This window comes from Mytilus trossulus, chromosome 8 (assembly GCF_036588685.1).
Source record: "Mytilus trossulus isolate FHL-02 chromosome 8, PNRI_Mtr1.1.1.hap1, whole genome shotgun sequence".
Taxonomy (NCBI): domain Eukaryota; kingdom Metazoa; phylum Mollusca; class Bivalvia; order Mytilida; family Mytilidae; genus Mytilus; species Mytilus trossulus.
Genome location: NC_086380.1, coordinates 18,520,144 through 18,592,232, shown reverse-complemented (window position 1 = coordinate 18,592,232; position 72,089 = coordinate 18,520,144). Strand labels below are relative to the sequence as shown.

Genomic DNA, 72,089 nt, shown 5'->3' with positions numbered 1-72,089 from the left:
TCGGCAATCATATCATATCTTCATTTTTAGATTGAATGGTAAGAAACAAATCTATTTGATATATAATTATAGATGCAGATCGATGATTGTGAAAAAAGTGGTTGGGGACACCAATGTAAGTTAAGAACTCTTTTATAACTATAAGTATTAATTATCTATGTAGCTAAACAGCAGCTTGTCCCCCGAACACATCGGCATCTGCCTTCATAAAAGAAATATTGTGCTGTTCAAACTAAAAGATGACCGCTTTATATATATGAAGTGAAATAACAAACAAAACAAACACACTACTAGGGAAATTCAAATTAAAAAGGCAATCTTCAAATGTGAAAATCAAATGCTGAAACAGTAAACGGATGTACAACAATGACTCGGTACATGCATTTTGTTTAATGAAAATGGTGGATTAAACCTGTTTTCAATGCTAGATAGACATTTCACTTGTATGACAGTCGCATAAAACTCCATTATATTGACAAAAATGTGTGAACAAAACAAAAAGAAATAATATGTAAACATGTCAAAAACAGAGATAAATCAGTCAGCATGACGTTATAATCTTACTAACAATCAAAACAACGAAGATGTTCATAAGTTAAATTGTGGTAATACATAATAACTAAATTGGAAAGAACATTAGTTTATTATGAATTAGAAACGGTTTATACACAATTCTCCCAATATTCTGTAGAGTCAATTTAATAGCATTAAGATTTTAATAAAAGTCATTTTGAATTATTTGCGTCGGAACTGTTTACAAAACACTACAATCACAACAATACTGAGTTCTTTGGAAAATTCAAAACGGAATGTACCCAATCAAATGGCAAACTCAAAAGCTCAAATACAACCTATAACAACTGTCATATTCCTGAGTTGATGTTGGTATTATCTTATGTAGAAAATGGTGGATTTTACTTTGTTTTATAGCTAGCTAAACCTATCACTTCCAAATATTAACATTTGATTTGTTTTCAGTTGGCAAGTTAATTCGTTTTGAGGAATGGTTTGTTGTGAAAACTTATTGAACCTTCATGTACTGAATTGATGAACATTAACTTAATCTTTGATCTGTAGATTTTCATAATTAAAACTTTTATCATAATAATCATAATGTATCGCGTTAAACGCATATAGATGTATACAATGACTTTTTATAAGCTACTAAATATTCACGGTTACGCTTTCCATAATATGTCTTGTTGAGTCATTCATCATAAATTTAAGTTTAAAAATAATTCGCTTAAGGTTTCATTGACAAGTTTTATCTACATTCCATAACAACAACTTCAAATTACATTTTCTGAAAAGATAAAAGAACTGTTTGTTGTGTATTATATTTAATTGATCTGATATTTGTATTTGAATACACATTATATTACTTATCGTCAATACAATAAAATAATTTTGTAGTGGAATATTATTGCGTTTCTCACTTATAAAGAAATCGCAGTAAATGCAGATTTTCATTATGTTGATATGTTAAACGACTCAATATATTGTATTTATAAAATATATGACACAACATGACTGTTGTGTTCCAGTCTACACTGGATGAATAAACAGAAGCCTATTATATGCGAAATATGGATCCATACATCAATCAACACTGAGTATTTATCTGAATCACTGTAAAAGGATACAAGAACAATTTGGGGGGAAAAGATAAGTTCACAAAAATGTTAGAAAATTATTTTAACAAAATATTAAATATGATCACGTCCAGTATAACACAACGCGGTATATGTTTATACACATATCATTAATAAAGTTCTTATTCATGTCATGGGTATATTTAAAGGCACACATATAAACAAACTATTTATATTAAATACAAGATTGTTTAATTCCTAAACGGAAACATTGTTCAACAAAATTTTACAGCCTGTATCAGCTATAGTATAATTTTCTAAGTGAAGTTTTGTTTTTGGACTTCGTTTTGTTACATGATTGTTATAATACTTGTGACGAATATTATTCAGGCTCCTAATGCGGTTGGGAACAAATTATAATATTTTACTTCAATAAGTATAAACAAAATTGCAAAATTTACTAGCATATACAAAAACCAAAGAATATTTTATCAATTAAAAATTTAGAACGTACTTACAGTTAGACTGCTCTTCACACTTTGACACCAGGAAACTTTATTCTTTGGTTGGTTATCTGATCGTCTTTGTGAAAATTTTGTAAAGAGAGCATAAACAATTACGTAAAAAAATACAAATTATTTAAATAGTGTATTTACGTTTCTCTAACATTTTATATTTGTGTAAACAGGTAAATTGCTTCCTGTTGGTAAAACATGGTTGCTATTTTAAACGGATACATGAGTTTCAAAAGTATTTCTGTGAACAACTCTACTTTTTTTCTTAAACATACTTCAAAACCAAAATGTATACTCTGTCATACTTGATATAAGCTAAGAGACACATTTCTGATTTTGTACGCTACGGTGACCATGTTATCGCATAATATGATTTTTTACAAGCTTATTCAAACACTATTAACTGTTCCACAATAAGATTTGAATGGCGGCCATGGACAGACGTAGGTTTATTGATCCCACAAGTTTGTGCAAGTGTTTGCATTTAAGGAGATGATTTAACTCTGCATAAGTAACATACAAAGATGACAGAAGAGATAAAAAAAAAACCTTAGAAATAGGGGTTACAGAAGGGATTCGTATGGCAAATTGGAATGACATTATTCTCGTAGGAAAACAATAAAGATCAAGAAATTAGAAGAAAGACGAGGTGAACAACACATAATAGAATTGTTGATAAAAGGCAAAGTAAGAATATCACTTAACTAATTAACAGACGTTGTAGCTGTGCACCACATTCCCGGAAAACAAGACCGGTAATCGTTAAATTTCTGCATATGGAAAATAAAATAGCTATTCTGAAGAAACGAAAAGACATAAAAATCATTCATACTTTTGAAACGAGAAGATCTCAACATTTGTGTGTCCCTTTTCCTTTGTCTACAATAAATTAATCATCATGCCCCTGTGTCCTTTATGTAACACGCATAGTCGCATTTGTCATCCATTCTTAGCATTAATCAGTTTGGATTTTTTTTGGGAGAAAAACGAGTCCGGATATTGTTTGTGAACAGACGGCTTTTTAAGTCATTAAATCGCACATTCGACAGGACAATTTTTTGTCATGATTTTTCTGTATACTATGATGATACATATACTTTAAAAAAAAATATGTATTTCTTTTTACTATCAATTCCAAGTTTACTATCCACGGTGGTCGCTGATATATATTATCTAAAGAGTTTCTATATATCAGTTGCTGCCATGGATGGTAGACTTAAGAATTGATCATAGTAAAAAGCAAATACTTTATTTTTTGTATATGAATGTTAAAGGTAAAAGTATTAAAACATTTGATTTTTCTACTTTTTCCATGTATTCCACATTCTTGACTGAAGGACAAATTGAAAGAGTTGGTATTGTTTTGTTTCATAAAAAAATAATGGCCAACGTAGATACAGGTATCTTGTCTTAAGTTATCTTATCTTATCTTTGTTATCTTAGAGAGGGACAAATCCTACTTTGTAAAGGATCACTCTGATTCAAACAAAAACTCTTTGAAACTGATATTATCAAGATGTTTGATTTCTTGATTGGCAACATATTTGTTACGTTTGGAGGACGTGTTTTTATATAAGACTGTCGGCATTCCCATGGGAACAAACTTTGCCCCCTACTTACCGACTTGTTTCTTTATTATTATGAGGCTGACTTCATGCATGGACCTCTAAGGAAGAAAGATACATTGAGATAAGAAGTAAGCGATATCCATAAAGTCTACTTTCGGCTATATAGATGATGTTCTGTCACTGAATAATTCAAAATTTGGTGACCATGTAGAACGCATCTATCCCATCGAACTTACGATAAAGGATACTACAGGTACAGTTGAGTAGGCCTCATATCTTGACTTGCATCTAGACATTGACGGTCGGTTGAAAACAACAGGGTTGATTTCAGCTTTCCGATTGTGCACTTTCCATTTCTAAGTAGCAACATTCCAACAGGACCTGCATGCGGGGTATATATCTCCTAATTGATACAGTATTCCCGTGCTTGCATTTCCTATCATGATTTTCTCGATAGAGGGTTGCTGCTCACAAGGAAGCTGCTTAACCAAGCTTTCCAAATTGTTAATTTTAATTCATTTCTTCGTAAATGCTACGGACGCCATCACCAGTTGGTTGGCCGTTATGAAATAAATGTTTCACAATGATGTCGGATATGTTCCTTACGTCGTAACAACAATCCTCTTCCCTTTCATGAATGTGACCTACCGAATAACACTATTGTCCAGATTTGTTATCACATAAGCAACACGATGAGTGCCACCTGTTGAGCAGGATCTGCTTAGCCTTCCGGAGCACCACCTGAGATGAACCCTAGTCTTTGGTGGGGTTTGTGTTGTTTATTCTTTATTTTCTATATTGTGTCGTGTGTACTATTGTTTGTCTGATTGTCTTTTGCATCTCTAGCCATAGCGTCCTCAGTTTATATTAGATTTATGAGTTTGACTGTCTCTTTGGTATCTTTCGTCCCTCTTTTAATGACTTGATCGTTACTATATTCCTTTCTGAATAAATTGGTAAAGAGTTTTGTTTCCTTTTGAGGGGAATGATGACCTTTTTTAGTTTTGTATAGAATTTTATCACTCGCGGTGGGATGTAAAACTACCTGACAATATTGGATGTTTGCACGTTGATTTTATATCTACGAATGATGTGCTTGTGCCGATAACAATAGTTAGTTATTAATTTAACAAGTTCGTGATATCAAAAACTTAGGTGTTATAATTTTTTGTAATACAGATATTTTTTTAGAGAAAAATCAAATACATTGTTACATACTCCAGCGAATCGTACACGTTAAGATCTATAAACACCATTCGAAAGTGCCAATTGAGAATCACTATATAAAAATGGATAATTACAATAGGATACTTAAAAATCTTTTATCGTAAATTTCAGTATTAATCTTATCGCTCAAGATATAAATATCAAGATTAAGAAAAGGACAGTGTTAGTTGTTAGTTTTAGCTTTAATTGAAGTCAGTTTAATAGGAACAATCGTATTAGTGTACATACTAAAGTCGTAATTGTAAACGAGTGCCACTGTATAATCCAAATAAAAGCGTTTCTTATGTTTGTATCAGATGTCGTTTCAATAGGTATCTGCTGGTTTTAGTCATACATTGTAACTCATAACAGAAATAAGTCCGCAATCAGAGTTGCACATGTACAGTTAGTTCTCAAAAGAATTATGATAGCTTGACGAGTTGGGACCCTGAACAGCGAATTGTATTATCTAGTAAAAAATAAAGTGTATTTATCGTATAAAAACTGGTTCAATTGACAAAATTATTGTGTCTGTCTCAATTAGACTATGAGACAGAGTGGTATCATCGACAGAACAATCATAATTTTGAACATATTTTGATTGTACCAAGTACATGAACATATTCTTTTTTTTTATTTGACCTGAAAGAAATCCAAGCATTTGGAGTAATAAATATCATCATAAAATATACATTAAATATAAGTAATGATATTCAATTTTGCTACAAAATGTATAGCATTCTTAATCTAAACTGCTAAAGCTTAAAAGGTTTAAACATTTTTTGTTATAGAATTATACCTTAATATTGATATCTGTAATTAATTCAACAGAAAATTACAAAACATGTTACGCAATACGTGTTAGGAGAAAATAATGTCCTTCACCGCCAGAGATGTATTGCAGGCCTAGGGCTTGTAATATTTAACTTGTATATCAAGTGGATGTATGTGTTGTAAACATTCACACGCAATATTTCTTGCAGAAAATAGCACACGTGAGTATAGAGATCTACTTAATCTAGACTAATCACATTTACAAATAAATTTATACGAAACTAAAGTGAATTTATGCAGTTAGCCTTTCTTCATTTAAAAAATCTTAGTATTTTGGACAAGTTCTTTTATATATCGTATTAACAATCTTACAGAAAATCAAAAACAAGCAAAAAACTAAATTCTGGAACATGACTTGACCTCATTTTCTAAGTTAGAACCAAATAGCATAAAAAAGACTCTATGTTTATACAGCTAACGGTTTATGGGTTACAAAATTTTTACGACAAATTTAAAAGAGGTAGATAACTTCAATTAAATTTCATCGAAATCTGCCAAAATGTCATAGAATCTAACGAACAAAAATGAAAAACATATTCTTGCTACTCTTTTGGTTAACGAAGAGATATACTTACAAGAAAACAGTGTTTGGGGAGATATCTCTCAAAATATCTAAGAGACATCATTAATTACAAGTTAAACCAAAAGAAATGGGTTTATAGGAAGAAGAAAAAATATAATTAGGATCTTTCTATTGAATAGGGATATTGACCAAATAATAGTATTTAGGAATAAAGCAAAAGGTCTTTCAGAGGAAAAGATTGAAAACCTCGGAATCAGAACAAAGGCAAAAGGTCTTCAACAAAACAATGGGACGACTTAATTATGGTCTGATTTTCTAGATTTACAAAAAACAACGACAAGAATATGAAATCCATTGGGCACATACAATTTTGTTGATCTGAAAATTAACCAAATCGCTATTAAACATATCCACATATAGAAATACACTTGCACGTACATTGTACACTTTTAATTTTTCATATGTAGTCTTCAAAGCATTAAATTCCACTACCTTGTTAGGATGTTTAGATTCAGTTTATCCTACTTTTTAAGGTATGTGATGGTAAAAAATATTGTCAAGTAAAGATGATGATAAATGTATACAGTGTCATTGTGTTTTAATCCCTATTTGACACATTTGTTTACCTTTTTTCTACAACAAAATATCAATGCAAGTCACTTAATGTTCCAATTATTTTATCCGCTTATAAATACCAATACATTTATTATAGAAAAATATTTCATAGTATTTACCTGTAGCGAAATGATCTGAACATACTTTGTAATGACATTTTGATGGATTTAGGTCAAAGACTTTTGATGCGAGTTAACAACACTTAAAATTGAGAAAAGAACTTCTCTATGTTCTATTTTTCTACTTGTCTGTCTGAATTCCTTAATGTTTAGTTAGTTTAGGAATGTCAAAAGAAAAAATATCCGTTTTCCAAGCTTTGAACATTTTTTTTACCTGTATATTATATTAACAATAACTAACAACAAAATGTAAATATTTAATCCGATTGTATGTTACAATTTGATTCGCTCTGATTGTTCCACAAGATCACGACATATACTTTGAATTCTAGTAAAATGTTAACGATGGAAAACCATTTAAGTGTTGTCATGACGTGAAGGGTACACATTCAAATGCACTAGATATGTATTTCGAAATTAAAAAATAATACTACAAAAATATCGTATTTATACAAGTATCTATATAAGTTTAAAAGATTTGAACCATAGGTTAAAAAGATTTAGCAATTCAAATATTGCATCTTTTACATACTAGTATCTGCCGAAATTGGAGGTTTCTAAAATATAGGTATAGGGTTGAATTTGTAATAATCCTAAATTGACAATAGCATAGCTAATAATGATAGCTGAGGAGAATATTAGTTCACTGAAACTCCCTTGTTGTAAGTTTTTTTATTCTGGTTAAAAAAAATTGCCAGAACTTTAATAGGGGGTATCAGAATCAGCCCCGAAAACTAAATGCTGTGCTTCTAGTATTTGAAGAAGATTTTTGTTTTGAAAAAAAATGTGTCGTTTAATTTTTTCATAAAACTAAGCATTTGGAGTGCTATACTAGTCGGTTGTTCGTGCATTTTTTTTTTTAAATTTAACCGTTAGAATTTTTGGAATTTAAGTTTAAATTAGGCCCCACCCTCGAATTGGTTCATTAAATAAGAGAAAAATCTATCCAAAAAGTACATAATGGCCATAATTTTTGTTTGTCTTTTGAACTAGGCCTTAGCTATTTGGCATGTGGATGTATCATCGCGGGGTTAAGTGTCTTGCATCATGATAACCTTTGTGTGCCCTTCAAATGTGACCTCAAGGTCAACTTTATTGGTGTTTTTCCGTGAAAAACACAACCATGTAGGCCATAACTTCTTTGCCTTTTGACCTTACATCTTTGGCATGTGGATGTATCACCATGAGGTGGTATGCCTTCTTAGAATTTTGACCTTCATATGACCTTGACCTTTGACCTCAAGGACGATAATTGTGGGGTTTTTTTTGTAAGAAACACTTGTACAGGCCATGACTTTCATGTAGTTATGAATTCATATTTATTTAAAAAAATCATATAACAAAAGCTTTAATCGACCATACAACAATATAGACACATTTTATGACATTTCAAGCCATTCAATGAACACGGAATACATAATAGACATGTAGTCACATACAATTGTTTGAAAAGGGAATCGTTTCTATTGAAGCGCAGTGTACGTACTTAAATACTCAACAGACAGCTAAGTGAAAACTTTCTAGGAATCAACCAATAGGAGGAGTTATGCCAATTTAAATAACTATATACCAATAATAGGACAGACGGACAGGGGTAAAAAATCCCCCCCCCAACCGACAATTAGTTGCAGGGGGAACAAAAGGATATAATTGATTTGAGATACGAGCTGTTGAAATCAAAAGCATGACACACCAACAATACACATGATACATAGGCAAAAGATTTAAAGTTGGCAGATGATTTACATGATCAAGATTTCAATTTATTGGTCGTTTGACCAGATTCAAAAATATACGATTCAAAACATAACGTCAAAACCATTGGTGCAAAGAATTACGGCTTATGAGAGATAAAATAGAGCTGACTGTGCAAAATCCTTATACTGTTATATCAAGTTCGTTAAACATAGACCATTTTTTAGTATTTCTGCAGAGGTTTATAAATATGACAATTAGATACAATTGACTTTTAGTTAAAAGCACGGCAAGTTTCACATTATTTTTTGGCCCCTTATTATGATAGAGAATTATTACTCTATTCGGTAATAATCTTGAATTGAGACTTGAATTTCAAAATAAACATTTTCACTTGTCACTTGCAATAACACCACACTTTCTTTTTTATATTTATTTCAAAATTGCATTTGATAAAAAAAAATCGGAAAGATACACAAACATGACAATGGAACAACAAAAGAAAATAACAAATTTTGCTATCCCTTCGAAATTGAAATTTGATAAAGCGAAAATAACATGTTCAATTTATATCATACATGTGTAGTTTCGGTTTCAACTATGATTCTAAACATAGACTTTACTTTCCCTAAAATTGCAGACAGAATAGAAGACACCCATTAATTTTCTACACATGTCAAAATAAAGGTTGGAAAAAGATACTAGAAAGATATATTTTTTTTTTATTCAGATGAATTAAGAAAGCAAAAATATGTGTAGTGTTTTTTTGACTGAATGAGATGTTTTTTTTCTTCTTTTTGCCTTGTTCCGTGACATCTTAATGATGCACTTGTGGTTGAGTATCCCTCTGGGTATCTCCGAACTTTTTACATGAATATAAATCATTAAATAAAATATTCAATTGCACTTTAGATAATATGACAGCAATTATAAAATCATGAATTATTCGTAATCTTTTTTAACATTACTACATGTATTACTAAGGCCATAGTGTATTTTATTTAAAAATACTAGTTTCGTTTAACAAAAAAAAAGTATGAGAAGTCAATTCAGTTTTGATAAATTCAATTTGATAAGAAGATCTACGAAAATAAGCATTGTGTAATCGTCCAGGGATTCTTATTTATTTGGTTAAAATTTTATTGTCGGAGGGAGCTACCATTTGAGAGTAGGCAGGGTAGGAGGGGTCCTGATCCCGAAATCCCGGCTTAAAAACAAGAAATCCCGAGGTCCTGAATTTAGATAAATTTAAATCCCTACATCCCGATATTCGAAAATAGAATTTCGGATCTCGAAATGGTCAATCCGTAAATCTTGACACTAGAAACACTCGATCCCGGAGTCCCGATAAAGGTCCTATCCACCCTCCTTTTGAGGAGGGGGGCTTGGATGAAATGTGAAAAAGACAAGACAGGCTTTGGAACAAACAAAGGCAGGATCAGTAATTTAGCATAACAGGATGACAATTTATGAAAAAAAATTCAGAAAAATCAATATATGTCCGTAAAGAATGAAAAATAAACTGAAATGCAGGACAATATAATGATGAGTTTCAACTATAAAAAAAAATGCAGGACAAAGTTCTATAAATCCTATCCCCCCCCCCCCCCCCCCTTAAAATCAAATGGTAGCATCCTTAGACTTTTTGCACTTTATTTCATTCTATTTAACACCTACATGTCGGCATTCCCAAGTAAAAAACGAAAACAGTTATGGTCCCTTCTCTTTCTGTTTCCCTCCCTTTTAAACGTCCTTGTTTTCTTTTGGTAAATTTATTTCACTTTGAAATTTCACTATTATGTCTCATTGAAGGTTCATTTATTGAAAATGATTAACTTTAAATGATTTTTTTAAGGATTAAATGAATAACAAAGGGTGTACAGCTGGTCTTAGCAATAATGTAAACATTCTGATCATGATCTTTTAAAAGCTTGCATATTGCACATAATTTTAAAACGCAGCAATGAATCGGACTATGAGTAAGAGTTATCTTTTCTTAGGTGTTCTGTACCCCCTTAAAAAGAAAACAAAAAAAATTAGATCATATTGATTTAAATTTGTTTTTTTTTCTATTTTTTTTCCATATCCACACGTTAACATGGGCAATTAACATATAACATATGTGAACATTACTATACAAACATCTTCATAATCCATGTCAGTTTAAATTCATCCCTCAAGGTAATTAACTGTTGTGTCTTAATGGCGTGTTTATTATTGTTCCTGAATAGCACTTATTCAATGTTCACATCCTGTTTTTAACCTTTTCTTTTTTGCATGATCATGAATTCATGTTCAGGAAATACTTATAGGTTAGACAATACTTGGTCATTGTTTATGAAGATTTAAGCCCAAGGCGAAGCCGAGGGCTTAAATCCTCATAAAACATGACCAATTATTGTCTGACCAATTTAAAACATATTCACACTTTCGAGTGACCTTACAAAATAGCCTTTCCCATTGTGATATTCAAACCTTAAAAAGAGTTCACATTTTATAATGAACCAAAACATAAGTAATCACCATTTCAATGGATGGAATGAAATAGCACTGGCATAGTTTGTGAGGACCAAACGGATAAATTGTTTTTCTTTTGCTTCAGGTAAAATTTAATACAAATATATAGAGATTTTTCTTTTTTTTTAAATTGTGATGTATACTTCTGACTATCTTACAGTGTTAAAACTCAATTGCTATTCAAGTGTCTGTTGTGACATTTTTAATTTTAATAAACGTAATTTATGTATTACTGGTATATAAATAAATCAGTGATCTCGTTATCAACAAAGTACTTAAAACCTTTACTATATTTATACATAGATTTGAAGATTGACTTATAAAGTTTGATTATACCTGTAGAAAACTTATTTGAAACGGGATAGCACATCCTTATATTTACAAAGATGTTGTTTACCGGGCATTGCAATTACGAAAAGATCCGGGTACACTTCATCCTTTTAAGAAACTTAATCATAAAGGCTACGTGTACAACATTGTACACTTCTGTAACGAGATATGTGAATATGTTTTTTTGTTGGTATTTCTATTGATTTCTTTTCAGCAACTTAATGTTATTGTCAAATACATATGCACATTTATAACTCTACAATCTGTTGATACCTGTAATTTGGCATTGCAAAGGGGCATGTTGTTTTCTCTAACTGTTTATGATGTCTTTACGCTAAATCTATTGCATGCTGTATGTGTACTGTTTGGTAATTGAGTCTAAGACGCATGTTTTGTCTTTTAACTAATTGTCAGTTACTGTGAGTATTCTAAGATCTGTACTTTGTGTATTTTAGTTGTTTGGATGTACAAGTACCCGTCCACGTCTAATCTGTGTTTTTGTAAAACGTATTTCTTTTTGTATCCTTCTGATATCAAACTTATTTATAAAGGTTGTTTTTATGGTGTACTGATACAACACTGTCCCAGGTCAAAAAGGGGTGGGGGTGTGGCTGTCTTTAATCTAGGCAAAACTAGCCACATTCTGTTAATGCCCGTTTAAAGTCGTTTGAATTGTGTTACATTTGTGATTTTTAGAAAATTTTATGGCTGACTATGTAGTATGGCCTTTGCAAATTGTTGAAAGTAGTACGATGACCTATAGCTGCTAATTCCTATGTCTTTTAGTCTCTTAAAGTGGGTTGTCTCATTGACAATCATACGCCATCTTCTTTCTTATATTTAAGTAATCCAAGGATTTAACAATTGCTAAGTTTTCAGTGATAAAGATTCCGCAAGGTAGTTTTATATTTCGGAACGGGTTTCCGATGTGTGTTTGACATTTAACATGAATTCTCGCTCTTCCTGTTGCATAATAATACAACATTGCCTTTTCCGTTTGTTTATAAAAAAAAATGATGACGTTATGTAGCATTGTATTAGTAATAAAAGGAAGCATGATTACAAGTGTTCATACATGTAGAGCAATACATATATTTAATTTTAAATTATCGTTTTACCAAAAAAGACAATATTGAATGTTCTTGCTACGATGTGAGAGAACGAATCATCTTTGTTATATTACATACAATTAATACAGTTATGAAATTATCGATTGAAAATGTTAGAATATATGAATAATTCATTTAAATCAGAGCAATCTAATGTTCAGTAGTTGTCGTTTGTTTGTGTGTTTCATATATTTTTCCGTTTTTTATATACATTAGACTGTTGGTTTTTGTTTTTTGAGTGGTTTAACACTAGTAAATTTTTGGCCTTTTAAAGCTTGCTGCTTGATGTGAGCCAGGACTCCGTGTTAAGGACCGTACTTTGACCTTTAATGGTTTGACTTTTTACAATTTTTGACTTTGATTGAGAGTTTTCACATTGGCGCTCTTCTTATATATCTACAATGTATAGATATTTTAGTTTCATCTTATAACCACAAAACAGACCTAAACGTATTCATATCAAGTATCTTGTATACAAGGCAGTATTCTCGTAGCAATTCTAACACATTTTATTTCCTAAAAATGTCTTGTACCAAGTAAGGAATTGAAATGGCAGTTTTTATGAAGTATTTCGTTGCTATGTATTTTCACGCGTGTTGCTGTTGCATTTCTAGTGTTTCTCTTGTTCACATATTTCCCTTTTATAGCTGACGTCTCTCGGCTTTAGTTTGTTTACTACGTTGAATGAATTAAAAACAAAGTCGCGTATCTGGATTTTGTTTTCAAATGTCAAGAGGACCGTCACATATGTTTAGTAAAAGCAATCTTATGCATACGACTTGCACTGTATTTCAGTATTAAGTACCACAAAACACATCACCAGTGAGTTAAATATAAAACATTAGTGTAACTGTTGAATTCTGTCGTTCTTCCTCACAACTCTAATAAGCCTGTACCAAGTCAGGAATATGACATTTTTTTTACTATACAGTTATCCTTTCTTTTGATTGTGACCTTTTATAGCATTTTTACCTAATGTGTCTGTTCATACATCGATGTTCGGTTTTGGTTTGTTGCCCCGATTTTGTTTTTTGTCCATGGATTTATGAGTTTTGAACAGCGGTATACTACTGTTGCCTTTATTTAATATAATGGAATTTGATGCAACTGTCATACAAGTGAGAGGTTCAACTAACATTAAAATCAGGTTCAGTTCACCATTTTCTTCTTTATATGAAAATGACTGTACCAAGTCAGAAATATGACAGTTGTTATCTATTTGTTTGATGTGTTTTAGCTTTTGATTTTGTCATTTGCTTAGTGACTTTCCATGTTGAATTTTCCTCGGAGTTCGGTATATTTGTGATTTTACGCTTTAAGTAGAGATTTTCAGCTTTTCGTTTTTCTCGAAGTTCTGTATTTTTGTTTTTCCTCCCTCTGTTTTAATGAGTATAATATATAGTGCAAACTTGATAATATGTGATTTAGTTTCAGGTTTACATCTGTTTAATATGTTAATTCTGTTTGTATTATGTACACTGTAGGCATGCACTGTTTTATATGGTTAATAAGGACGTCAAGCAATAGCACGATCACCAAAAAAAAACACTTTACTCACAACAAATATATAAAATCTGCAATCGTTTTTATCATAACTGTCTTACCATTAAATATTGCATGATCAGCTTTCATTTGTTTGTGTAATAGGATTATTAGCAAATATTGATATATGTTAATTTAACAGGAAGTATTGAAACATGTTACACAATACGTGTTTTAAAATACAAAATGTCTTCAAAGGTAGCAAGTGTATTTCTAGGCCTGTTATGGTTTACATGTATAACAAATGGATGTAGGTGTTTTCCTAAGCATCCTCAAAGAATTGTGTGTGAACGAAATGTAGGTGAGTACTGAGCCTAATTAAAACAATATAAGTTATATGTTGCCAAAGATAGTAATTGTCCTTTGTTATGTGAAGAATTTGTAGTGGAGACCTATGATACTTTGTGTTTAATACAGTGTCCTATTCATGTGGAAATTGTACTACTCAGAGTCTATGAGTAAAGCACTTATCGTTTTAATGCAACTTTTAATATTGACAATTTGGATGAATTGTAGTATATCTGATTTGGTTTTTTTTTATAAATTATACGATTATACGAAGACCAATATACGATTAAAACAATTATAACTTTTATGATAGCTGGACATTTTTTTTATATTTTTTTGGCCATTGTTATTAATGGTGAACTTTACAGTCCCTCTCGTTATTCCTTTCAGATCAATTTAGAAATTATTCGGCGTTAACTTAAAAACTTAAAGTAATCAGATGAAACTTTTTCTATTAGATGAGTATTTCAATAGGATTGTTATTTATGATCAAAATTCAAATAAAATGGGCATTTACAGATGAAACTTTATTTTCCAAAGGTGTCACCAAATTTATCCCCTTACATATCAGCAACTTGCAGGTCACAATGCAAATGTCACAATAAAAGCATCAGTTAAAACTTAATTTCATGGCAACTAACAGCGTGTCCTGATCTTCTGCATACTGTGTTGTAATAGTAAACACATATACTTAACATTATGAGCTAAAAATTGGAAACCTTCAAGTCCTATTGAAATAACTAGATTACAGACGTATTTCTATTAAGATCAATTATAATAGGTCAACTATAATATATGAGTTATAAGTCTTACGTGTTTATTGCGTTTATATGTACATTTTACTTTACATCATTAATATATTAGATCTCTGCATATTTGATTACCAGCTCAATTTTTTAATACTGTATAAACATGTATCAATAGTTTTGTCTGTAAGATTATACTCAAATATTGATATATGATAATTGAACAGGAAGTATCAACACGTGTTACACTTTAAGTGTTTAGTGAAACATAATATCTTCAAAAGTAACAATAATAATAGACATTTTTTCTTGGAAAATCAACATACACCTCCAACGACACTTACCAATGAGGAAATCATGGATATGCATAGGTCTGTTCTATGTTCTTTTGGAATTTTCAACGAAGACAAAGAACTGTATCTTTCATTCCTGTATTGTATATTGTATATTTTTGGTCCTCAATGTTCTTCAACTTTGTACTTGTTTGGCTTTATAACTATTTTGTTCTGAGCCGTACTGATACGGTTTATGTAGACGAAACTCGCGTCTGGCGTATTAGATTATAATAATTTTACCTTTGATAACTAAATACCTATACTAAGTAATATTGCTTCCAAGTGCTCTACGAAACATCTTTCTAAATAATTAACATATATTTAATTAGCAATCAAAATCGGACTTCAAAGTAATTGTGAAACTGCCTTTTTGTTCTAGAGGTGGCTTGGATCAGATGTGGATACTTAACAGTTCCAAAATATCTTTGAGAGTACATGCATTCAAAGACTATTTTACTTTGCTATGGTATTGATACGTTTGATTGTTCTACAATTTACACGAATATTCCTCTTTCCAACCAAAAAGACAAATTTAAAGATTTAATATTGCTTTGTTTCATAAAATAGAATGAATATCGTAGAAACTGATATCATGTCTTAGAGAGGGATAAATCCTACTTTCTCTGAATCTGACATTATCAAGATGTTTGATTTCTTGATGGACAAAATATTTGTTACGTTTGGATGACACATTTTCCAGAAACTATTGGGCATTCCCTTGGGAACCAATTGTTATCCCTTCTTGCCGACTTGTTACTGTATTCTTATGAGGCTAACTTCATGAAGGTACTTCTTCGGGAGAAAGAAAAAACGTTAGCATCATCCTTTAACCTTTTTTGTTAAAAAGATGAAATTGTGTGACTATGTTGAACGCATCTATCCCGTCGAGAGATAAGGCATACTACAGATACAGTTAGTTCTGCTCATATATCGGCTTACAGCTGGGAATTAAAAAGGAGGGCGAGTTGAAAACAAAATTTTATGACGATAGAGATATTTAAGATTCTCAATTGTGAATTTCCCATTTCTAAGAAGCAACATTCTAGCAGCGCCTGTATAAGAACTACATATCTTCCATTGGATCCGATATTTCAACGCTTTTATATCCAATGATGATGTCCTTGATAACGAGTTGCTGCTTACGATAGAGTAAATAAACCAAACGTTCCAAAATGTAAAGTTTAAATCGTCCCTTTGTGAATTTTACGGACGCCAACATAAATTTGTTAACCGTTATGAAATATCCGTTTCACAGATGATATCAGATAAGTTCCTTATGTCGAAACTACAATCATGTTCCCTTTTCACGAATGTGACCTACCGGATTATAATACTGACCGGGTGTGTAATAATATGAGCAACACGAAATATGGAGCATGATCTGTTTACCTTTCCAGATCAATTTAGGTCACCAAGGTTTTTAGTGTGGTTAGTGTTCTTGTTATACCATATTTGTTACATTATCAAATGAGTGTGTTATCAAAACGTCAGTTAAAGAGCGGTAAAATATATCAAAGGGACAATCAAAATTGTTATTCCTCTACATATGTTGTGAGTACTGAACCCGTAAATTTGTCGAAGGGATGGATACAACTTCTCAACTTGGGAATCTTCCTTGCTAGCATCGACCCTTTATGAATTAGACTATAGTAGGAATTTCAAGCACTGGAATATCATAGTTATTGTAAACGACTAACTGTTTCTATAATAAAGATTTTTTTTTATATATCTTAGACGTATCTGCAACTGATTTAAACATACAACTTTACTTACTGTTATTTATTTTTTTCAGCGTTTGTTGGAAAAGTAACAAGTGAAGTGCTACCAACGTCAGTAAATGATTTCAATATCGAATATCACTTTACGCTTCTTAAGTCAATAAAGGTAAGCTTGTTGTGTTTTTCCCCAATTACAAGAAAAGTATTTTTTAAATAAAATCAAAGGATTTGTTTTTAAAAACAATTCAAATTCATAAAATGAATGGGCCTAGTTTTGAACAGATATAATTTTCAAATATTGAGAATTCACTTAATATGTTAGTCTATGTACAATCTTTCATTTTAAAATGAATATAAAAGTAATGCCGCCGTAATAGAAATATGGATGAGGTATAAGCAGTTTGGGTGTTAACTGTTTTCCAACCTTCTAGATTCGGAGCAATTGAGCTTGTGAACAGTTTTTACCTGCATTTCTTATCGACAACATATTTGTTGAGTTTAGAGGTAGACTTTTCCAACAAATTGTCGGCATTCCTGTGGGAACAAACTGTGCGCCTCTTCTTGCCGACCTCTTCTTATTTTCATATGAATCGGAGTTCCTCCAGTCACTTGTCAAAAACAAGAGAATCAAAGAAGCCAGATTATTTAATTTCACTTTCAGATATATTGATGATGTTCTTTGCATTAACAATCCGAACTTTTTTGATTGGGTTCCATTAATATATCTCCCAGGACTACAGATGAAGGAAACAACAGACACGGCTTCCTCCGCCTTATTTTTAGACTTATATCTCGAATTTGACTTACACAGTCATCTCAGTACCAGAATCTATGACAAACGAGACGATTTTAATTTTGATATTATAAATTTCTCCCAATCTCATTAAAATCCGATGTTCTGATACGCTACCCAGTGGAGGGTAGCGTATCAGAACATCGGATTTTAATGAGATTGAAATTTCTCCCACCTTAGTAGAAATATACCAACCTCACCTGCATATGGGATATATATTTCCCCAACTTATTCGATATTCAAGAGCTTGTAGCTCCTACTCAGACTTTGTAAAACGTCACCAGTGTCTGAGTCGAAAGTTGATGAACCAGGTGTATGTCAAAGAACGTCTCGTCCTTTTTCTAAAAATGTTCATCAGAAGGTACCAAGACCTTGTTGATAACTTTTCCGTATCAACTTCTCAAATAATACACAATGGTCTTGATGTATAGATTATGCGTACTGATGTTGTTTATCATCTAAACAACGTGTTTTGTTGTTCTTTCATTTGTCTTTGTTCTATTATTAATATAACTTTTACTGTTGAATTGTTTTATGTGATATCCGTTTGAAGTGTCTCGGTACTTATACATCTCGTCCAAGTGTTTGTATTGGCTTTCATTTTTTGGTGGTTTGTATTGTAAATGCAAGTTTTTGTATTTCGTTTGTTCTTATAACGTGACTCTGTACTTTACAAGATTCCGTCAGTATGATATTTTATTATATGTCATTATGATATATTTCTATTATGAATTACTATATACGTTGAACCATAAACATCAAAATCATTCAATCGCGTAGTGGAATTAACAATTTTTGGATCCTTATAAATTTTATATATATAACTTTTGGACTAGTTTAAATCTCGGTCTATTTCTGAAATTCATTCTTACATACTTTTGATTTTTTAACCCTAAATGCTAACATTGCCTCTGTAAATTTTTTAATTGATTTTATGCACATTGAACGACAAATTTATGTGACGTTTAAATCTTTCTGACGTCAGACACTCAAATCAATCAATGTGGTCGGAGATAGTAGATGTTTTTGTGTTCTGTTAAATTGTTCCTTTTAAAATTGTTATACGATGATGACTGATGTACCCATATTTTGACTATTTCATTTATTGTGTCTATTTAATTAACGCATCAATGTTAATATAAAGGAATTTGATGAGACTGTCATTGTTATACGATGATGACTGATGTACCAATATTTTGACTATTTTATTTATTGTGTCTATTTAGAAAAGTTTAGTGTTCAATGCTCAACTTTTTATTTTGCCCTTTCGATCTGTTCTGGTTGGAAATCTTATAAAAAAAAAGTATATTGAGGAAACACAGTAGTACTTTAAAGCAGGGATTAGTAGTATGAATGTAAATTTGAGAAAATATATGCTTATCAAATGTAACAATATAAAACGGTATTTTGCAAAAATTATGAAATACTTTCGGGCATATACGATTTGGCAAAGCAAAATTCAACGAGGTCTATTTCATTACTGGTACGATTCAAAAGTTATATAACATCATATTGGAAGGTGTTATTTTTAATGATGGTATATTTATCACATATTTGCTGATATTGCAAATTTAATATGGTTGCTCTTAACAAATAAAACGAATTTTATTATAATGAATAGTTTTGCTTTAATAAATAACATAAACATCTTTGTTTTATATTTGTTTGTTTCTGTTCTGATTGATATTGTGACACGGTGATTTTTATTCACGCACTGTTAAAAATAATGGAATGTGATGTAACTGACGTACAAGTGAGAGGTATAGCGCTATACAACCAGGTTCAATCAACCATTTTCCTAATTTGAGAATGCATGTTCCAATTTAGGAATATGACAGTTGTTGTCTATTCGTTTGATGTGTTTTATCATTAGAATTTACCATTTGATTAGGGATTTTTCGTTTTGAATTTTCCTCGGAGTTCAGTTTTTTTGTTATTTTACTTTTTTCCATTATAATAGTTGATGTGTTTCCCTCAGTTTGAGTTTAAGATTTGTGTAATCGCTTAATCGACATATAACTATTTAACAATGGTACACAACTGTTACTTTTATTTAGGTTCAGAAGTAAGTTATATGAATTTATACTTTATTCATACTTATTTTCATTGTTATAAGAAGAATTACCATTTATACTTTTCAGGGCATTTTTAAACCAGTTGGGTCAACAATCATTGTACGAGTACCATCTCTGGGTTCGCTTTGTGGTTACAAGCTAACCGTAGGGGAACAATACGTATTGACAGGTACACCATTGAAACTGGTATAGATATAAGTAAAATATTCAACATGTCGAATCCATCCAATTGGTAGTTTCTTCTTTGCACAATTGTAATGCTTTATATTTTGTTTCTATTGTTGTATTTAATTTCAATTTCTTTATAATGTTTCATTTTTCCTCGCAACTGATCTCAAATTTTCTGTGGCAATCCAAATGTAACTCCTTTCTCCATTATATACTTTATTCTTATAACCGATGTTAATTTAACGTTACAATGCAGAATTTAGCCATCATACAATTATACCAAGGTATTTATGTGGTCAAGTAATCCTGACTTTTTTTTATCAACAATAATGTACTGATAATCTGTTATCGTCATAAAATGCATGAAATAAAACATGTGAAATTTTATTTTATTACAAAATCATAACAACATATAATTTTAATAATAACAAAATGGAATTATGACATGTCAGTAGCAACACGAATGTTTATCACTCACATTCATTAGGATTTTTTTCGTATGGAGCGCGGGAGGGTCAAAATGTGGAAATGAGTATAGTGGTATTCAAACTCAATTTCTCAGTCATGCCCTAAATGCTCCAACGAATGATTGGCAGGCACACCAACAGCTGCCCTTAGTGAAGGCACTACTCTTGTGGCCGGAAAAAAACTTGTCACGTGTTAACGTAAAGCGAATATAATGCTCCTCCCTTGACGATAGTTTATTTGGGTCTACGCGATATCGACCTATTCTGTGCAGTTGCAATTTGTCGACATCTATTTGATAGTCTCTAAACTGTTGCCTTATGCACATTAAATTGAGCCACGATGTCCGCAACACTCATCCCTGCATCAACCATTCCAAGAACTTTCTGACGGTCATTTTTGGGGAGGCCTGGTTGACGCCCTATGCAATTTTTTCAAATGTGTATGTGTTTTTCTTACCAATGGTGTGTTTCTGAACATTGGTGAAAAAGAAATTTTAAATATCCTTTTGAAAGGACAGGAACAGAAGGTAAAACATTAATGACACGTGCACAACTGAAATGGCGCGAAATCAATTACCAGGAAAAATGTATGACTGATTTTAATTCCAGGTAAAACTGAGCATTATATCAATGATGCTTTGATAATTCATTTCAAGAAACAACAAAAAAAATTAAAAAAAGGTGTTGCTTAACTTTTTTGGTTCAGTATAATCAAGCAATCTCCAACAGATTACAATGGATAAATTGCCTTTCGCTTTAAAGATTATAACTTCCGGAACTTTTCTAGTACGTTTTTGTATGCATCGTTAGAAATATTTATTTATGATGTTGTACAAACAGGCTACGTGTACAGTAAAAAATATACTTCTTCTATTCATAAGAGTTGGATTAATGAGATATTTCTGTTAAAAAAAATATTTTAATGAAGTCTTTCTATGAACAAATATTTGTAACTGAAATGCCTCAAGCGAGAAACGCATACATTCTAAATATACATAACTATGTGTAGCATGTTTTATTATTATATTACAAAATAATTAATTACCATTAATAGTAATAAGTTAAAAACATGAATTGTATTCCCTTCTTATGTCGTTTTTAAGCTTAATAGTAACATACATATTTTTCCACATTATTGTGAAATGCATTGTTTTTTCCACATGATTGTAAAAATGCAGTAACCATAATGCTCTAAAACTTTGTATCTGTTGGCATTATCACTATTTTGATCTGAGCTTCACTGATGAATCGTAGGTAGACGAAACGTGCCTCTGGCGTATTTAATTATAAATCTGGTACTTCTGATAATATTAAACTGATTACATGTATATACCGATATACGCAGCGGAACGGTAGTATTATATATTTTTACAGTTACATGTGAGTAGTATAAAGGTACAAAGAATAACCAAGGAATAACCAGTACGACATGTGGTGATTTCCATTATAAGGTGTGCGATTTGACATTTCAAATGGTGATTTACCTGTTCACAAATGGTCAATATTCATACAAAAATAACTGCAGTTGTAAAGTGAGTAAACAACCTGATAGATATTTATTTTTTGAAATGTTTGAATTCGCTATATATAAGAGTCTCATGTGATAAATAGTACGGTGACCGAGTAAGGAAAAGTCGCTTATTTAAGGAGTTTAATTGTCATTCCGACTATACGGCTAAAATTCAAAGTATTGGTAGTTCAAAGGTTAAACTTAACATTTTGACCTGTCGTCAAAAAATCGTACGGTGCAATTTTCGTAAAATGGGCTTTGAAGTACGTTAGTTAACTTGAACGAAAAAACGACTTAGAAAAGTTTCGAGGTCTACATTGTTAAATAACATCCGTTATACAATCTCTGTTATCATATACATTGTTGTTACATCTGATTTTAACGATTTCTAATAAAGTTTAGCAAAATTAATCTGTTATTAAAGAGTTTATGTAAACGAATAACACTACGAATTTTTTGCATTCAATAGAGTACTTTTCAATTCAATTTCATCATTTTTTTTCAACGCAAAATGTAAAATAATTAACATTTATATGATATTTCAAAATGTTTTAATCAATAATATCAAATTCATTTATCTCAGACGCTTTATTGTGACAATTTAAGAAAAACACAAGTCATCATGCTCATACGACGGAGCTATTCGAAGCTCAAATACAGACTCCTATAGATACATATAAGCAATGGGGATGTGCTGTATCACATACATTCAGATATTTGAATATGTTCCTTGAAGCAGTAGGCATTTTACTATCAAATGTTATAGCAGAACGAGAAAAAATTGGTCACTTCCTTGAGATCGTCATCTCAAATGTAACTTATTCTATGTAACTTACTGTACCAATAACTGAAGGTGGATGTTAGTTTACATACTCGATATGCTTCAACTTTCTGAGAATATTCGATCACCTTTTATAGATGGCTACCTTAATTGCTTTTCGACATACTTCTTGATATTTTAATGGTACATTGACCGACATGCAACAGAAAAGACCGTTAAAATAGACCCAAGGGGAGCAGATGGCACTATAGGCATTACAATTCAAGTATGTGCTTGTTTAATGGACCCTTACTAGAAATTTCATAGAATCCCGTAGTCGTGTAACGCTGAAAAGGGCTGGAATAATATATGAATGCAAATACTGCAAATTCACAAGAGGAAACAAAACAAGCAGCAATGAAAAGAGATTAAGAACATGTTATTGCCATTGTGGACCATCTGAATGAACCATGACTGATCCCTTTGATGTCTTATCAATATCTCCTCTCGAATGCATGTATCAAGAGATATTCGAGATTCTTTGCGAACAGCTGTCGAGGAAGGCTTTAACATTTCTTAACATGTTATCACTAGTGCTCTTTCTTAAGTTCAGTCCTGAGTTTCAATATTCTAATATCAAAGTCAAAACTAAAAACGTTTGATAACATGACCACAAAAACAAACTTTAAATTTAATTTTTTGGGGAAATACTTTTACCCTGTAGGTCCCATTTCAATTGTTGTTTTTCAAGTCTGATTTTGTGAAGCAATAAGAATCTAAAGTCACTTGTGCACTTTCCTTTACCTTCCTTTGTACCATTACTCATAACTTACAATAGAGATGGTATGGCATTGGTTTAGTTTATTGATGTTAAGAAACATTCGGTGACCTTGCAGCTGACTATCTAAAAAATATGTCCCAATGAATTTCTATAGCGCACACAAAAGCAGATGTTTCTTGATCGCTACGACATGAACAACTCTGTAAAGTCTCCCGAAAGGGAAAGCCGCAGAAAGACTACGGCTTCCATCACAGTGTATCAGATTATTTAGGGGAGAAGTATTCCGAACTGGAAAACTTTGACAAATCCCCTATATATGACTCCACCTTATGTGAGCTTTACATAGCCAGAATGTTTGTAAATTCCAAAATTGTTAAAGTAATTTATACCAACACTGTTAATGGCTGTCGTAACTACTTTAGCATTTGAGAGCAGGACGATACTTAATACCTTAAACTTTGAAACGAAGTTTAGAGAGATAGGAAAGAACGGAAGAACAATCATACGGACCTCTAATACAAATATGATTGTTCTGAGTGTTCACGTGTATAAATATATGACACATACAAGCGAGTTGTGGGCGCAGATAGGGAACATAAGCAATGTAAATGATGGGCGAAGATTTTCATCCATTCACTAATAATGTGTCTCTCTTTCCCAAACAATTTGTGAACTGTTGTCTACTGTAAATGTACTTACCAGATGCGACACAACTTTGTCTCTGTTTGAAATAGATAAATAAACTGTATACAAGTCTTTGAAGGACACGCACGACTGTTTCAGTGTTTTTTAAAGGTTCGGTGATATTTACAAAGATGACGCCCTTGTTTGGGCATGAAAGTCACTTTGATTCCAACTGAAAATTTGGACCGCATTACACATGTCTAAACCCCCTATTCCGTGAATTTTAAAATATGGTTGGTGAGAGTTAAATGATTCATTACACCCCATGTATTTAAAGGGGCATATGTCAGCAAAATTCTTGCAGAATCTTGTGTTTTCATTGAAGGGAAAATCTCTTTGTAAAATGTCATGTGTTTGTTCACAACAAAGCTTACATGTCCGGAGCTTTACTCCTGTAAGGGTTCATAATTAAAACGAAATTTCAAATCATTTTACTTGACAGATGAACCATAAGATACTCCTTGCATAATTCTGTTGTGTGGATCTCTTAGATTCAATTTTTGAATTGTAACTGTTTTCTAGGTATAATTGAGTGTTTTTTAGTACTAATGAATTACACAAATCAGCTTATGCAAAATATGCCTTCATGAAATTAGGCTTCAGGAAAAATAATATACATTTATTTCCCGTGCCTGAGGGAGATATGAAGATTTGTTCACCCAAGAATATTCATATTTCACGAGGGCTCTGCCCGAGAGAAATATGACTTTTTGAGGGTGAACAAATCTTTATACCTCCCGAGGCCAAGGAAAATGAATGTTTTATTCCACTGCCTAAGCTTTGTATACTATCTGAACTTCAAATATTAGTTTGCATACCGGCATTTTTTCAGACTTATTCGCTTGTTTTTATTACTGAACACGACATACATATTGATAAACAGTACGGATAAACATTGATTATTTAATTAGTTTTTTTGTTTTAACGTCTGAAAAAAATTTGAACACGATAATGATATTTGCTATTGCTATTTAGAAAATAAGAAGTTCAAGACGTTATGTACATAAACCGCGCATAACATCGCACGATTTAGTCCCGACATGTCAGAGGGGAATATTATACTCAGAGGTGAATATGAAGTTTTGTTCGACGTCACGTGTCAAAGTTTCAACCAATCAAATGTTGATTTCGCTATCAAAATCAACATGCAGTTGAATAATAACATTTATCCTTTATTGCTAAGGTTGAATGGCAAGGTAACTACTGTAACTTTAACAGAATATGTGTATAATAGATCAAGTGTTTCAAAAACGCCAATTTCCAGAATAAATCGATTTCCTAATTCATTTTTTTTTACATTTTCGAGATAATTCATTGTTTATAGATTTGAAAAATGTCTGTATCTGAAATTTAACCCAAATTGATGTTTATATCTTCAAATTTTGAAAGTATGGAATAAAAAAAAAAAAAATGATCTTTAACCTTATTTAATGCAAAACTGTTACCACATTTCTTTTTGACGACATCGATATTTCAAAAGTACTCATTATTCCGAATCCAATGATATATGATATAGCCATATAGTATGTTTGACGATTAAATTTAAAAAAAAATTGGGACTGGTCACCCTACTTAAAGTTCAAATGTGTCATAATACACAATTAAATAGGGTGTATTGTTGATTTAATTAATCTACTATACAGTAGCAATATTCTTCTTTAGCTTAGTTGTAGAATATTGGGTAATGGTGCAATGCATCACACGTTCGTAGCTCGCCTGGTTTACAGTGACTTTGTGGAAAAAATGTATTTTCTCCTGTTACAATTACCATTTCACTTGAAATCATGGTAAAAAGTAACAAACGACGCCATGGTGTGGTCCCGTAAATCGTCAGAATGTTGAAGTAAGGGTAAATGTAACGAGGCTGTGTTTAGAATTTAATTTAGCGTTTGATTTTGCCAATTGTTAAGGAATTTTCTGTTTTGAATTTCTTTGAGCTCGTTATTATTGTTATATTTTTCTTTTTTTAATGACCTGTTAAAAATGTTAGTTCATGATAATTCACGGTCTTCCTTTACTATATAGTTAGTAAAAAGAACACCAATATCTCGGTCGTTAAGGCAGTGTATCTCTGACCAATGGGAACATATGTTTACTTCTAGTATAATAGCCATGGCAATTATACAATTCTAAATACTCTTTAACTTTGAACTTGTTTGTCTGTAAAATTATTCTGATTTGAACGTCACTGATGAGTCTTATGTAGACGAAACGCGTGTCTTGCATACTAAATTATAATCCTGATACGGTATTTTTTATAACTATTTGCATCACTGGGTCGATGACGCTGCTGGTGGATGATTCGTCCCTGAGAGTATCACCAGCCCAGTAGTTAGCACTTCGGTGTTGACATGAATATCAATTGTAAGGGTTTTTTTATAAAAATTTCCTGTTACAAAGTGTGATTTTTTGGGGAAAACTAAGGATTTTTTTTCCCCAGGAATAAATTACCTTAGCCGTATTTGGCACAACATTTTGGTAATAAAGGTCCTAAATGTTCTTCAACTTTGTTCTTGTTTAGCTGTATAACTGTTTCAATGTGGGCGCCACTGATGAGTCTTATGTAGACGAAATGCGTGTATGGCGTATTAAATTATAATCCTGATACCTTTGATAACTATCTATAGTCAAATCATGATATGCATGCTGCTCTCTTGCTTTGAAATTGTTACTTATACAGAAATGCATACCTATGACATAAATTATTCGTAGTCACTTGGAATGACGATCATAATTACAATATTTCTGATTAAAAATTTCCAATTTGATTTAATTCGATATGATAAACAGAAAGACTTTTATTTAATCGTAAACACGTCTGGTGTATAAAATGTTAACATTGTATCTACAATGAATTTATTTCAAATCACTGCGTCTATACCAATGCTGGTAGGTAGAGGTATCACCCGTCCAGTAGTCAGCATTTCTGTTTTGATATTGATTATTAATGATATGGTCAGAATATCAAATTTATTGTTTACAAAACTTTTAATTCTTTCGTAATACTGAAGAATTTCTACACCAGGAATACATTATTTCAATTGAACTTGGAAAACACTTTTGGATCCTCAATTCCAATTAACTTCTAAACTTATTTGGCCATTATATCTTATTTAGCATCGATGAGTCTTTTGTAGTTGAATGTGGTATCTATGGTTTATTAGTAAAATATATATTATAGCAATAGTGTGATTCTGTTCAAAATTAATCTTATTCTCATTACAAAAGGTATTAAGCAACAACGTAAAGAAATCAAAATAAATCTTATCGTCAGAATTCATAGAAATAATGGATGTCGTTCGTAATCTAGCATAACTATGAATAAGGCTTTCATATTTCTTGAAGTCTACTCTGTGTTAACAATTTGTATACAGTTTAACTGTAATACAAACACATTCACATTGCTTTTATAAATATGATATTCGCAGACACCTTTATGATAATGCTTTATTCCTTACTTTTTTTTGCCTTTTAGGAAATAATTAATCCTAGACACGAACCTGGAATTTTTGACGAAAGTAAAGGATGCAAACTTCCTGCGGAATTGAACGCTGACACTGATTGCTATGACAAAACAGGCTTATGTAAGAGACATGGAACAGTGTGTAAATGGAAAAATGTCGTCTGTCCATAGCATTCTAAAAATTGAATTAAATAATAAAGCGTGTAGATCTTAATATCAGTGATACAGATGTTATGTTCTTTCAATGTAAATGTCTTACTGCATGTTTGATTAATTGTACTGAAGAACATTTCACCGGTTAAAATACTATAGATTCATTATTATTCTTTGGATATCAATCTTCGCGGATTTCGTGCAAGTGGGTACAGGTGAATCACAAAAGTAAATGTAATCTAATAAAGATATTTCTTTTGGCATGTATGCAGACTTTAGAAAATAAAATTGAAAATGGAAATGGGGAATGTGTCAAAGAGACAACAACCCGACCAAATAAAAAAACAACAGCAGAAGGTCACCAACAGGTCTTCAATGTAGCGAGAAATTCCCGCACCCGGAGGTACATTAAAGTGTCAGAGAGGAAAAATAAAAGGAGAGAACTATTGCAATGTTGCTTTTTTGCGCGGTAAATTAACACTTTTTGGAACATTGAATCAACAGTAAAAATTGTACTGACAACCACAAAAATACCGAAAGACAAACAAACAAAAAAGGAGATAAAAGATAACATAGAAAAGTATGGACTGAGTCTCATGAACTCAACTAAAAACTAGTGTGAATCGTCTATTTCTGTAGTACACATTCGGTAAAAAGAGAACTGGTTTATAGATTGAATGAAATAAGAAACTTTATCTGGATACTTGAACACTTTTTGGATGATAGCTAAAATTTAAGTAATGATTACATGTAAGATGAAGTCAACTGCACACTTTTGCTTAATGATGAACACGACTTCTGTAAATCTATATTAGTTTCCCATTTAAAAGCAAAATTTACCACCATTTTCCTCGACAATATAATGGACTTATTTAAAGATGGACAAAGCTTTAATTGTCATATCAGTCAGTCTTTTTTTCCTAGGAAGACTGTTCAGATGATAACCTCTAAAAATTCAATATCATAGTTTTGTATAGTTAAAGTGTTTCACGTCTCGTACATATTTTTTACCTTCTTTTAGTGTACATACAAACATATTTTAGTGTGAACCTAATAAATTATACACTTCTTTGTATTAACTTCTATTATTCTTTGACCAGATGTTGTTGTTCTATTGTACTCCTTTCTTATATATAGCTTATCTAATTTCAAAATTTGAACATAGTTTAAACTGGTTGTGCAATTTATAATAAAAAAGGAAGTTATTAATTAGATATTTAACCAAACAGTATTATTTTGTTGTATAATGTGTATTCATAGAATACAGATTTTTTTTAATAAAATAACTGCACACGCTAGATAGTATCACGAAAAACAGTTCAATATTATATTTCTTAGCTGGACATTTTGTGTCTTATAAAAATACAAAGAACATTTTTAATCCAGTTTATCTTTTTCTGTTTGAATTAGTATTCCTTAAACAATTGGCTTCACCTGGATTATCTCTTTGTCCTGTTTACATGGTATCTCATCCGCATATACGTGACCTTTAGCTTGCCAGCAAAATCTGAAAAAAGTACACGAATCATTGTACTCATTACAAAAGGAAATGCAAAATTTAAAGCAAAAGAACTTTTCAGAACATTTGATATTGAAAAGTCACTAATGAGTAAAACATAAACTTCTAGCTGCGAGGGCGACAATAAAATATTAAATATTTCTTCTGATAACCATCTATACGATAGTAGCACATGATCATCAAACTTGAATAATTAAAATAATGCAATCGGATATGTTCCGTTGATATTTTGTATTTCATTTTGCACGACAATTTCCAAACTGTTCCTTTATTTATCCTTTGTTTGAGGAAACTGCATATCATTAAAATAACGTGTTTTGATATCACTTTTACTTTTTATTCTGTAATTGGAGGTATACTTTTGGCGTGCCTTGGCATATTCTTGTCTTCATGCTTTATTGTGTTTCTTTGGTACATATGACTTAGCTCTGTACTTATACATCCCGGTCCTGTGCTATTGTGCTATGGTACATGTAAATGTGTGTATTCTTGTCATTCAATGTTGACTGCTGTACTTCTGACAAAGAAATGTATCATCAGGCCATCGAAATCTGAATTTTTAGTTCAGTATTTATTTTTACCGTTTTTCCTTATCGGGTTTGTATTGTGAATGTTTCTGAGTTATTTGGTCTCTTGTGGAGAATTGTCTCACTGGCAATGATATTACATCTTTATTCATATATGAATATATATACTCATACTCAGTTGTATATATGTATTTATGTATATACAAGTCTAAATTAACTACGTTCAAACCTAAGAATGCGTTGGATAAAAACCGCATTTTTTATACGTGTGCATGTAAAACTAATTTCGTTGTAGAAGGGTCTTAATACAGCACAAACAACATTTTCAAAAAGACCAAAAAAGTGAAAAAGTATATTTAAATATGTATATATATTTAAAGAATAGTTATTACAGTATGAATATCGGTATGGTGTTTCAATAAGATAATTGTATATCATTAAATGGAACATAATATGTATTTTGTATAACAGTGTTTGTTCCTTTTATGTGTAATATTTCACCGGGACCGAATCACTGCCTTCTCGACTAATGATTCCATCAACGACTTACAACATCCTTTGTCATTAAAAATATGTACTATATATCTATGTGTAAAATATTAAATAAACTACCCTGATTATAACGTTTGAAACTATCCGAAGATTAGATCTTTATAAATCAATGTTAATTGATATGGTACCCTGGAGAAGTCATTTTATTTTAAATTTCATTTGTAATACGTTCCATATTTACAATATCACTCACACCACATTTCTGGTTGTCAAATCAAATGACAAGCGATGTTTCCTTCTGTGGAGATTTAGTCATCAAAGAATCGTCTCACTCGATATTTGTATTTCGAGGAAATCATGCAAGAGATAACAGATAAGTGCAATCAATTTTTGTATAAAAAGGATACTAATTAATGTAAAAGAAAGTATAAATGGTTTTGTTTAAAGTATATACAGAACATTGGTTGCGAATAAACAATAAAAACATTTTCATTTTTATGAAATTAATTTATCATGAATACTTTATGTAAGTCATATTTATTGACTTTTAAAAACCGAAAAGTTTTATAATAATTTCATTAATGAAAGTAACAATGTATACAAAGATTCGCAAATTTTAAAAACACTTCTATTCAAGGCATAAGCATAAGCATAAGCAATACAACAAAATAATCACATGACAAGAACAGAAAATACATGTTTATTATTGTGTAACATAAACATACTATTATTGCCGGTTTTGTTTTTATTTTATGTAACTATACGATAAATACAAAATATCTCTATTGATCAGATTCAAAATAATGTGTGTATCGTATATGTGTTCGATGTCAACATGATTAAAAACTATTTGTGGTTAATTGTAATACTGTTTCTATTGAAATTGTCATAGAAATTAAGATACATTTATATATGTACCGATGATATAATTCAAGTAGTTAAACAACGTTTACATGTTGACTATATTGTTCTGAAGCACTGAAATACTAATCTTGTTTTAATACGTCAGATCTCTTAAATGTTACTTTATCTTATTTTAACGATTAAACACATTTTGAATGAATTAACACTTACCCATACAGCGAACACTGTTACAGACACGTGTTTCCATTGATACTCCATCACAATAATTCCCATCGTTACGAGGACTTGGATGATTACAATCACGTAATCTATTTTGAAAACCGCATCCACATGTAGTTGTACAGGTATGCCATGCATGCCAGTTACTCCATCCGCCATTGACTGGTGCTAGAAAATACAATCTGAATAGTAACAATGAGATATGTTTGCTGCAAATAGAACATAGGGTTATGTCAATAATACAGCAACCCCAAAACACAAGATATGAAAAAACAGATGTCAACATATCTTGAAGATAGGAAAAAACGTAACAGTTGTTAAGTGACGAAAGCAGAAAACAATACTTGCTATTTCAGCATAAACATAAGCAAAATCAAGCATTTGAAATTGTGAGCAAATATGTATTCCTAATATCGTGATTGCAATTGTATTTCAGATTGGTTTTAGCTGATTACGTTACACGTATAATAAGAAATGCCTGTTTTTATTGGTTAGTTAAATAATATGTTCTTCGTTTGTTATTGTGTGTTTTCGATTTGCATGACGTAAATTCAAAAATACTAATTGTAAATTATAAAATAGTTGTCTTATAAATTTCCTACAAAGATGATTCAACGGATGTACAGATGATCATATTCAGATTGTTTAGAAATCACTTGAATGTGTTATTACTCGATTTATTTCACTTGACTTGACGGAGTTTTACCTGTTTGCTCATAATAAACAAGTCCATCTATAGATAGGTGTTTTAGGATAAACTCATCAATGACGTGTCCATTCATTTTTTTGTATATTTCTTTGATGACATTGATAGGTGATAATTGATCAGTAATAATTATAACGGCAATCATCTTTATCCACACATCTTCAAATAGACTGTCCCTATGCAAATTAAAACGTAAGATCCGCCAGATCAGTTGAAATAACATTGGTACTACCTTATAACAAATCTTACTCACTGCAAACATAATATTATTTTTTTAATAGGATATCAAAGTTACATTATCTTAATGAATAGGTTAATAACAGCTCTTATTGGAGTAACCTTACCTAAACAGGATATTGTGTTACAAACACGATAGTCCATTGATTCTCCTTGACAATCGCTGCCGCCGTCACGAGGAGGTGGATTATTGCATTTACGTGATTTGTGTTGAATACCACCTCCACATGTTATTGTACAGGTAGTCCATGCAACCCAGTCACTCCACTCACCATTCACTGATACTATAAAAATACAAAAGTACATCAAATAATATCATTCAATTTAGTGAGTGTGATGTATATGGATCTTTGTCTTTTCTTTTTTTTTTCTTTTTTTTTCCTGATGTTGTTTCTCGTGTTGTTCTGCCACGGGCAATCTTTTTAGGCTTATGGGTTTTTGATTATCACTTTTGTATCGTTGGTCTTTTTTAGGAGTCAAAAAACCAATGCATGTAAAATAAATAAACGATTTTATTTTAGGAAATGTGATTGTAATAGTACGTACGTTGCTTTTTTTTTTAAATACGTCGCTGTCGATCATGTTGTAACACAGGCGAATAGCATTTAACTTCTTTTATTGATAGTGATATTTTGAAGAGATAACCCGGCTGCATATATTGCAAGTAAATTTCCTCCTTTTCTGCCAGAAATGTCATAATTATTACATAAACATGATACTTAAAACAAAAAACTTCCACATTCTCCCTGTGATTACCAATTTGTTAAAGTTTGAGACTGCATACGTTTTTATTGTCTTTTTTATCAATATTTGTAGCGAACAGTCAAAATGTGCATTGAGCTGAGACAAATAATGAAGTACGCGTGTGTATTGTAAGACAGAAATAATTCACGTGGTCTTGAATTCTTTCTTATTAAAATTCCGTATATCGATTTATAAGAGGGTCAACCGTGGAAGTTTGTTTAATTGGTATACAAACATATCTTGTTTTTCTTATATATGAAGTAGAAGCAACTGTAATGAAACAAATATATATATATATCAATTGAGCAAATTACATTATGTTGAACTACAGACAAGTGCATACACGGTTATCCGAAAAGAGGAAAATGACAATACTGAAATTGAGAAGATTCCGAAACAATACAAGACTCTATGATTGTCAACAGAAGTGTATTTTTTACTTTGACAGGGGGTGTGCGTGTTGCTCGAACTTTCTATGTTGTGTTTTGTATACTTTTGTTTGTCTTTAGTCTTTTTCTTTCTGTTTTTTTTTTGCCATGACCTCATCAGTTTATTTTCAACGTATGCGTCACCATTAAGTCTATTCAGTCAACACAAAATTTTAAAGAATTGAACACTTTTGTAAATTTCCTGAATACAAAACTTTGAATTTATCGAAAAACTAAGGATTTTCTTATCCCAGGAATATATTACCTTAGCCGTTATGGCACAACTTTTTGAATTTTGGATTATCAATGCTCTTCATCTATATACTTGTTAGGCTCTATAACTTTTTTGATATGAGCGTCACTGAAAAGTCTTATGAGAGAATTTTAGGTTTTTGACGTACGTAATACCTTACATACCTTAACATTTCAAAAAATGTTCATTGTTATCTCCCGTTGACCATTTAACTTGTATATAAAACAAAAATAATATGTTTGACGTACGTAATACACCTTAACTTGGTCGTTGTAAAATTGTGTTTGTCTCCCTTTTTCCTTTAAGTTCAAATCTATTTAGAATAGCGTATTCCACGAGCGAGAGTTTACACTTATTTGTCTTATATAATATCTGAACATACGTAGCGAAAAAGCAAACTTTGCTCGCAGGGGACACAGGTATATTTTGAATGCTATACAGTTAACAATGATTCCTATTTTCGTAAACAAAGTTTCTTTTCAACAAATTTGTGAATATGGCGTGCCAGAGAGTATACGGGAAAATGAGTTTTTGAACATATTCATTCTTAAAAGGATACAGTTGATCAAAGATTAAGGACCTTGTTCAAGTTCAGTAATTTAGGTAAATATATACATGTAGGTTGTAGTGTCTTTATAATATTTAGGCATATTTAAATACCTGAATTATTTGATCGTTTTGGGTGTTATTTTATTTGATTGTAAGAATACCAAACATATTTTTTTGTCTTATTGATAACTCAGCTTTTATTCACTTTTCAATGAATGATCTGTGCCACAATATAAAAAAAAACACTTTTACCTGGAAAATTCATAACGGCAATTGAAAATAAAACATATCGCGGTGTGATAAATTTCCATGTTTAGAATCCCTTGAAGGATGCAGATTCATGAGTGTCAACAGGGGTGTTACAAACGGACGGACCCACGGACCGACAGCGCGATTGAAGGTAGCATGGTGTTACTATAACCATTCGAAGCATCCCTGATGGAAGGTAACTACTCTAGAAAAAAGAAAGTTGTCGCGGGAAAAGAAAGGGTCGGCGTTTCGAAATAAAAAAATTACCAAGCGACATTATGTTATCCAAGGCGAGATAGGGTATCAAATGATGCAGAATGGGTTATTTAACGAAGCGTGACTTGATGCTTAGGTTCTTAGACCTTTGGCGACAATCAGCAAATAAACTTAAAAAATTGACTGTCACAGGCAATTTTGTGTTGGCTTAGCTGTCAATCAAAATAATAAATTACCATAACAAGTGAACCATGCCGAGTAGGGTTTTCGAAAATAGTAATCTTAATAATTTTTCCCTGTTGCATTGCCTTAGATATTTGAGCCAAATTAGAGGCATAATCGACAATCAAAGCTGAAAGAAGCAGCATATTTGATTCGTTTAAAATTTCTGTCGTTTCAATTTGGGTAGCTATCAGACTGTATCTGCTTCATGATAAAAGAGGGACGAAAGGTACCAGAGAGACTGTCAACCTCATAGATTGAAAATAAACTTACAACGCCATGGTCTTAAACAAAAAGACAAACAGACAAATAATAGTACTGAAGACGCAACATAGAAGACTAAAGAGTACGCAACATAGAAGACTAAAGAGTACGCAACATAGAAGACTAAAGAGAACGCAACACGGACCCCACCAAAAACTAGGGGTGATCTCATGTGCTTCGGAAGGGTACGCAGATCCTGCTCAACATGTGGCACCCGTCGTATTGCTTATGTTATTACAAATCCAGTAAACAGTCTAATTCGGTAGGTCACATTTGTGAAAAGGGAAGGGTATTGTAGATAATCCAGACTACAACAAACTTGGATATATAGTAAAATGGTGGTTTTGAAGTGGTAGATTAGTACCTGGGGCGGATCCAGAAATTTCAAAAAGAGGGTTCCAGAAAAAAAAGAAAACAAACAATCGGTGACTCTTTACCGCAAAATTCACGTTTTTTTTTCAATTTTCGAAACAAAAAGGTAGAATCAAATCACAAACCCCCACCCCTGGTACAGCCACTGAGTAAATTATTTATAACTTTTTATCTGTTGTGCATGGTCTGCAGGCAAACTACCGAAATTGATGCGTAGGATTCCAAAATTGATGATCCTGACCTTTGCCTTTTTTAGTTGGTTTTCAAGTAAGATTTCTTTCTATTCATAATTTTAAAAAAATTTATAAATAATATATTATTATTGTTCAGTAAAACTCGTTTCCTCGATGTATCTTACAGTTATTTGCAGTTTACACGGCAAATGGTTCCTTTTCTGAAACATACTTTCTTCTAACTGCTGTTGCATTGGGTATTTCACAATTTAATGTATGTAGTAGCTTATAACTTCACTTTATTGACAAAAAAAAACAAACATTGAAGGATGAAATGCATGAAACAGTTCATAATAATTCCTGTGGAATGCTTTTGCTCCATTATTGGTACGTCTTGTGGTAGAAAGAGTTTATGGACTTTTTAACATGTCGACCTGTCAACCTTCTAACCTTAACACTTGTCAATTTTGAAGACATTTATAAGGTCAACTTGTCAACCTTTCTAGTGTAAAACTGTCGACCTGTTACTCTGCCAACTTATGTACAAACATTGCTAAGCCGATTTACTTCTCAAGTTAAATCGATGGAACACAGTACCGTTTATCTTAATTGACCCGAACTTAAAAGGTATAGTCATACAGGGGCGTAGCTAGAAAGAAATGACGTGAAAGTAAGTTCCGCCGAGCGGAGCGAGGCGAAAAATATTTGGGACCCTATTTTGCAGAAAAATGGTTTTTGTAAAACTATTAATAAATCTTCTGAATAGAGTAACAAATAAACAACTCATATTTTTGATTAGAATTTACTCAAAATTGTCCAAAATCGGCTCTTTGGGTCTTGGAAGAAAGACACTTTTCTATTACTTTGTCAATATTCACACTGAAATCCCGATGAATATGCAGTAATGCTTTGTAACGTCGTTGTTCATTGTTCATCGTACATTTGTTTTCAATTACATATGTAGTACCGTGACTGAAAGATCTCCATCATGGTATGGTAGCACTCGCGAGATGTTATAAACCAGCGTACGTGTCCGGCATCGAGCGACCTTCCCAATTGAATTCGTTAAAATTACATGACAGGTCAGTTTCGTATGTCTCAGACAATATTGAGATTTGTGATACTTCCTTCATTATGATGAAGCAGATACAGCGCAAATAAGATAATACTTGAAGCGACTCCACTTTCCAGTTTCCTTATCATATGGTCTAAAAACGCAAAAAATAATAAGAATTTCCAATACTGTTTTGGCGTGGTTGCAGGGTGATTGGCTCCGGTAGTCTGTCGACCACTTCGCCTCGGCATATTTTCAACGATATCGAAGGGATCTAATAATTCTAATGCCGATTATTACATCTCATTCCAAACTGATGAACTGTACACTGTGAAATATTCTCCAAAACTACATGTCTTAGACTGAATATAAATTCAAATCTTGTAAAATATACAAGTTACCTCCTGATCTTGTCATTTTTTTTATATTTTGAAACCAAATGTCGTTATTTAATGATATTTCATTAATTAAAAAGGTGACGACATAGTTGTTTCCTTTAACATTCAATTTATAAATTTTGATTTTGCCATTTCTTTTTTGCATGCCGAATCAATGTACACGCAACTGCGTGTAAGTGTATATGGAGCCACGATCTTTTTCTGCATGACTCGAACAGCTTCATCAACACTTGTAACTATAGGTTGTCAAACTAATATCCGGGACACCAACAGTCTCCGACGTTACACAAGTATTATAATCATAATAGTCTAAGATAATACATGCATCACGCGTCGCTGTCCGATTCCGATTGACCACTTATTTCTCTCTCTCTCTCTTCATTTTTTTTTTTTTTTGGTGAAAACGACGTGGATTCACGTGCTGTCGTGCCTCCGGGTAGCTACCCCCTGTCAGATAGTTGAACTCCTTTCTATCAGTTTGATAGAATGCCGACCATGCATACCTATTAGTATTCTGATTTAGTGAGGTCGATAATTCCCACAATCCCGAGAAGACAGAAAACGTATAAAAAGGAATGGAAAATATTGACATTCAAATACCAAAAACGTTTGCGGTAAATTATTTTTCTGTAAATGTGTTTTTTTTTCTCTATTTTTTGTACACATTTTACTTTTGTTCAGCTAAATAAATGTCCATTGTTTTTGATAACGATGCAACCAATTTATTTTTCAGGGAGGGGGTGCATGAACAAACTGTTAAGGCAAAATTTAGATTGAGCCTATTTTGTCCAAGCTTGCCAACCTTTTTTTTTACTCCAATAATCTTGTTTTGCGGCCATATTTTAGTTCTACCTTTCGATTTTGTAAACACTCTTTCAAATTTGGTTTCATCATAAATTCGAGGGTTCTGCCCTTTTATATCAAATTTGATCTAGGCCCCTCCGAGATAGATATGACTGTTATGAAAAAAGCTTTTGTTTAACGCATAAATATAGAATAACCATATATTTTCTCGAAAAGTCAATGCTTAGAAACAGCCTCGCTTTCTACCTGTTTCTAAGCCTTGTACAAATAACATTGATATTTCGAGACAAATTACGGTTATTCTGTATTTAATTTTTAATGAAGTCATCGATCATTTACATTTGTGGGGGTGGGAGGGGGAGACTCTGACATTGAAATTTTGTTAAAAATTATCTAATGTGCAGAAATATCTTCATTTTAAATTCCCAGCACCCCCCCCCCCCCCCCCCCTCGAAAATCGAATGGTCCGTGCCTGTTACATGAATGTTATTTTAGAATTAAAACAATATTATATCTAACCGACTCAAATCTGAAATACAGAATCCGGCAAAGGGAGACAACCACAATTTATATTATGTCTTATAAGTCAGTATAATTGTAAGCTTAGGTTTCTTGCGTTAACGTAAGTAAGTTTCGTTTAAACCATAAAATTCTCTATGTAGACGAAACGCGCGTCTGGCATAATAAATTACAATCCTGGTACCTTTGATAACTATTCCTAAAGTTATTCCTTTAAATCGATATTACAATAAAAAGGTTTGGGGTCTAGTACCAATTTCTTTTATATAAACCCTTTTAGAAACAAACCCTTTTTTTGTGACAGTATTGAGTAAACATTTTAACCCACATATGGTATGTGTTAAAACGATACGTTTGTGATTAATGAGTCTGTATTACATTAGGTTGAATAAACTGATTATGAAGGAGCACAAAAAGGAAGAAATTTAGAGAGACGGTGGTTGCGGACAATTAAACACCTATAACTAAAGAACAGTTAACAGGACGGATTTCTTTATATTTAGTGACTGCTTGTATAATTACGATTTGTTAGTTCAACTATGCGGGGTAAGTATTCGTTTTTTGCCTTGGCATTGCCAATTCGATTCATAAGTTGAATATCCCTTGGTATAGTTGACCTCTTTTTGTCAATATTTGTAGATTTTATATCTATGTCATCATCCTTAATTTAGCGCCCATGTTGGTCGGCAAGTCAAATCTTATCTCATATTTTAAAACTTTATACTCGTAAGGATGATTGATGCCCAAATCAGGTTTAACAAGCATACATTTGTAGTAGTTTCAAAATCCGACAACTTATTACGAATTTTGACTGGGGACAAAGCACAAACTGGCACTTCGGACCTGGAAAACCAGATTTACTTACCGCAACTGTCTTCAAAGCAACGTACTCCAACATCTTCATAATTACCGCAATCATGTTTTCCCCAAGGCCGATGTGGGCATGTTGCTATAGTTGTCTCCGTGCCAACGCAATTCACATCGTCCAACCAGATCTTACCATGACCATCGCTTACAGAACTACCTAAGGAAACTCCTCTCCTGTGAACCGAAACAAAATGTATATGCTAATATTATTATTGATCTATAGCTAGGTTTGCACTGCCTATCAGATCAATTCGATTATCTCGAGTGTTCAGATTTCCACGACAAAGCGTAACCAAAATTCTATTCGGACCTGTTTACGACTTCTACACGGACGCTATCCGACTGTTCACGGCTTCAACACGACCGTTCACGATTCCTTTGTAACTCTATCACAACTCCAACCCGACCACTAATTGACTACATATTCGATTATTCCGACAAATTCATGATCTCTTCACGGTTTTTACTCGATTAGCTAGACTAAACCAACTTCTAGTATACTCGATCTCAGGCCGATCTCGACTGAACAAGATCAATTTGGGGTCGTAGAGTTTGTCGAGAATTGAAAGGGTATGTGCGACTATAGTCTAAGAAGACATCTGCATTGCTGTGACAGGTCTTGAAAAGAGCAGAGAAGACGAACAAGAAAGCATAGACAGCAAAGGCGCCGACAAATCTAGGCGAGACGGAATCTGACACGGCAACAATTGTATGTGAAGAATAAGAGATGTGCAAGTGTTCAACAAAGAAGACCTCAATGGTTTAAAAAACTTGCCCAGAGTCTACGCTGATATGTTATGAGAGTTTTCACTGTTTTTTTTCTTGAAACGACAACACTGAATGAGATTTGTAGCTGAATTAGTACTTATGTTAGATGTTAGATACCAATATTATGCATCATTTACCGTCCCCTTTTCCTTGCCTTCTTACAAATAAAGCTTACTGGTCCAAGGACACAGTTATTGTCCTTTGGTTTTCGTTGATTACGAATATAGTCCCTAGTGTGAACAGTATAAAACTTGCATTTTTTTTATACACTTTCCCAACTTATTTCGTGATATGTAATATATGAAATATTAGGAAAGGGGATAGAACTTACATTTTATTTAAATTTGAGTGATGAATCTTTATGTTAAGCTGTGATTTGGTCCAGTTAAAAAAGATCAAATTTTATTTACGTTGATTGATTGGTAAATAAAATGTATTCCGACTAAACTCGATCTCTGCATGATCCTTTCCCAATCGACGAACTCCCGATTTCTTCTCTCGACCCTTATTCGAATGTTTTGACATGTCAACAACTCTCGGGTAGACATGGTAGAAAGTCAGATCGATGAAGAGCAAGACTATCCCGAACATTCTTGTCGATTGAGTCTGATCAGTCTCCATATCACGTAATCTGTCTTGATCAGGCATGATCGAGTTGATCTGAACGGCTGTATGAACCTAGCTTAAGGTATTAATATCGTGTTGGTAAGAGCAAACATCATTCATATATATTCAAGTTTGAATGCCAAGAAAATAAAGAGATGATAACAGATATATTAGTTACATATATAACAAAGTATACATGTATCTGCAAACGTATTGGTAACCATACATTTACTTTTTATTCTTATGTTACAAAAATCAATATTCGTTGTGTGCTTTTTAAAGTGTTTGTATTGTCTATCTATAAAGACATGGTAATCGTCTTTATCTGTTCATGCTCTTACTGTCCTGTGATAAAATATTCAGCCAAAATATCACATTTGGTAAAGACCATTCTCAGAACAAATAAGTTATGCGAGTTAAAACTTAAATTTTAATTACATTATACAATGATAACCTACTGGTACTTATGATATAATATAACGGATTACAAATGTGTCGAGGTTTGTGATTGGATAACAACACAGAGATGTCAGTCTATATTCAGGAAACTGCTGGGGTATATACGACGTTTTTATCCCCAATTGGAACCTCAAAAACGTCATCATAACACCGGTTACTATGTGACGTAGTCAAAAGCTATCAGACTGTCAGAGGCTCACAGAGGGAAAATAATGACGTGCTTCAGTAAATAATACATTTTTGATACACCATCACGCAATTACACTTTTAATTCTTAAATTTAATGTTAAAAGTGTTATTATAAATTATTACATACACGATAAAATTATGTTCACAGCAAATTAGAACATCCTTCACGTATGCTGAACATATCAGGTTGGGTTTTTCAATATATGTGTTGTCAACAAATACCTGCACTGGAAAATAGCATTAAGTCAGGGGTAATCCGTAATATATGTGTAATTCAGATCTCATATATACTGTGACATTCCCTGCTTAGAGCTTATATCACCTTCGCCTTTGGCTCAGGGGATAGAAACTCTAAGCCGGGAATGTCACAGTATATACCCTGTCTGAGACCTGAATAACATATATTATATACATAGAAATTTATTGAAATAAGAGAAGGTAAAATCGGCAAACTTATCGATAAAATTGTTAGGCTGACTTTTAAGCAAGGAACTTTTTCTAAAATGGAATAGGATTGAGGACGGTCGTTTTTCATTTGCAATGACGGCAAAGTGACGATAGAAATCTGAAACGTGTCTGTCTACCTTGTTTAATATGAAGAAACGACTTCCTGTTGTGTTTAAAAGAGTATACTTGTTGTTAAGATACAATATTAAATTTAAAGTCTGTGTTTCGTGCAGATGCTTAATACGTGTGTGTATTTAACCTGTAGCCAAGCTGTCGACAAGCTACCGTTGCATCATCGGAATCAAAATAATCATCACAAACAGTTCCCCATTTGCCACCATAATAAATTTCTAATCTTCCTCCTGCTGAGCACGACCCATCAGCTAAACGTATACTTCCTATAAAAGACGTACATTTAATATCAATTTGATTATTTGACATTATTTGCCCAATTTTTTTTAAACAAAGGGCAAAGATATCAGAGGGACAAGCATTAATAAATGATCAATAATTACAGGGAGAGTAGATGTCAATTCAACAAGAAAAAAATATAGTCTATTAAAAATGAAATGGCCACGATATAGACATCGAAGAGAAGAATATATATTATACCACTGCATTGAGTGTGATACGATATTTATCCACTCGAGACATTAAATTTTTCAATTTTAAAACGCGAGGCTTGCCCGAGGTTTTTAAATATTTAAAATCTAAGTGTCGATTTATGCATTATTCAGGCAAGCTTATTCCTTCTTAAAAATATGTGGTCTGTCTATGTGACGTCATCAGACAGGGTCGCATTTTTTATGACATCATAGTCGATTTCGAACAATGGTTAGCTGAGATCAAACATACCACACGTTGATTAAATAAAAATAATCAACAGGTTAGGGAAACGATAAATTGGTTAAGAATTAGAGAAATAGAAATAACGAATATTCTTATGGAAATGAAACGACTGAGCAAATGCAGCAGAAACTCCACAAAAAAAGAGAAATTGAACAGTGATGATTGAGTACTTTGATTAATCATTTTGTTTTATAATTAAACATGTAATATTCCCTAAAATCTTACTCAGCTTATCCATGTTATCCGTGTGAAAGTTGCGAACGCGTAATCATCTTGGGGTTGAATAAGGACGTTACATACAATGATACGCTCAATTGTTGAATAAAGGTCCTTGCAAAAATGTTACTACATAGTCAGCCATTCACAATAAAGATGAAATTTCAATTCTTTTTAATATCCCAAAGTTTCCATTGGTTGACACAAACTCGTAACCCACATCCTAGTCGACCAATATTTCTGTGTACTTGAAAACCTCAAATTTACGTTTTTTTTTAGTTTTTGAAACATAACTTTGAGATTACAGCAAATTTGACATCGTTTGTAGAAATTGATTTTATTCTAGCATATATCCATGGTTTATTATCCCCATCTACTCTTAGCTAGTACATTCGTATGTTCATTTACCTGTGGAAGTACTTGCAACAACTGTCCTACAAAACAAAATATTAGGATTATTATTTATTGTTAAATTTAATTTAAATTTAATTTAAAGGAATTTCTGCTTGTATTTAAACATTCAATATTCTTGCGTATAAGTTAACTGTAATTATGCCTTCTTGAAAATCCTACGATAATTAAATTTCCATCATTACCGAGGTATGTTAAGATTAATGTTAATATACTCCTTGATATTTACCTAACAGTAGACATCATGAAAGCACATTAACCTACCAAAATTAACATCAACTACGACTTCAAACTATAACTAGAAAGAAGAAGAAAATGCAGAAGAAAAAATGTGGAATATAACCCAAATAAAACCATTATATGTATTTATTAAACTCATGAGAGAAACTAGTTTATGAAATTTTACAACATACTGTTTAAGTATCACCAATAAACCGAAGAACCACATGGCGCTGAAAAGAAAAACAAACCATGCATTGTTAAAATAATTAATCGAAAAGTATTTAGAAAGAAGAATCAACGTATGTTTCATCTATTTAATATCATACTATTTCACAGCAATGTTTCTTTTATAGACTGTAAACCCTAGTGTGGTACATCAAAAATATACATCAGTGGGAATTTCAGCTCTTTTTGTTCTTACTTTTTTTGAGGAATTTGTGTCAAAACAATCACATTTAACGCATAGCTTATTAACTATAGTAAACCATTTTGAAATTTAACTGTATGAATTACAATGTTTGAAATCAGCACTTCCAAACGGCATCAAGAGTTGTTTGATTGTTACATATTATCTGTATCGCATATAACGGATATTTTACAATTCTTGTTATCACAATCTCATCCTTTTTACCTAAAATGTGAAAAACACATTTTTATTTATCGCCAGGCTTTACCTATTCGAGCAGCATAACTGATACCTCAAGTTAAGCAGAATATGTTTACATTACTGGAGCCCCTGAGACCATACCCGTCATTTTGGTTGGGATTTTGATACTCAATATTAATTAGCGTTCTATGTTGTAATCTGTACATAGTTTGATCGCTTTTCAAGTGCATTTTTAGTTGAATTTCGACTTAAAAGTTTAGATACTCCTTTGATATATCTTTCTCCTCTCTTTTACAAATTTAACTTCTAGGTCATATTGACAAAAACATAGAAGACATGTAGTACTAGATCAGGTTTAGATATTATTATCAATGAATGAATTCCTCAAATATAATGAATAGACAAGATTATTAGTGTGTGAAATTCAAATAAACTAGATTTTAACTGTATACCTTATATCTTAGTTTGAATTAACCTAAAAAGCTATTTTAACTTATTTCCAGTTCACATCAAAGGATGACACATAGAAATAACAAAAAACATTAAAATATGTAACAAAAAATACTATAAAAGATTGATTGAATGTATTCATCACAAACTTTTTAACTGGTACTTTTAAATTGCATTTTATAGACCTACTCTTTTTTACTAGTAACGAATTCCTATATTTTTTTCAGTTATAAGACAAGGTGGTTACTTCACATCCATATCTTAAAAAATTAGTATGCAAATGATTTAGGCATTTGTTGTTAAAATGTTTAAAACATAATAATATTTATTGAGTCTTAGTTGATGACTCGATTACTATTATTCAAAAAATGTAATTTCTCAATTTCAGTATTTGTCACAATTTTTCTTGGATGTAATTGCAGTAGAAATTTTACAATATTATTTTGTGCCACTTGATGTTTATTCTCCCTGTGATTTAATATACCTTTATATCACCATGCACATACATAATTAAAAAGACATTAAATCAGAGAAGAGCACAATGTTTCCATAAGGAGAAAATTACAATTAATGAGTAAGTTCATCCAATATTATGTTTAGTGTCATTCTTTATAACAAGATATAATTGTTAAACATCATTGATACATAAAAACCAATGACGTGTATGACATTTGTCCGATACCATAGTTAGTGTAACTTAATCGTGTCGAAGGTACATGTACAAGAAATGATGAAAAAAATATCTGAATTATGACAGAAAACTATTTCATAATACACAGAGCAATACAGAATTGCATAACTTCTCAAAGGAAAATATTCATAACAACCAAAAATTCAACGTAAGCAGCGTATCAGTTTTAGTATGATTTTCATTAGTTAACTATATCTTATGTGGTTTTTTTATTATATACATATGATAACATTTTTTTAACATCGTTATGTCATGATCACAGCTTACTTCATTTGTTTAACTTTTTCAATGAGAGATTTTCCAAATGAAATAAAAAATAAAATGTATATACAAAAACAGATTTTCTACAATCAAACATTATTTTATAAACTAAAATAGTATAACGTACATTGTACTTACAGGTCGACTTGGCTTGAAATTTAGAAACAGTTATTCTTTTATCGAGTTTATCTTGTACTCTTGATAATAAATTTAGTCCTGGTATCTATGGTGAGTTTATTTATAGTCTACGAATAAAGGTTTCACACTATGAGACTTATTATCAGATGAAAAACTTCCGTAACAAAAAGATATAGTCATGATAAAATATCAAGAATGTATTGCACAACATTTAGATGACAAGTATCAAGTCAGCAAATTATCAAAAGAATCTAAATAAAATAGCTGTACTATCTGTAGTGATTTCTCAAAATCATTGCAAACACCATTTAAAATAATTTCCTCGTTGACACGATGCAAAGGAATGTCGTGCATCCGAATCATGTTGTAACGCTCAAATCTCAATATTTGAAAGCCAGGAATGTAAAATACATAAAAAATGTAAAATGTGTAGCAACGTTGCTTCACATAATTTATCAATGTTGAAATTTGTTATTTTTTAATTGAAACTAATCAGTATTTCTATATGTAGAGACTATACTGTATATGTTAATTTCGACGACAGGTTATGATTTGTATTTCACTTGCTTCTTATTGTACCCTCTTACTGTCTTACTAATATACTCTCATGAAAAGAAATAGTATACAGAAAATCGTTAAATATGGCTTTGTTCTTTAGTGTTCTTATCACATGTATTAATGATATCATATCACTCAATAACGCAATGCCAGTGAATGCTGATATTTCATATATTCAGTCAGGTTGATATTATTGAAACAACCCAAACTAGAAGCTATGCCTCTAATATTTACATTTTCCTTGATATCTACAGATAACTCAAAATTTAAAAATAGTTATTAACGGTACCAAGCATATAAATTATTACGCCAGACGCGTGTTTCGTCTACATAAGACTCATCAGTGACGCTCGGATCAAAATAGTTGTAAGCTAACCATGTAAAACTTGATGATTTCTTTTTCGCTACTTTTAACGTCTCTCCTCGCAGTAGTAACCTACTCTCATTGTAATCATTTGATGCTAATGTATCTTAAAATATCAATGTACGTTTTCGTCGTACATTGTCACATTATACAAATTCAATGACTAGTGTGTGCCCTTGACACAAATAGTTGTCCCTAAGGAGTAAGTTGACCAACAAAGGAAAACAACACGAGATACATTTTACTAAAAAAATTGTCTTTACATTTTATATATTCCAGCAAACATGCAATAAAGGATACTAAAGAAATAAAACAGTCAACTTCGTATTCATTTGGCCCATATATAATATTATTCCTCAAAGAGTTTTCTGAAGACTTTTAAAAACGCGTATGGCGTACGAAATTGTTTTATAGCTGTTTATGTTGAGTTTATTCATCTTCGTTATCTTACTCTCAAATTGACGAAAATAGACAGCTTTGTTCTAAAATCTGTGACTAACATAAAAATTTAAAAGAGAGAAACAAATATCAAAAGACCATTTAAACTCATTCAACTTTCTAATTGCGAATTTTCCATTTCTCATCAGTAAAATCTCCTCTCAGTACCGTCGCTTGGTCGCAACATGCCTAAATGATACTGTACATGTTACAAAACTCATTAACAGGTATGTGAATTGACAATACAGAGTAATAAGGAAGAACTACTAAAATGAATACTTCACAAGAGTACGAATTTGGTTGTACCTCGAATTCGAAAAATATTTCACGATTCAGGACGGAAACATATTGTTGCGATATGAATATGTATCATGATTTGAGATGGAGTTTTAACATGTTACTTTGAGACCACCTAAGTAGTTAATTTGATTGGACCCGCCAATCACTATATACCTTCGCTTCAGTGAATAGAGGCACGTTCAATTGAGCCGAGTAAAACGATCAGAACCAGACACCCTTTCATAAACCATAAATGTATATCTTTTGAATAACAATTAGGACATTGTATATTGTATGACTTCAAAACGACTGTAAAACATGGGTAGCGTCATACCGCCTTGAACTCGATTAAAAACTTTTTCAAAATTATTTTACATCAATATGTGTTAAGTTTATCAAACACTTATCAATTTATTGTTACAAAACAAATTATTCATAAAAGTTATTTTATGTTCGGAAATGAATGGCGTACTTACAGTTAGACAACGCTCTAGATCTTGACACCAGGACACTGTTTTGTTGTTTATTTTATCTAATCTGTCTGTTGATACTCCTAAAACTAATCCTGAACAAGTACATGTCCAAATTATAATTTGTATTTTGAGCAATTACATAAATCAATGACTCTATGAAATATAAATGAATATGAATAACTTCCGTAATTAGATAAATAAAAAGATAGTTACACAAGAATGTGAGAAACATTCGTTACATATAGTATTTATATAAGTAAACATAAGTAATAATTAACACATACACATACATACACATACACATAGGAAGATGTGGATTGAGTGCCAAGAAGACAACTCTGCATCCAAATAACAATTTATAAAATATTTTAATGACTACAAATAAATTTATTAATGAGCAGTTAAACGCTGTAAAACGCGATAACTGACAAATATGTTTGTTTTTAACTAAAAACGTCGGATATCACTTACTCTTGTGGCATTTTATATAAAAAAAATTCTTAATCACCAATCAGCGATTGGTTGAGAGAAACACGGAAAGGCTACATTTCCGTGTTATTAAAATTTATAGTCGGTAGTTCAGTGTTTTGCCATTAAAAAAAGACATGATTAACAAGAAAAAAACGGCAGACATTTTGCAGAGACTGTACTTTAAAAAAAATATACAATACAATTTCTCAAAGAAACCCCTTTTCACAGCTAAAACATGCTAATATTCTATGAATGTTCACAACAAAATATGTTCTGAGCTTCTTCATGTTCTTAGAATCTAAAGTTCATATGCACTGCTGTTTTTTCAAAGATCAAATCAGGGAATGTGCATTATATTTTTAATTATTATATGGCTTGATATTGTAAGAGTTTAGCCTAAAAGTAAAATTCTGTACTCCCGCTCCCTTTATTACGTCAGAGCTCTTAACATCTCTTTATATGTGATTTACCACTCCTGTTTCAATTGATTAGGAACTTTATAAACTAAACTTCCATGAGATACTTTCAACATGTCATTTGAAGTTGAATTTTAGTTTTAGTTTTATTTTCAAGATGTAGGACAAATCATCCTAAATTTGTTTAACCTACAGGGACAAAATCGAAAACTTTTAAGACCTACACAGAGGTGGATTTCAGGTGGGCATGAACTTCCCTTTTGTTGAAACAATTTTGTTAATTGTTTAGGGAATCACTAAAGCGGACACCATGTTATGGTTGTCAATTGGTCCAATTCTCACTGCTTAATTCCATGGAATTCGAAGTTCATATAACGTTTTTATGAAATACCCCAATCGTATTATATCATTTTCCATATTTCCTTATATATCAGAGAGGTACTTAACAATATTACAGAATCTCAACATATCAAAGGGATACATAACAATATAACAGAATCTCAACATATCAGAGGGGTACCTAACAATATTACAGAATCTTAACATATCAGAGGGATACCTAACAATATTACAGAATCTCAACAAATCAGAGAGGTACTTAACAATATTACAGAATCTTAACATATCAGAGGGATACCTTACAATATTACAGAATCTCAACATATCAGAGCGGTATCTAACAATATCACAGAATCTCAACATATCAAAGGGGTTCCTAACAATATTACAGAACCTAAACATATCAGAGGGGTACCTTACAATTTTGTAGAATCTCAACGCATCATAAGCATCTATTACCCTGTTACATCGCCCCATGTTGAAAACAAGGAACCCCGTTTCAGATTGCGTATGTATCTCAACTTCGAGGTCATATACCAATTGTCCTATATACCTTAACAAAATCAAAAGGTCTTTGTAAGGTCATATGGAGAGACAAAATGCGGAAAAACAGAATATTAATATGACTTAAAATCACGCGAAATAATTATGGCTTAAGTTATCAGTCAAAATGTTTATAGTTTTAGAAGAAATGTATTTACAGATATTTACGAGAATATGTCATTTTGTATATCCTTTTTGCGCAGGACAATAGTCTTTGCCGGAAATTAGACTGTAATATCTGATTACGTATGTTGGCCTAGAATCTAACCTTGGTCAAAAGTGTGCTATTGCGACCACAATAGAATACAATGGTCAAGCTACGACTTCGTATGCCGATAGATATTAACTAAATATGTTATATAAGTATCTGTATGGGGTTTACAGAAAAGAGAAATGTAGGGAAATGAGTAGAATAAAGGACCGGACAATTAAAGAATAGAGAACAATAAAAAGAAATACAATTAGTTGTTAAATAATGAAATATAGAGAATAATGATAGATATTTAGGAATAAAGAAATGAATGATCCCCCATATGCATCTTGATCATTAGTAACAATTGTTTACCGTAACATTACATTCTAGGTTTTCAATTAGTTATGTTTTTTAAAGTAATTCGTATTTCATTTTTATCGTCAAGCAATAAATACATTTTGTTATATAAAGACTCCACAACATTTATTTTTGGGTTACGAAAAACAGACAACACTTGTTAAAACACTTACTTAACGTTTCTGGTGTTCCGATGAGTTGAGTTTCCGTCGGTTGTGAAATTTTATCAGCCAAGTTTTATTTCCAAGTTTATTCCAATTAATATTTGTCAAATCGATGAAAACAAGGTAGCATGAAAATACATTTACATATTTAAACAATTTATATAAGGAAAATAAAACAAATAATGCATAAGTTGATTTTATCATTTGGAAAGGGAAACAAAAATAGGCTTTGCACAAACATTAGCATTTCAGTATATAGAAAAATCGAGAGCAGAGCAATTTCGATATAATCACACATAAGAATTAATTATTTGATCACATATGTAAACTTAATTATTTAAACAACTAAATTAACATCATTATCCATTCAACAAATAGTAAAACAACTAAATTTGGTAAGTACAAATAATTACAGAAATTTGAAAAAAAAAGTATAAAAATTAATTTCTAATGTTTAGTATAGCCATAAGCAAAGCAAACTTCATTATATATTTGCAAGATTATATTGATACACCAAATATTACACATTTAAATTAATTCCATACAATTACACAAATATAATTATATATCTGTATTAATGGATACGTTTATTAGCCTTATTTGTATCTCTAATGTGTTTTCTAATTATGGGAACAATTTCAAGGGGAAGTGGATTTGAAAATATTTTGCATTGTGAAAGCACTGCAAAAAGAAACTTGGTACAATATACCTATGTTGAAATTCAGATTGTAAAAATAATATTGTTCTACTTATCGTGTTCACTGAAAAAAACCATCTAGATTTCAAAATAGGATAATTTAAGATATTTACCAGTTATGGATTCTGTAAGGAAACGAGTCAATTACATTGTTACGTAAACTAAAACTTACCAAAACCACAAGCACTGTCACACAGTTTACTATCTAGTGATGATTCATTGCAATATTTCATACTAGGAATATATACATCTGAAACACATATTTGTAAAAATAGAAAAATGTATCAATGAAATTTCCATTTACTTACGAATTAAAATAAGTACGTGACTAAATTACGACCATGTTACAGACAAACAAGCGACACAAAGTTTAAAAGTTGTGTTTTGGGGGTAAATAAACTCATCATAAATACATGTACCAGCGCTTGAGATGTGAAGTCTAGAGCTCCCGATTTTATGTCCAGATTTGCAGTCTATTTCTTCACCAAAAAAACAAAAATCTGTTTCAGACCATATTGCCTTCCACTTTTCATACCCGAAAAGAAATGTGTGCAGAATGCAATTAGTCAAAAGCAATATCACACACAATAATTAAGCACAACTGTATAGTTAAATCCTAAATCTATACGATTATAACACACACACTGATAACCAGATTTGACCGATAATTCCGTAATTTCATTTGATAGCTTTCAAATTTAGATAGTCATAAAAACGTATGAAGCTGTATTTGTAATGGATATCTGAAACATTTATAAAACAAAGTAGGTGCATACAAAGCAAATAAGTAGTGTACAAATGAAGAAAAAAAACTTCAACAGAACATAATGATCAAAATAATAGTAAGCAGATTTCGAAATGGAACACCCAACACCATAACAAAACATATAACCTATCACACATCAGGAACAATAAATAGTTTTCAATTCACTTGTGACAATTATAATTTTGCAGATTCTATTTGTCAGTATTATGTAATATGCTTTATAATTTAAAATGCAGATAAGTTTACATCTATTTTATTAAAGTAAAGTTTACATATATTTGAACAAAGTAAAGTTGACAGCATTAATAAAGACTAAGTTGTATTCAAATGTCATCCATTATGAAGATAAATTATGTCGATACAAATTGGACTACATGTATTCCTCAGTAAAGACAACTACTTTATGTATTATATTTAATTTGTGTTCATTTTATATGCATATCACTGCCGAATTATTATAAAGTTTTATCTGGTTTTACATAACAGAAATTTAAAAAAATGAAAAATCATTTCAATTTACCATAACTGTTTTGATATGAAATGAAACAACGTACTCCTACATCTTCATAATGGCTGCAATCATGACTTCCCATAGTTCTATGTGGGCAGTCCGTGATGATACTCTCCGATCCACAACAGTGTATGTCGTCCATCCAAATTGTACCAATGCCATCTATTACAGAATTTCCTAAGGAGAATCCTGTCCTGTTTATTGATACAAAAAAATAATGATATATGTTCTATCTCATTAAATAAAAGTTATAAAAAATCACTCCAGTTTTATATGTTGTAAGCATCTTATCATCTATTCCAAACCATTCTAAATGTATACGCGAAGTTTGAGGTAACATGCATTTTCGATTACAAAGATTGAATTTACAAAATGTATAGTATATTTGGAATGTTAAAACATCAGTACATCTGTATTTTTAAATCAGATATGAAGTAACTTATTGCCTTACATCAACCTCAATTTGATGTGCGAAATAACTACATGCCCAATAGCATACTCCGCTAGAAAAACGGAATTTAAACATTCCAGAATATGTATATCAGTCGTTTATCTTTTTTTGTATTTCAAATAGTTTTAATTCACCTTATGATCTTCATTACTTCTTAATCGTATTTGTTGCCCTCATTGTAAGAATGATTTGTTATACTGTATATGTAAAATAAAATAAAATATAATATGGGGATTTTTTGTTCAGGGTCGTATTCATTTTGTTGCATGTTTGTTTAAATATTTGCCGGTTCCTTTAAATTGTCACACTACCAATAAGGTCTGTTATGATTGTTTTTCTCTTTTCTTCATTATAAAGACATTATAATCAACTGTAATTTGAGGTGCAGCTAGCTTTAAAAGCAGGTTTAATTCTCCATGTTTTTTGTTGAAAGCCAAAATTTAGTCAGAAATTTACATTTGCTTCCCATTTGTTTCGTTGATTAATATGAGTTCGGTGTTTTTCTTTATATGTTTTGTGAGATTAAAAAAAAGGAAATGTTGCAGTAGTTATGTCTTTATGAATTCCATTGTTTAATCTTTCATATACAAAATGCTTTTATCGGTTTGCAATTATTGCTAGTACTAAATATTTATATATTACCAGTAGCCAAGTTGTCGACAAACTACCATAGCAGCTGCACAGTCGAAATGATCATCACAGACTGTACCCCAAGCGCCATTGTGATAAATTTCTAATCGTCCTTCTGCTGAACTAGACCCATCAACCAAACGTATACTTCCTATAAAATACCGTTAAAAAATAAAAGCATATAAATTGTATTCAGAAAAACCCACACATAAAGTAACTTACAAAAACTTGTCAATATACATATATGAATTAACGAAAGCAGGTTTTCTGTTTATATTTAATTGATCCCTATGAATTTACCGCGGTAGTTTATCTGTGAGACAAGACCCCTTTACAAGGTGGTTGTTGAAGCGATAAGAAACGCATTTCATAACTTTTTGGGGGAAGTTGATAGAAAAATAGATACATATACAAGGATTTGGATGTGGTCTTTCATTTCTAATCTATAGGCCATCTTTCTCTATTTTATATATTGTATGCCTATAATTCTGTATTCTTATTTTATGTTTTTGACATTTTTCTATATATTATTTATACAAGTTTGGTGACCTGTAGTTGCTTTTATCCGCCCTTTATTGACTTGTAAGAAGTTGTCACATTTGCAATCGTGCCACATATTTTTAAACGAATAACATCTAGTTGACATCAGCAATAATTTGATTACACCATCTGTTATCGGTCAATATTAGCCAATAAATGATGCATAGAAGTTTCCTATCACAACAACTTACAATGGAGGTTAACGATATATTTATAATATATATAATAACATTATATAAACTTTTTTACCTTGTGATGTGCAGGCGATGCCAGTCCTACAATTTAAGATTTCGGGGTTATATTTACTATTAACGATTTCATTTTTTTTTTAGATGTTTTGCATTTAAATTGAGTCAATGTTATGATTTTAAAATGCTTTTAATGAAATGTTTGGTTATCCAAAACATAATTTCTTATTAATTAGTTTGTTTTATTAACGTTAAAATACTATATATAAAACGTTATACTGAACTACTTTGAACTACTTTACTTTTATATATTTTTGAAGTGATAAATGAAAACGTAAATTTCATGCATATTATAGTGGGATTCGTGTTGCTTAGTCTTTAGTTTTCTATGGTGTGTCTTGTGGACTATTATTTGTCTGTTTGTCTATTATTTTTTAGCCATGGCGTTGTTAGTTTATTTCGATCTACGGGTTTGAATGTCCCTCTGGTATCTTTCGCCCTCTTAACAATGTAAAAATATATACTACAAAGATTTTATATCTATAACTTATCCATTCCTATTTTCCCAAACGTGTCCATATGTCGTCACTTAACTACAAAGACATATCTAATTGCTAAAAGGCTCCAAAAAGTGTAATTTTTATGAACAATCTTTTATGTACGTTTCTCTGAGGTCTGTTTCACTGCAAAAACGTCAGAAAGTTCAATTGAAGACTAAACGTTTCCTTTTTGTGACAGATGACATACGTTATCATTGGCTTTACGTAATTCATGATTTTCAAACGGTCAAAAATTATGAGGCTTATATCAAGGATGCTGATGATACATGCATAGCTATGTCTCTTGTCTATGTCACTTTTGTGATAATATGCAAAGTTAAACGTGTTTTGTTTATAATGTATGTTTAGTTCACGCATCATTGTAAATATAACGGAATATTTGATGAGACTGTCAATATAGTGAGAGGTTTAGCGCTATAAAACCAGGTTTATTCTACCATTTTCTACATTTGAAAATGCCTGTGCCAAATCCGGAATATGACAGTTCTTGTCCATTGGTTTTTTATGTGTTTGTTCATTGATTTTGCCATGTGATTATGGACTTTCCAATTAGATTTTCCTCTGAGTTCAGTATGTTTGTGATTTTACTTTTTGTGTCGTTGACGATATATAAGAGCTAAATGTTTTGATACGTTGATGCGTTTTTAAGGGGACACGTTTTGGCGAACATCAATTATTGGTTATATTTGGGGAATTGCAATCGGACACGTTTGAATGATTTTTGATTGGTTTTACACATTGAACGCGTTTGGTGGAATGGACATATTTGAGGGTGCTGTAAATATGCAAAATAAAAAAAAAAGTTCCCAATGAAATCATTATGAATAAGAATTAAACTTGTGCTGGATGCAGAGGTATCTGTGCAACGTACAATGTAAACGCCACCTGCGATACGAAGAACCACATAATGCTGAAAAATAAAGGGTTACATTTCAAAAGAAATTATTGCATACATTTATTAAGAAAAGAAAATAAAACAAATAAAAGTGTGAACTATGTATAGCATGTTTATAAAACTGTATAAACGTTCTGCCAACATATGCAGAGTTCTGAACAATCATTATGGACAATTTGTAATCAAATAATAAATTCGTAACATTCAAAACACTATGATATTTAAGATTTTATGGTTTATCATATTAAAAAACAGGCCAAATAAAATACGAAGTTGAAGAGCATTGAGCACCAAAAATTTCTAAAAGTTTTGCCAATTATAGCTAAGGTAATCTATTCCTTAGCCTAGGTAGAAAAGTATTTCAAAAACTTTATGACCATATCAATGATAACTCATGTTAACACAGCCCACCTGTCCTAAAGGTTGGGTGACATCCCATTAGTCCGACAACCATTATTCCGACAGCCCATTACTCCGGCAGCCCATTATTCCGACAGCCCATTACTCCGACAGCCCGCTATTCCGACAGCCCAATACTCCGACAGCCCACTATTCCGACAACCCATTACTCCGACAGCCCAATACTCCGACAATGCATCTGTATTGTGTGTATGGGTAAATTTTCTTTAAACAGACCAACTCTGTTCTCTTTGATCATGTTGATATTTGGGGTTGTCCGTTTTGATTCCTATTTTTTTTCCATGCGGGATATTATCTCCCGTTATATTGGACTTGATACACATACTTATTGCAACCGCTCAGTCCTTACTTTGAAGCTTCGATCCTCTTTCGTTTTACGTGTCTAGGTATTTTATTTGTTTATATTTCGTCGTTTGTGTGTCAACTGTCAATCTGTGCTGTTAAAGTTCGCTTGTTTTTTTTATGAATACGGTACAGTATCATGTTCGGGAATATGAATCCACGAAATACGGAGACAACTACAAGGCACTTCCAAAAACGATAGATCAGACATAGTCTGAGAGATGACACTCAATATATGTGTAGACTAGGGATACTAATTTTATATCCCGAGCTTATTTTAAAATCAAGAAAAATATGCCGCTTTTATAATGGTTGGTGGAGGTGCAGGACTTATGATTTACAACAAAACAGTTAACTTATTACGAAAAACATTTAACGAGTGCAGTAAAAAGCCAATAACAACAAGTAAAAAATCTTAGACAATGTGTGAAATTCTTGTCACGCTTGTGTCTTTGTCAAATTAACGTATTGTAAAAACTTAGTACAATATGTGTTTTGTGGCATACTTGACATTTATTTTTCATTTAAGGTGGTATCTAACACTACAGGGGGATAACTTTTTAAAATCAGCTAAACGTTTTAATTACGTTGTGTTGTTTTGCGAATATTAAGCTTCTCAATGATCAAAATTAGTGTTTGTCAAACTGCTATATAACCAGTGTATTTTTTCTGAAAAAACGGTTGGTTAAATTTTTTTATTTTTTTTAATTTTTTCTCAAAGGGTCAAGGTAAATATACTTTGTCAAAATTTGATGAAAATTAAACGAGCCAAATTAATTTTTGTGAAGGTGTTGGGTACCACCTTTAAGATTGTTTCAAGGAAAAACATATTTAGATATCATTGATTTTAAGAAAGGTAGTTCATATGTTAATTAAGAATCGGTGCTCACCCATTACATTAGGAATTGAAAATGCCAGATACTCAAAAAATCGTATTGTACAGCTGATAAAGTTGAGGATGAGCGTCATTTTTCAATCGAACACTCCCTTCATAATAATTTGAGGGATGAACTCTTTTAGCACTTGTCAGAACTTTTGAAAGTTAGATGAGCATGATTAATCTTCGATGTTAACACAAGAAAACTTAACTACTATGGGAAAATGATGATTGTATTGTTAGTTCATTTGAATTATGTAGTACAGGTCTTGATACTGACTGTTGTTTGATATCAATGTGTTAGTTCTTTTTTTGCCTATTTTGTTTTGGCACCGATTGTGACTGAGGCTTATGGTGAAATAAATATAACTTACTAGTATATATTAGTATTGTAATGTCTTAATGTTGACCCAATCATTATACCGCCGCTTCGAAAAAGTGGGGAGTATACTGTTTTACCTCTGTCTCTGTCTATAAATTCGTCCGTCCGCCCCGTGAATATTTTCGTTGCATCTTTTTCTTCAACAACATTACAACTATTTCTGAATTTATTTTCAGGGTTTATTGAAGTCTGGTTTATCGTGTGATGCATTTTCAGATTCTTAACTAAAAAACTTTCTGTTTACCGAACACGTTTTACATGAGATCCAAGTTGAACATTTTCGTCATATTTTTTCTCAGAAACTACAATACAATGATTTCTTAAATTTGGTTTCAAGGTTTATATAAGTCAGTTATACTGTGTGATGCACTTTTAGATAAACATCTCAACAATTTTATGTTCACCGAAATATTTGGGCAGGGTATCATCAGTAGGTCGCACCATCACTGGTTGGTTTTGATTTAAATGCTCTTTATAGACCCTGTTATTTGGAAAATGAAATATTCTTTTCTGTTATATTCTTTATACAGAATTCGAACTGAGTGTATAGAAAGTATTTGAACTACCTTAGTCTTATGTAATATAAACAGAGTTATTTCTTAAAAACGTAATAATATATCATAATACAGACAGACACACATTATTTTACCCTGATACCCTGATACTTGACTTCAGAAGTGTCGGACTTATGAGTTGTCGGAGCAATGGGTTGTCGGACTATTGGGTTGTCGGAATAATGGGTTGTCGGACCAATGGGCTGTCGGACTAATGGGCTGTCGGAATAATGGCGTGTAACCCGGTTGCAGTCTTGTAATTGACTGCTCCATAGGCTTACATGTTAAACAGATGATCTTTGAAAATAAAAAAATGAAAAATGCTACATAGAAAAAAAATGCATGTTCATATCATGAATGTACTAATGTGGAATTGTGATTTAATCGAAAAAAAAGGTGTCTTGCCACGAAGAATAAAAAGTTGCGCAATCCTGAAGTCAAAACATTTTTTTTCTACTTTCTGTTTGCTATTTTTACTAGGCCGCACCACTTCAAGTAAACATGATATCCTTTCACTTTCCTGGATTGATATCCCCAAAAGATGCAAGATTGTTTTTAAAGTCTATAAATATGTTTCTATTCAGCATACATCTATAATCAAACAGAAAAAAAATGAGTTCAGAAAAAAAATCAGAAAAAAAGCACTATTTTGTTTCCCTCCATGTTTTGACATGCACCGGAAATTGGAGTTGAAATACAAGACTGGTACCTAAAGGGTCACATGAGCTTATCTCATAAATTGCCTTCTTCCATCGTCGTCGTCGGCTGTTAACTTTTACAAAATTCATCTCCTATGAAACTACTGGTAAAATTTAAACAAACTTGGCCACAATCAACATTGATTTAAAGAGTAAAACTACAAAAATACTGAACTCCGAGGAAATTTCAATAGTAAAGTCTCTTATATGATAAAAGTGTCCGATGATCCCATCGCCAACCATGATGGCCGACATGGCTAAAATTAGAACATAGGAATGAAATACAATTGCAAAATTGGTTTTTTGTTTGTTTGGGAAACTGTCAAAAATAAAGAAAATCTGACTACAGCAGAAATGTACGTCAAAACATGTTGAGCTGTACCTATTGTCCATTTACATTAAAACTATCAACCGATTTTTAACAGGCGTTATTGTCCTTAAATGAAAAAAAAACTATTTGTTTTCATGTTTGCCTCTTATCTTGAAAAGATGGACAGAAACTGTAAAATGAAAAAATCGTCTGCAAGAAATGTTCAACAAGGTAGTGTTAATTGGTTGTTATTTCCTTCTAGAGTTATGGCCGTTTTGATGACGAATATTTACTATGTTTTCCATTTTTGTCTTAAATCTTTAAAATATAAATGGATAGATAGAAACTAAAATAAGCAAAAATGATCAGCAAGACAAGATCTACAATAAATACAACATGGTAGAAATTGTGCAATGACTCCTTATTGGAGTGTTATCCTTTAAAGTCATAAGAAACCTCAAATCAAAAAAAAAATAATGCATATGTTTTTTATAACTCAATGGATAGTTTCATTGTAAAACTTATGTACATATACTTTTTTCTGAAGAAAATTCTTTAATTTATTCACATTTAGAAGAAATTTACTTTATTTGAATTGCTTCCTTCCAGCAAGCTATTCCCCCGATATATTTTCCGTATGCAAGGTGAACTCACTGTGACCCATCTCGTAAAAATCCGGTGACCACAATACGCATGGATGTCCTTAAAATAAACTATTATCTGAATTTACATGTTAAACACGTGCTCAAATTCCATGCTTTTTTGTTTATTTTTCGTCAATTGTTGACAAACAGGTGACAATCGTTAAACTTCGGCTTCAAAACACGAACTTTAATTACCTGTCACTTTTTCACAACAACACTGACCGATTGAGAAAAAAAAATGACGATTTTACGAAATTTACACGAAAAAAATGATAAATTCGAGCACAGAAGACTAAGTTTATGATGTTTGTATGCATTGGTTTAAGAATTGGAAGAACATTATTTTTCACCGGTCACTCGTTTCTTATGACTTTAATGACGATTTTCATCATTTTGTCCTTGTGCCTTATATGGGAAAATATATAATAAATAGATGAAAAAGTTGAATAAGCAAAATCGATGAGAAAGACAAGATCTACTACTCAATTAAGTTTTGTCGATATAGTTACAGTCTGTCACTTCGAATTCATAGTTGTCAAAAATTTAAATGAAAAGCGATCCAAAACAAAAGGACTTATTATTGTTCTTTGAAGAGTAATTACTAGAAAATAGAAACGACTGACCAATTAAACATATATTATCTCACTGATCATGCAGCTGCATAAAGTTTATGTATATATATTAAATGTCGTTCAAGATACAATGTAACTAATAAACATGAAAACAAATGCAACATTTCGTCATTTTAGGACAATTATTCATACAGGAAGTCGTCTATCAGTTGATGTTAAACTTGAAGAAAAATATCATCGTGTTGAAAATATTTGGCCTTGTCAGATTTTCTCTAACTGTAGTTGTTATAAAGATAAAACAAATTTCAACTTTCACTTATAATCAATTTTTGCCATGTCGTCCATATTGGATGACAGACAGGTCACTAGACTAATTTTTCAAACACACTATCACAACGAGTTTGAACAAAGTCTGGTTAAATGTACCTAGGATTTCCAAAGTAAACGATCTTTGTGAAATTTAATGGACCACGACATACGAAGACGCCGAATGATTGCACAAACGCGGGCAATTAATTGTAACAAAAACGTGACACAACTTCTTAATAAAGTATTACCACATACTAGTTACACATAGTTGTTGATTTGCAGTTTCGAAAATATATAAACCTGTTTCATTACCAATCATACCACATTCTCTTACTATGAATACATAAGTATAATATATTTGAAATTAACCAATAATATCAATCACAAGCAACACACGCATAGTGGTAAAAGTTACCATACTGTTGAGTTTTACATTTTTTTATGTGGTTTAAGAGTTGTACGACTGTATAATAATTATTGTGATAAAGTTTGTTCAGTTATTAACCAGTTTGAGTACAACTTTCCCTTGAATAAGTGCTTTAGTTATTTTAATGATGTTTGATAAAACAAGAGTGTAAATTGTAGCTGCAAATACAAAAATTCACAACTATTTCATTCAATAAAAGATAATGGCATACTTACAGATATTGACACAGGGAAATTATTTCTTAAATCCGTTTATCTTATCGTCTCTATGATATATTTTAAAGTTGGTCAACAAGGAAGTATTTGTATCATGACATAAATCAAGACGTTTTCCAAGAAAATTATTTTGTTAAAACTATTCGTGATCAAACAAAAGAATATAGTTACGAATACATGTGATAAATACAAAAAACGTTTGTGGTATAACGATTAATTACGTTAAATTAAATGGTTAGTTGAGCATTTGATATTTTTGTTTATCATATACTTAGACTAAATAGCATATGATATTTACTGTATGATAATGGCATAAAATTAATGTAAATTCCTTATTTTTCGAATTTATGCTTAACAGGCTGATATGAAAGTTTTATCACATGCTTCAATAGACCACTTTCGAGTTCATCCGTCACCGGAAAAAAACTCGTCAATTATACGCGCCTTTAAAATGTCATTTACAAGATAGAGGGGATCGCCTGGATCCCTGCACTATTAACGTTCATCAAGCGTCTTGGTGATCGTCATTGTACAGGATAAACTAGAAATAATGGCAGCAGTGCTGATTGTCAATTTTTAGAATTTAATTTGCCGAATAGTTCGTACAATATAGAATTATTGTTTTCCAACCACTCGCTCAAAATTGGAGCGGACGTGACGACGCCCCTAAACGCACAAATGACGTTCACTAAAACCAGAGTTTTTGACGGAAATGCATCGAACTCGAAAGTTGTCTATTGTTATCACATGCCTTTCCGTAACGTTATCGCATGGCATGCCCGTGATACTCGGCAAATTCCGGAAAATACACCTTAATGCTAGCAGCGACTTTTTTTAAAATAACGTTACAAAGTAGTGTACGAAACAAGTCATTTGGACACTGGAAAGTATATTGTGTAAAATAATAATAAAAAAAAAACAAAAAAAAAACAAAAAAAAACAACGAAACAAATTATTAAATAAATGCATTTTTAAAGGTTTCAAACAAATAAATAAATGCAATTTTAAAAGTTTCAAGCTTAACTTATAAAGGTTATTTAAAAAAAATCCCAAACAGTGTTTATTAAGTATATGTTTGTCGATTCGTCCATATTAAAATATATTTCTTCTCTGTTGAGGCATATGATAGAAAGATTTCATATCGAATGTACTGAATTTGGGGCCCGACGTCCGTTAATTTTTCGCTCTATGAACTTCTATTTCAACCACGTAAAAGGATCAGTATATGAATCTGTTTTTTTTTCATTATTGAAGCATATGATAAAAAGATCATAACTTGTCATTTTTCATATCGCTTGTATCATCATTCCTCGAGCCATGCGGCTCTTTGGCTGATATTGAACCATGGGCTGATAATACATGCGGTTTGAAAAATGCCATGTAATAATCTGAAATGCGCATCTAGTAAAGAAAACATTGGTACCATTCCATCTTATACAAATTAACCAATAGACAGAATAAACACAAACAGTTAATTGTGGAAAAGGATTATGGTTTTGCTTGCGTCTATGGACATGTTGTTTATGGATTATCGACTTGAAACACATCTTTAAATAGAATTGAATTAAAAAGAATTAATAAGATGCTCCTTATAGAGCTTAGATGACTAACCGGTCAACAGTTTAGCTAATAAACAAACACTTAAACATTTGTCAAATTAATTCAGAAAAAATGTTCCGCCGAAAGAAATATTTAAGGTGTATATATAAACAATAACCGTTTAGTGTCCTAAATTTCGGCTGCATGTGTACGATGCTAAGAAACAGGTGTCATGCGAGCTTCTGGTTATCAGTTATATTGTGCACTTTACTATAGATAAATGGACAGCACAACAGTGTATTCATATCTTATATACCAGAACTCGACTCAGTCTATAAAGCACTAAAACATTTCACATGCATAAATTATTTTTCTCAATTAATACATTCAATTTGGTAAATATTCGTGCGTTAGAGCATTCATTATAGCAGGAGCATGTCCCTGAGAAAAATTATGTGCAAACAGAGTTATGAGGCAGGACATATTGTAATATTTAAACGGTTTTAATTAGATTCAAGTGAAACTTCATCGTTCAGAATGATAACTTTGACAAATAAGAAATATTTGAAATATATTCGTCAATCCATGTACAGAGAAGGGAGGAAACTTCATCCAGATCACGGGCAATATATTTTTACAATATTCTTGATGATATTGGTGTTGTAACAAACAAAGATTATTCAGCATATATATATTGTATTCAAATCACTTGCACTCTATCATTCGGTTACGTGCTGGTTCTAAGTAGGGACAAAGGAGGAGGAATATCAGTTATTTAGTTATTTAGTAGAATTAAATAAATTTATAAAATAGCGCTATTGGCTGATTTTTATATTGGCGCAAATGATACATGTACCTCTAATTTTTGAAATAGAGTGGCGCAAAACTAGCATTGGCGAAAAAAAGTTGTGGTGCAAAATGAGTTCATTTTTGGCGCAAAAAATATCGCCCTATACTGCATGCATTATGTGTACTTCTGTCGAATAAGAAAAATAAGAAAATGATCATCGATTACCACAAATATACCGCAAACGATCACACACAATTTGAAATTACCGGAGTTTCATAAGTGTTTTCAAATTGATACAAAAAGGTTGTTTACCTGAATTATCATGATGAAAAGGGGTTATGGACAATGCTCCAGTGCGAAATATAGAAGTCCGATCACAGTATCCGGCTATGTAAATAAGTCGTTCACCTAAGGGACTTATTTGTCTGGGAGGGTGGGCTGGTCAAAATACAGGGGGGATCAAGTTTTTTTTCTGTATGTGGAAAAGGGGAGTTCAGGGGTTGAAGTAATAAAACTTTGTTCAGTGCTTGGAGCACAAAAATCATGTTCGAAACACCAAATCCTGTATTTTGATTGGTTGATTCTGGAGTCTAAGTACAAAAATCTTGTTCGAAAGTTTTATGACCGTAAGGCCCAAACTTTTTATAAATTCAAAGTGAGAATAATCAATATATTTTACACATGGCAATAGGAATTTCACATTCTTCAAAAGACAAAATGTCAAGAAGGATATTATTACTACAGTCAAATCGAAATATATATTTAACACCATTCATATACTACTTGAACTTAAGTTATTTATAAGACATCACAAGACTTGGATGGTGTAGGAAGCTGCATAGGTGGGAAAATTCATAATCCGAGTAATTCAGTCGTTATATTTATACATGTATCTATCTCACTTTCATCACTTAGTCTAAATTAAAAAGCATTAGAAGAAATCTACAGCAAATTAAATTTTTGTACAAAAATACAAATCACGCAGCATTATAAAAGAATATGGTGTAGAGCAATAAATTCTCCAATAAATGATTACATATTCATATAATCTATATACAAACAGTGGAATATTGATACAGAAGATGATTCTGAGATGATGAACACCACGAATGTATCTTTTTGTTTTCATTACAAGATCCCTTTCGGTCCATTTATACCTCCTACTCCCTGAAAATGTGCACTTTTTAGCCTAATAAATCTAAATTTTGAGGTTACCATCACTTATTTATGAATGAAATGTGACAATTCTTAAAGAGTGATTGAAATGATCAAGCTGAAAGCATGAACTATCCATAAAAACGTTTAGCAACTCAATTGAGGTTTCAATAAGGCCTTCCGTAAACTTAAGTTTAAGCAGCGTCCCAGAGAGAGACATGTGATAGATTCCTATAAGATAATAATGTGTTATTACTGTTTCAAAACGTTATTTTTCAGAGCTACTTAGAATTATGTTTTCGTTAGTAGTGTAACGTACCGGTGTTTAACATGTAACCAGGCGTTATATACGTCCTATACGACAGTGCGGGCGGGTACAACATGTCCTCCTAACAATCTTACAGCTATGTAGCGTACTCTCTATTGTAAGCTAGTCCTCTTCTGTAAGAACATCGACAGCACCCGAATTGTATTCCTCACCCACTTATACACTCTAGGGCAATTCACTATTCACTAGATAGGGGTATTGTCTAAATGTTCCCGATACCGAACACAAGAGCACCTCTCAAACATCCCCATATCGATGGACCCAACCACTGAACCTCCCGCCAAACGTTTAAATCTACACAACGCTTCCTAAGTACTATATGAAATATGCATATATACAACAAGATTCTTCTTGTTTGTTACCTTAACAACCAATAAACATTACAGTAGCACAATATAGGAAATTAGAAAAAAAGTCAGAAAAACTACTCAAAGCAGTCGATTGCTCTACCTATACTTATATTCATGGAAGAGCCCTTTTTCAAGACAATTTTCCCTCAAGTATGTTTTGGCCTCAATCCACTGAATAAAATTCATTTTCAATATTTCTTGAAACAATATGATAAGTGTTTTGCATATTAATATTTTTGCATGTTCAATACACCTTATCGCTAATCCCGGCTGACCAAGCCGCTTGAACTTTTGACGCATACAACACTCACTTTGCCATTGTGGCGTCCGATTTGTTTTATGACGTCAAAACTTTACGGGAACCTGTGTGATATCAAGTAATGACGGACAAATAGCGATAATTAAGGTGTAAAGAGGGGGGTCAAATTTGTTTTAAAATGTTTTAACTGGGGGGATCAAATGAAAATTGTGAAATATTATGGGGGGATCAAGAATTTATGTATGTTTGATTTCAAAATGACCAGCCCCCTGATTTTTTATTAGCATGTATTGTCAAGCTTAAGTACTCATGATAGTTTATCATTCACTCAATGTACGACGCTGTCTCATACTGAACCTACTGACCTTGTGTATATAGATATAGGAAGATGTGGTGTGAGTGCCAATGAGACAACTCTCCATCCAAATAACAATTTAAAAAGTAAACCATTATGTTTACATTCACATTCAAATGGCGTCAAAATCACGTGATGTATTGAATCAATCTACCCAATCAAATTGTTCTATTCTCAATAAGGTGACTTTTTTTTCCATTCTAAGGCAATTATATTATTTGTTTGAGGGAAATTGCTTTAAAATAGTTTGCAATAGTTTGGGGTTTTATTCATCAGGAAACTTCATTGTTTGCCATCCCTTTCAACCTACAGTCATGATAGTCCGAATATTGATCATTTGTAATGAATCTATATTTCTTTGAAAAATAAATGTAAGTTATTATTTATTAACATATTCCTGAACAACATTATGGCATGAACGTCATTTTTCATGCAGTTTTCCTTTTTATTTTGGATGGCCTTTTTCTCGGGAAAATCGCAGAAGACGTTAGGTGCTTGTCATTTTGAAATTCATAAAACTGCGATTTGCTTGACCTGCATTGCCTGCCACAATATTGATTACGCTGAATGGAATGTACACAAAGTAATGAATCGAAACCGGAATTGGGATTTTGTGAAGTTCTAAAATATTTTTAAACATTTGGAAGTCAGGTTTGAAATGGCCATTATTTGAGCAATACTTTAGAATATCAATGAAAACTACTACTAGAAATGTTAAAATATGTATTGAAACTTTTGTAGCAACCAACAATTTTAAAGATAAAAATGACTACAACATATTTCAACTTACGACCTGCATAATATCCACACTTGCAATTTGTCTAGAAATGGGTTTTTTATTTAAAAGAGTAGAAAAAAGGAATTCTACCTTAATTTTGTACGCTGGTAGTAATGTAGTTACGTCAATGCGTAGTTCCCCGTGTATTAAGTTCAAACACAAATACCGAACGAACCAACACAATTACCGATGTTAGACTACGGTATGGCCTGTACTGGGTTGAATAGTCATAAATATCTCCTGTGTCCATCTATCATTTAACACATGGTACACCCTTACTTAAACACATTTTCTTTCAATTGTGTAAGTTTCTGTCAAACTCGTCCTTTCTCAATCATCTACAAATCATTGCAAATATGTATAAAAACTTTTGTTGCAACCAACACTTTTAAAGATAAAAATGACTACAACATATTTCAATTTACGACCTGCATAATATCCACACTTGTAATTTATCCTTGAATAGGGTTATAAACACATTATTTTTTTTAATGCAAGGGTCAAATTAAACCGAAACCCAAGCAATTAAAACTGGGATTTGTAGAAACATTATCTGTACTGCTATTGTTGTTTAATATTCATCCTCCTCCTTTACTTTAGTTAATCAAATACAATGTATTTACGATGTTCCAGTATTGAATAATATGTACTGTACATAATGAAAGACAAGTATGATCATTCAATGACATGCGAAAAAAAATATATAAAAGTTTAGGTCTAAAAAAAGAAGGTAAATCGAGACAGTACTCGGACGAAACAGTCTATAATAAAGAACTACGCTTTAAATTCATATAAAACGAATTATGTTATTATAGACATTTTTAAACTGATCCGTTCAAATATACTCAAAGATGTCATGTGTGTGTTCCAGGCCATATGAGTATTTGGACCGTACGGTCCGGACCGTATGCGCATACTCGTACGGTCGGACCATATGTGTATACGCATACGGTCTAGGAAAAACTAGACAATATGGGTTAAATTTTAGATAAACATTAATCAAAATCTTTTATTGAATTTACAAATTAGATTGATAATGTGAAACATGTCATCCACCCTACAAACTAATCAGGGAAAATTCTATCAACAACTGGTTTTATTAGAGTAGACAAAGTTACTGTATTCATTCTTTGCATTAATTTTCGACACGTTAAAAATTATATTTTCGACGGATTTTTTTTTTATATAGATTTTGTCTAGTACCTTTGACGTTTTTTTAGTAGTTAAGGTCCTAAATATTCTAAAATCTTTTCTTCCAGCACTCCGAAAACTTCAATTTCAATGAGCAAAATTAAGTATCATGTGTTACTGACATGACAGATACAGGAGTCAGTCTATGGAAGAAGCGAATCGATATAAACTTTTCTTATATCACATAGTGATATTGTCTAATATCAATTGTTAATATGCAAACATTCAATGCGGAAAATGTTGTTTTTGGCAACGAGAAATTTAGAAAATACTAACTTTAAAACTTACTATTCAAATATAAAAAAACAATTGTGTCTAAATATACATTCAGAAGTTAGTTAGAAGTTATGTTTTATGTCCGTGTAAAATTTAAAATGCTGTATTTTTCATATATACAAAAATATACAAACGCTATTAGTTCTAATATCAATGCGACACTTTTAAAATATCATAGTGGTGTTTTTGTTATATCAATATTACATGTAGTACTTATTAGTATTAAAATATTTGACTGCTGTACCCATATTTTTGACTATTTTACCTGTTATGTCTGTTTTGTTCACGCATCGTTGTAAATATGACAGAATTTGATGAGACTGTCATACACGTGAGAGGTTTAGCGCTATAAAACCAGGTTCAATCCACCATTTTCAAAATTTGAAAATGCCAGTACCGATAGGGTTTGATAAACAATGTCGTAATCAAATAGCTACATTTTAAGTATCAAAATTATTGTTCACATGTAACATTTTATAGCAAATTTTATAATGAACGCACCAAAATAATATATATCTGATATGCTCGCAACGTACACAAGGAAGGCTTTCTTTATTGATAACAATGAAACTAACGTGTGACAAAGACGAATCATACTGTCCTCGTTCAGATTGATTCGACAAAATCTGACCTGTACTTTTGAATCTCCTTATTTTATACAAATTAGACCGTTAGTTTTCCTGTTAAAATGGTTTAACACTAGTAATTTGTTGGTTCCTATAAAGCGTGGTGTTGGCTTTGAGCCAATGCTCCGTGTTTAAGGCCCTATTTTGATCTATTATATGGTTTACTTGAAACAAATTATTACTTTGATGGAAAGTTGTCTCATTGGAACTCATGCACCATCTTCTTATATCTATAAATCTTTAAAATTTCCCCTTAAAAATAACTGCTTTCAGTCCTCCAAAATATAAAGAAGAAGATGTGGTATGATTGCCAATAAGACAACTATTCACAAAAGACCAAAATGACACAAACATTAACAACTTTAGGTCACCGTACGGCATTCAACAATGAGCAAAGTCCATACCGCATAGTCAGCTATAAAAGGCCCCGATAAGACAATGTAAAACGATTCAAACGAGAAAACTAACGGCCTTACTTATGTTAAAAAATGAACGAAAAACAAATATGTAACACATAAACAAACGACAACCACTGAGTTACAGGCTCCAAAACACCATTTGTGTGCTGAATCTTTTGTAAAGTGCAATATGAACTAACACACTTCTAAAGCTTTTACGATAACGACAGTTCTGAGTGCACAAGAACGATTACGCCAATAAAAATACCAAATAAACAGCACTGAACGATCTAAATTTATAAATATAGAAAAATTATATATACACATTTTCACGGTATTCATTTGTTTTCTTAACATTTACTTTAGTATTCATTGAAGAAATGAATTTATAACAAGCGATACAGATTGTTATTTTGCACTAAGAAATGTACGTGTAGTATTACGATCGGTTACTAGTAAAATATCTGTGGCAACCATACATCGGAATGCCCTCACGGTCATCGCGATGTAAAAGAGCGTCCACGCGGCGAGCTAAATTAATTATGTTCATAGAGATATCGATTTACCAACGGGAAAAGTCTTTGATATTCAAAAAGAACTGTTTTCCTTCACAATATTTTTTTTCTATGTTAATAATAAATACATTTTCTGTTTGACAAGATTTTTAATTTTCGTTGTATTTATAGTCTGAGGCTACTGTTGGTACCTTCAAAGTCCGGGACATCAGCATTTGTACATTTTGATTTGGTTGGAATATTTATTTTACCCTTTGAATATATTCATTGTCATTTTGAGCAGTATTGGATTGGGTTGTTTGAATGACCAATGTCCCGGCTGAAGCGAGAAAATCAATTTCGTTGAGATGATCAACGATAATCTATAAATATGTTTGAATTGTATTTTGATGCAGATAATAGAGAGAAATTCATTAAATATACCAATTTTAAATGGTGTTCATGATTTATCGATAAAAGACGTATAAAAGTGTTACGTATGTTACGATATCATACATGTAATGGTCGAATGCATTTGGTGTAATCTTTGTCCTTTTCATTTTTCTCTCTATTCGGTCCTGCCGTTATATATAAGTTTGTTTATTAAATAAATTGTCATCCGCCTTTTTTTACTCCACATTCATGTTCTGCCTTTTTCAAAATTTATCCTACACCACCCCCACCACCCTAAAATTCATATGGTAGTCTTTTATCATAGCTGTCAATCTCTGACGAAGCACATACAAATTTATAAGATGAATGCAGATACTAATATATATATATCAAAATGACCATTAGCGATTCACTATTCATGCTTGGCACAACATTATTATTGCAAAAAAAAATTATTTCTTAATTGTTTTTTTTTTATCTCACCAAGCTTATGAAAAACAACCATACATTATAGCCAAGGCTCCGTGTTGAAGGCCGTACTTTGATCTTTAATAACAGGATGGTAGCATACCTTACATTATTATGACTTCATTGCTAACAAGCAAGCTGATCAAAGATTCTACCTTTACCTACACACTCAATGCCATCGGCCGTAATTCTGTTCAATTATCACAAAATAACAATACAAAAAATAATCAAAAATGGTCCCTTGAAATTGCAAGCCTTATTGTGATTTCCTGACATATTCTCTTTTCACCATTAGGCAAAAACCTGGACCGCTGTTACAAAATAAAGTCAACAAAAATTATTTCTAAATAAAATTCAGAATGGAAATGAGGAGTATGTCAAAAAGACAACAACCCGACCAACGAGCAGATAACAGCCGAAGTCCATGCATGCACCAAAGTTCTTCGATCGTCTTCAACTCCGCGAGAAATCCCGCATTCAGAGGTGGGCCTCAGCTGGCCCCTAAATAAAATTATGCTCTAGTTCAGATAAAATTGACGTTATACTAGACTCCAACACATATAAATGAACTAGAAAAATACATACACGACTAGCAAAGGCCAGAGACTTGGGATAGGCGCAAACATGCGGCTAGGCTAAACATGTTTTCTGATATTTCAACCCTACCTTATGACTTTAGCGAATGTAGTATTGTTGAAATGGTCCTCGTGGAAGGAAATTTCGTTTAAAAATGTTAGTTATGATCCTGGACACCAATGGTAAAACTAACGGAAATACAATAAATGATTAAAAATCAGAAAGTGCGGTTGAGGCATGGAGTATAAATGTATGTCAGTCGTAAATTGTAAACCCCGCCCATGCAAACGAAGTTTTGTATATATAGGATAGGAATCATCCTGTCCCGTATGTTTGTCGGTTTGTGTATCTGTTTGTCCCTTCCAACTGCCTGTGTATTTTTTCTAAACTTTATACAGCTCCTGACAATGATGTAAAAATAAAATGCAGATAGG

The 72,089-nt window shown here is 31.8% G+C and overlaps 1 protein-coding gene across 1 annotated transcript; it reads left to right on the top strand.

The window, feature by feature from the left end:
* Nucleotides 1–14,313: 14,313 nt before the first annotated feature.
* On the top strand, nt 14,314–28,124 carry LOC134727417 (metalloproteinase inhibitor 1-like). The gene is made up of 5 exons (XM_063591799.1): nt 14,314–14,466; nt 17,327–17,418; nt 20,187–20,289; nt 22,151–22,287; nt 27,966–28,124. The coding sequence occupies exons 1-5, from the start codon at nt 14,352–14,354 to the stop codon at nt 28,122–28,124; spliced, it is 606 nt and encodes a 201-aa protein (XP_063447869.1). The 5' UTR covers nt 14,314–14,351.
* Nucleotides 28,125–72,089: the final 43,965 nt, after the last annotated feature.

What these genes read in the sequence shown, in the direction of transcription:
- LOC134727417 (XM_063591799.1), top strand. Translation starts at nt 14,352, where the DNA reads ATGTCTTCAAAGGTAGCAAGTGTATTTCTAGGCCTGTTATGGTTTACA. An exon ending in TGTGTGTGAACGAAATGTAG is followed by an intron (nt 14,467 to 17,326) that starts GTGAGTACTGAG and finishes TATTTTTTTCAG; the next exon opens with CGTTTGTTGGAAAAGTAACA. An exon ending in AAAATAACTGCAGTTGTAAA is followed by an intron (nt 22,288 to 27,965) that starts GTGAGTAAACAA and finishes TTTGCCTTTTAG; the next exon opens with GAAATAATTAATCCTAGACA.